Source organism: Bidens hawaiensis, unplaced genomic scaffold (assembly GCF_021521415.1).
Source record: "Bidens hawaiensis isolate Kalapana, Puna unplaced genomic scaffold, B.hawaiensis_p1.1 tig00001960_1, whole genome shotgun sequence".
Lineage (NCBI taxonomy): Eukaryota > Viridiplantae > Streptophyta > Magnoliopsida > Asterales > Asteraceae > Bidens > Bidens hawaiensis.
The window spans coordinates 2,715,105-2,787,193 of NW_027491108.1; the positions used below are offsets into that span (position 1 = coordinate 2,715,105).

General features: G+C 35.6%; 3 protein-coding genes and 1 pseudogene across 4 annotated transcripts; all 4 read right to left on the minus strand.

Moving 5' to 3' along the window:
- Positions 1-12,185: 12,185 nt before the first annotated feature.
- On the minus strand, positions 12,186-17,619 carry LOC143601424 (glutamate receptor 3.4-like). Its single transcript, XM_077078838.1, has 5 exons — positions 17,187-17,619; positions 15,640-16,976; positions 14,548-14,857; positions 13,219-13,628; positions 12,186-12,795 (listed from the first exon to the last, which is right to left on the minus strand). Exons 1-5 carry the CDS (start codon positions 17,461-17,463, stop codon positions 12,349-12,351), a joined length of 2,781 nt encoding a protein of 926 aa, XP_076934953.1. The 5' UTR covers positions 17,464-17,619; the 3' UTR covers positions 12,186-12,348.
- Positions 17,620-36,906: 19,287 nt separating this feature from the next.
- Positions 36,907-42,732, minus strand: LOC143601435 (glutamate receptor 3.7-like; annotated as a pseudogene). Its single transcript, XR_013147652.1, has 6 exons — positions 42,456-42,732; positions 40,164-41,421; positions 39,380-39,657; positions 38,925-38,956; positions 38,243-38,649; positions 36,907-37,402 (listed from the first exon to the last, which is right to left on the minus strand). The product of XR_013147652.1 is annotated as a glutamate receptor 3.7-like (transcript).
- A 1,683-nt stretch (positions 42,733-44,415) lies between these two features.
- Positions 44,416-53,403, minus strand: LOC143602292 (putative GPI-anchored protein At1g61900). Its single transcript, XM_077079458.1, has 8 exons — positions 53,298-53,403; positions 47,372-47,542; positions 46,179-46,748; positions 45,368-45,613; positions 45,214-45,225; positions 44,814-44,939; positions 44,627-44,665; positions 44,416-44,542 (listed from the first exon to the last, which is right to left on the minus strand). The coding sequence occupies exons 1-8, from the start codon at positions 53,401-53,403 to the stop codon at positions 44,487-44,489; spliced, it is 1,326 nt and encodes a 441-aa protein (XP_076935573.1). The 3' UTR covers positions 44,416-44,486.
- Positions 53,404-57,064: 3,661 nt separating this feature from the next.
- Positions 57,065-57,930, minus strand: LOC143600914 (glutathione S-transferase U17-like). Its single transcript, XM_077078465.1, has 2 exons — positions 57,579-57,930; positions 57,065-57,488 (listed from the first exon to the last, which is right to left on the minus strand). The coding sequence occupies exons 1-2, from the start codon at positions 57,897-57,899 to the stop codon at positions 57,117-57,119; spliced, it is 693 nt and encodes a 230-aa protein (XP_076934580.1). The 5' UTR covers positions 57,900-57,930; the 3' UTR covers positions 57,065-57,116.
- Positions 57,931-72,089: the final 14,159 nt, after the last annotated feature.

Sequence of the window (72,089 nt, forward strand, 5' to 3'; positions counted from 1 at the left end):
GCAGCCTTCTTCCCCTTGCTGGTCTTCTTCAATGTAGACATTACTAACGATTTTCTACGGCAATGTATGGGGGTGATTGTGTTGTCTAAGCTATCAGACATACAACGGTGACGAAGAACAAATGATGCTTCTGAACAACAGATATTTGGGAAGCAGAACAAAGATAATCAAAAGACAAAGAAAGAAAAGCTCAGAAGAATAAACAAGAAGATGAAGGATAAAAAAACTCTAAGGGCTGGCTTTTATAGGCCCAGGAGAGAGAAATTTTGGTGCTGAACGGACTTCACGCGCCCCCACTCGCAGGATTAAGCCACTACGAGCGCGACACGTGTCCCTGACACTGTGTGAGGGGACATGAAAGGAAACTATACGGCTGCTGCCAGAGTTCACGCGCCACCACTCGCAGGAACGGACCAACGCGAGCGCGACACGTGTCCCTGACAGCATGTGAGGGGACACGAAAGGCAACTGTAGCACCTCGAGCACACGAAAGGCCTGACACGTCTCCATCACTGAACCACGTCAGCAACAACCAACCACGTCCAGGGACGATTCGTTTGCAACCAAGAGGATAGAATTTCGCGCAACGGTGAATAATAAGAAGAAAAAGACAAAACACCTATTAACAGAGCAAACTATCTAGTCTAACATCTATCTTACCTCGCTCGCGCGAGACAAGACACACATTAGACTGGGGGGGCTTGAAGAGGTATGTACCCGCCTCAACACGGAGCAAGGCGGGTCAACCCACAAGATATAGACAACAGGCTTGAAACCAAGACATTACGAAGGCACAAAGCCAAAACCTATGCGCATGGCGCATACCACACATGCTCAGGCATCATATGCCCAGGCACCACATATGCTCAGGCATCATATGCCCAGGCACACATATGCTCGCGCATCACATATGCTCACGCATATCACATATGCGCGCGGCGCATCAGCGCGCGGCGCATATCACATGCTCGTGCATATCACATCTGCGCATGAAACATCTGCGCGTGAGAATAAAGAGAAGACCTCGCGCATCCTCAGGATTTGCGCATATCACACATGCACATAATCAACCTCGTCCTTATCCAGATCAGGATTAGGGCAACCTTGATTGTGCACGTCAGACAACCTTCCAGAAGGTATCTTTTTAAGGAATAAGAATATGCTGATGTGACAGCTGCCAAATGAAAGGTGGACAACTCAGCATGACACATGTGCTACCACGTGATTACAACCAATGAGAAAGCACCAGGTGTCCCAGAGGACACGTGGCGCAGAGCAATTGGAGGAGGCCAACAAGGCTGAGCCCAATCAGTGGAAACCCTAGCACTATAAATACAGCATCAACTCCACAAGGAGAGAGATACATTCACATACATTCATTCACATTCAATCATATTCAATTACATTCAATCACAGACAGTTACAGCCAGTAACATACACAATCATATTCAATCACAGAGTATTGAGCTATCAAGCAATACTCTCCAGATTTCCTTACTCTCACATTATTATCTTCTCCACAAATACTTATTCTCACACCGGAGGGTTACCCCAAAGAGGACCCCTCTGTCCCTTTCTGAGGGGTAAGTTGACGGTGCTGTTCATTTTGTAGGTGGAAGAACCCAGATCCAAGAGAAACCATCGGTGAAATTGCATAATCACACCCGAGGAAAGTAGATCGTCTACCAGTGAGTCGATCTACGCTTCTTCACTCTTAACAGAGTGTAACCTTTTCTGGATCTTAATATCCTCTAATGATTCAACCTTTTCTTGATCTTAATATCTTTAGTGGAACTGCTAATGATTCGTTTGATAATTTTTTTTTAATTATGATATTTGAAATGTTGGGCAAGTGATCTAACTCTAGAAATGATTTCAAATGGCGGACATATATATACTAGACTTAATTTCTCTTTTTCTAAAACATACCACACATATCCTTAACATTACTTTATCAATAATTTAAAATTCCAATGGTCGTTTTCTTTTATATGTTAAAATGTACTGCAAAAACTAAGTGAACCCACGTATATATATTAGAATATGAACCCATAAACTTTTCTGTTCAAATGTGATTAGTGAGTCACGATGGGAGATTGAACTCGGGCAATTCATAATCAAGTTAGAGATCTAAGTGTCATATGGATGCACTAAGTACCTATAGGTAAGATGTATCTAAAGAATAATGTTGTAGATAATCATTATATGTAATAGGGATTGAAATTATGAGTTGTGCACCATTATGATGTGTAACTGTAGAATGTGACTGCTAACCATTTCAAATGGATAGACTTAATGAGATTCGTTTTGAATGAGGTGCCATACTAATAATAATCCTAACACTTTGTGGTAATGAGGTTATCTCCAGGGGTTCTGTCAACGAGAAGATAGTTGAGCAAGGTAATCTATGTGTGGTGAATACGTTCTACAAGGACATATTGATTAATGTGAGGTGATACCATGAATCTCTATTGAATAAAACATCCATACTGACATTGAACTCGTAGCGGCCAAAAAAAAAAAGTTTGTAAGTTCAATTCAGTTGACTTGGACCAAAGAGATGGCATTGATGTATACAACTTCTTTCACTTAGAGCACGATGATCCTTAAAGCTGGGAGCGGTTGTATAAGTGATGAAGTAATCAGCTAAGATATAAGAAAAAAAAAATAATAACCTCATAAAAATCAAATATCTTGAGAATGATTCAAGGCTAACTAAAACCTTTTTTTTATGGCGTCGAATCATTTGCATTTTGGAATTCATCGGAAAAAGTGTAAATGAACTAAAATGAGGGTAAATAAAAATAATATGAAACTAAGAATAGCTCATCCATTTAAACTTAAATTTTATTTATTTATTTATATTTTAAGGAATGAACTTGTATGAGGTTCAAATAGAAGTAAAATGACTCACAGTCTAGGTGCTAGTCTAGGTATACTGGATACTACAATAAGATTTAAATTTTGTTTAACAACTAAATCCATTTATATTTCAATAAATCTAGCCATTAGATGCCTTGGATGTGATGGTGATGTGAAATTATTGTCGTAATGGGTGAAAACAGAAATCAATAATATATTTTCAAGTAGTTTGTGAGTTATTGGTAAAATATTGACACTCTCCATGAGTTTTATTCGTTTTGTAAACGAATGGTTATTAAAAATAGCTCACATTTTATTAAAGGAAAACTTATATCGTAGGTGTTAGCAAGACTTGAGGTAGCATGAAAAACTCTAGGCATGGTGTTTAGGTTTCGGGCAAGCCTGACGGTGACAAATATTTAATTCCCAAACTATATATGACTTGTTCGAATATAAACCATCGTGCAAGGAACATGCAAAGAAACGATTTAGCTACACATCTAAGGTTGTATGCCGAGGACCCTAAGTGAGACTTTTAGTGAGCTTGAGGCACTCGTCTTGAGACGACTTTAGTACCTCAAATATTTCACACAAGTGTAAAAACAATACTTGTAAAACTATTCAATACTTTATGAATGGAATCGATAGAAGTGTGAGCCAACTAACAGGTCACATTAGTTGTGGAGCATCGGTAACAGCAATGCAATCGAAGGGAATACCAAATTTGCTTTGGAATAATAAAGTTATACGTAAACCATTGTCTTGAGTTGGGATCCATAAGAAATGAGAAGACGTACGTGATGTCTTCGATGTTAGATTGGTTGAAGAATTTGTTAATATGTGACTCTGATTTCCTAGAGTTTTGAAAATATACTTGGTGAGGCTATGAAATTAGCACACATATAGATTAAGTAAATGATAAATCAAAGTATGGGATTACACATTGAAATATGTGAAGATATTAAAATATAATGTTATGTATTATTTTATTTGAAACAAACTTGTTAATTAAAATAGGTTATTCATATAGCTAATAAAGGTTTTGATATTTCATATGCGTACTGTTAGTTTGAAAAAGAAAATAAATAAATGATACATCTTTAAATATATAATTATATAATTTAGAAGCCAACGTGAATTTTGTATGTTTAAACAACAAAAAAAAAATCATCCTTCATGATGACATTAGAATTTTTTTTTTTATATAAAAATAGACGCTATAGTCCAGTAGCAATAATAGTGTTTGCTTCTTTATATATATAAAAAAGTTATAAATTATTAATAATATTATATAATTTATATGTATTACAATATGAAAGATTTAAAATTTTAATTTGAGTTAATGGCCATTTTCGTTCCTGTGGTTTGCTACTTTCGCCACTTCAGTCCACAATTTTTAATTTTGTCAGTTTAGTCCTCATTGTTTTAAATATTAGCCAATTACGTCCCATCCGTCTAACGGCATCCAGCTATGCCGTTAGTTTAAGGGTATTTTTGTCTTTCTCCTTTTAATTTTGATTTAATGATCATTTTAGTCCCTGTGGTTTTATATTTTTACCAATTCAGTCCAAAGTTTGAAAATTTGTCAATTTAATGTTCAGTTTAATTCAGTTTTTTTATTTTTTATTTTTTATTTTTTATAACCCTGAAGAGTATAATTCAAGCCCAATACCATCGAGCAACCTCAAATACTGGTATGCATTTACTCTGTTGACAACAGTAATCACACCCCCCCTATATTTAGTTTCTAGACATTTCCTAAAATCTTCTCCATGATGGAATTCAATGGTAAAGTGGTCAAGGTAATTCCCTGAAATCGAATTATACAGAAAAAACTAAAAATTGTTTTGTTGATTAATGTATAATAGTTGATTATGACCCAGATTTTCGTTATGATATTTTAATCTCTAAACCCTAAATATTATGCATTCATCAAAGAAACGATTTTTAGTTTTTTCCGTACAATTCGGTTTCACGGAATTGCTTTGACCACTTTACCATTGAATTCCACCATGGGGGAGATTTTAGGAACCGTCTAGAAACTAAATACGAGAGGAGGGGGTATGATTACTATTGTCGACAGAGTAAATGCAGACTTGTTTGGGCTTGGATAATGCTCTCTAGGGTTATAGAAAAAAAACTGACTTAAATTGACAAAATTTCAAACTTTGGACTTAATTGGCAAAAGTATCAAACCACAGGGACGAAAATGACCAATAACTCAAAATAAAAAGGAGAAAGACAAAAATACCCTTAAACTAACGGCATAGCTGGATGCCGTTAGACGGATAGGACGTAATTGGCTAATATTTAAAACTATGAGGACTAAATTGACAAAAATACAAATTTTGGATTGAAGTGGCGAAAGTAGCAAACCACATAGACGAAAATGGCCATTAACTCTTTTAATTTAATAAAGTATTATCTCAAGTTTTAGGGGACTCTTGGTCAGGGAAATAGAGGTTCACTTTGCAAACATTTCCGAGCAAGAATTTATGAAGACAACAACCAAATCTTAAATAGTTTTCTTGACCATTTTTTTTTATAACAAAACTGACGTTTGAAAAACTTCCATTTATATACTATAGATAAATAGCAAAATGTCGATGCCACAAAATGCAAACCTGTGCCTATTATGCTAACTTGTTATGTTATACTTTTTTTTTGTGCTTACGCTGCCCAAGTTCGATTCTTTGCTGCTTATGTATCCGGGTTTTTTTAAATCTATTTATTGTTTTGCTTTTACTTGACTCACAGTGACTCACGTTTTTTGAAGTTCTTTGAAAATAAGTTGTTTTTTTGTTTTTTTAAGTATAATATAAATTAATTAAACTATTTTTTAGATCTACTTTTGGTATCGTAACGAATTTGAGCGATACCAACCAAATTAGCTTGACTCGTCGCCATAATGCCCACATTTTTTTAGTTTAGTTTCAGTACTGTAATGAACCTAGTTGATAAAAAAACTATTTTTATGTTTAGTTTCGGTACCTTAACAAACCTAACTGATGCCAACCGAATTTGTGTCGACTCGCAGCTGTAACGCCTGCGTTTTCTTTTTTAAATATGTTCACGTTAATTTTACGATTTTATTTCAGGCGTTCACATATTTATTTATTTAGTGTAGGTATCGTGACGAACTTAATTGATACCAACTGAATTCACAACACGTCGCCGCAACGCGGCGGGTTTTGAACCTAGTTTCATATAATTTCTAAACTGAAGAAAATCCTTATAATTTATCAAACTTCTTACCGGGTTAGAGATGGGTTTGGAAATTTCTTCTACTGAAATCGTTCTCTTTTAAAAGGAGAATGCTTTATAGCTTAATGATTGGAGAAACCTTGTAATTTATTCACAAAATCAGAATTTGATTATAGAGCGAGATTCAGAAGTGTTTGGGGGTGAAATAGTAGGATGATGTGGGTTTTATAATTGAAGTTTAAGAGGTGTAGAAGATGACTGCTCTACATGGGAAGGTAGTGTATTAAAGAGACATGATATCGTGCATAATGATTGAATTGAGGTTCATGTATCTTACTGGCATTTCTCCTACCAGCTTTTCTTCTTTAAATATATATATATAATTTTCTTATTTACTGCTTTGTGAGTGAATATTATTTACCCTTTTCAATCTTCCTTTTCTTTCCAACATATATTTATTTTATTTCAAGTACTTCTCAGATTTATCTATTTGTCTTTCGGACAACTTTTTCACACTTTATTATATAATTTGTTTGGATATTGATGCATTATGCTATATATCGCTAAGACATAACCATTAATCAACACAATGGTATTTGCTAGCACACATACGTAAATGTAAATTTACAATTACGTTGATAAAGTGTAATTGTGAATTTAGTTCACATATGTATTCTAATTATTTCCTATCATGTATCTAAATGCTAGTATGTATGAGTTTGGCATCTTTAATCAGGTATACTTATTTTAGTTTATATATATATATATATATATATATATATATATATATATATATATATATATATATAACACTAGAATGAATTGACTACTGTATTTAATTGACATACTAGATAAATTTCTAAGGTCCTCCCTATTTATACTTGAAATTGAGCATCTTCGCGTCGCGCGAAGTAGATGTAGGGTTGCCGAGTCAGCCCTAGCTATGGCACGTGGCACGAAACGTGTCAGGCAACATGTCACCGTTACGTGACTTCCACGTCGCGTCGCGCGAAGAACATCTTCGCGTCGCACGAAGGACAAAAGACTTTTTGGATAACTGTTACAACTTAGCGTAGCGCGGAGAATCTTAAGCTCACTCCTATTACAAATCTCTTATACATCTTTCTTACAACATACTCAAAACAATACATACATACCTACATACACACACACACACACACTTACACACATACATACATACTCAAACCAATACATACATACATACATAGTCTTCATAACTGCCATCTGTAACAGTTAAATGTCACTTATATCTTCTTCTTCTTCTCATGAGATTTGAACATATGCGCTTTGAAGTTTACATCAAATTTGTACACATGTGCAAAAAGACTGGTGCACATCGTATGAGGCCAATTGAAACCCAGATTATAATGTTAGTGAGAACATAAGGTCACAATCAATGTCACAAGTGAGCAATAACTTTTGCAACCTTAATTTTCACTGACCCACAATTTTGCAACTAACATATAAACGCTATCATGAGCTACTTTAATGTCGTTGACCCACATTTTTGCTACTAATATAAATGTTATCATGACCCACTTCAATTATCGCTGACCCACAATTTTGTTATTAACATATATACATTATCATAACCAACAACTGTTTTTGCTCATCTATAAAGTTCAATGTTGATTCACAAAGGTTCATGTTGATGAGTAACTCGTGCTGACCCTTAAAAAGTTTCTTATTAACCTTTTACCACCCTAGTGCAAAACTCCAGTATATACCTTCAAGTTTGAACTGTATTCTAAGGACTTAAATTCAATTTTTGTTAAAATATACACACACGCGTGTGAATATTCATACAAATTATTTCAATCTTGAATTGCATCAATTTAAATTTAGGAAATGAAAACAAGTGTCAAAGTTATTTTATGACTTGCAATCCAACATGTGTGTTATAACCCATGTTTCAGAGTGAAAAGGAATTATTTGAAAGATAAAGGGCTTAAATGACAATATGGGTTTGTAAGGACCGTAGTGCACTGCTCATAGAAGTTCAAGGGACGAAAGTAAAAAGTTAACTGGAAGTAGAAGAAATGCGGCCATTGTTTGTATAAGTTAAAAACTTGATTACACGTGTTTTTATAACCTAACCAATCCTAAGCTCAAACTCCTTACTACAAACTCTACCAAAAGGTCTTTATTCTGGAGGTGTAAACGTGTTGGATAAGGTTTTTCTTTGCAAGTGATGAGGGTTCAAATTCCGGATAATTATAACAATAATAATAATATCGTTAAAAAAGAGAGAGAAACTCTAACATGTCTATATCTAAACATGAATTTGAAATAAACTCGACTACTATCTGTAGGGGTATGGTACTAAACCCGGTTTTACGACCCTAAATTTATTATGTTTGGCTTATTTTATTATATGGACTAATATAATGTTATTGAGCTGAGGGGGTTTTGTGAAGGTAACCCTAACTGGGCTAGGCCCATTAGGGCCATGATGGTGGCCATGAGGCTCCCTATATAAGGAGGTCTCCACCTCCTTATTAGGGGTTGGTCATTCTCAATAAGAGCCACCACCATATTTTTGTGTCTGTGAACAAGAGATCCTGGAGATTTCTTAGCGGTCACCTCCACACCCCCAAAAAGTCATTGCAGATCCCAACCAACCGGAGAAGAAGATCAAGACGTGGTTCGTTCATCTCGAAATCCTTGGAAACATCGTCATGGATCAGGTCAGATTCATCTCGTGCTTCGACATTGGCGCCATCCGTGGGACGGCAATGAACCACACTTCGCTTCTCGTCTCGGCCCTCCGATCTGTTCATCAATATCTCGGGTCTACGGTTTCTTCTTTCAGATATGTTCTATGGAAATCCAAATATCCGTAGATCTAAAAAATACTTCCAGATCTGGAAATACACAGGAAGAAATACCACCGAACTTTTGGGGAAAACCCTTAGATCTGTGTTTTTTCTAAGTGAAATATACCAAATCTAGTTATGATTTTTTCAGATCTGGGTTCGTTTGAGCAACAGTCACACTTCATATTCATAGATCTATAAATCCTATTAGATCTGTTGGTTTTACATAAAACCTACCTGATGTGGATATTCAAAATCTCCAGGATCGTGTGCGCCACCGCGGATCAAAATCGCTCCCTGTGGATCAACTTCGGATTCCGCATGCGCGCTCCCGGCGATCACTACACGCCACAGCGGGCCGCATGCGCGCTCCCGGCGATCACTCTACGCCACAGCGGGTCGCATGCGCGCCCCCGGCGATCACTCTACGCCACAGCGGGTCACATGCGCGCCCCCGGCGATCACTCTACGCCACAGCGACTTGCATGCGCGCTCCCGGCGATCCCTCTACGTCACAGCGGGTCGCATGCGCGCTCCCGGCGATCACTCTACGCCACAGCGGGTCGCATGCGCGCTCCCGGCGATTACTCTACGCCACAGCGGATCGCATGCTCGCTCCCGGCGATTACTCTACGCCACAGCTCACGCGTATCACATGCTCATGAAGACAGCCAAAACCTATGCTCGTGGCGCATATCATATGCTCACGCGTATCACGTATGCTCACGCATCACGTATGCTCACGCATCACGTATGCTCACGCATATCACATGCTCACGCATCTCATATGCTCACGCATCACATATGTTATTGGGCTTCACGTACGCTCATGCATATTAGATGCTCACGCATCACGCATGCTCACGCGTATCACGTTACATATGCTCACGCATCACGTATGCTCACGCATCACGTATGCTCACGCATCACGTATGCTCACGCATATCACATGCTCACGCATCTCATATGCTCACGCATCACATATGTTATTGGGCTTCACGTACGCTCATGCATATTAGATGCTCACGCATCATGCACGCTCACGCACCACATCTGCGCGTGAGAATAAAGGAGACATTGCGCAGGCCGCGCGTAAGCGACATAACAAATGAACAGTCTAATCCAAATCAGGATAAGAACAACCATGATTGTACTCATATGGCTACGCGCCATACTTAAAGGTTGGGAATCCTCATAATATCCCATATGGCTACGCGCCATACTTAAAGGTTAGGAATCCTCATAATATCCCATATGGCTACGCGCCATACTTAAAGGTTGGGAATCCTCATAATATCCCATATGGCTACGCGCCAAACTTAAAGGTTGGGAATCCTCATAAACCCATAGGCCACGCGCCAAGCTTAAAGGTTGGGCACACCTCATAATTTGCCCGAGGATGGGAACCATGCAATACATCCACTTTTAGTTGACATGTTTTTGCAGGTTCGGCTACGAGCCGCACAAACACCTATGACATCATTATTATTATCTGGCCATTTGTGCCTCCATTATTATTTTGAAAACAGGCCGGGATATTCATCCTGCGCGGAGGAGGCCCTTGTGGGCCAGTCATTATCATCATTTTATAGCTCGTAAGTCGCCTCGCGCGCAAGCTTTTATTATTCTTATAGCTCGTAAGACGCCTCGCGTGCAAGCTTTTATTATTCTTATAGCTCGTAAGACGCCACGCGCGCAGGCTTCATTATTCTCATAGATCCGTAAGTCGCCTCGCGCGCAGGCTTCATTATTTTTACAGCTCGTAAGTCGCCTCACGCGCGCAAGCTTTATTATTCATATAGCTCGTAAGACGCCTCGCGCGCAAGCTTTTATTATTCTTATAGCTCGTAAGACGCCACGCGCGCAGGCTTCATTATTCTCATAGATCCGTAAGTCGCCTCGCGCGCAGGCTTCAATATTTTTACAGCTCGTAAGTCGCCTCGCGCGCAAGCTTTATTATTCATATAGCTCGTAAGACGCCTCGCGCGCAAGCTTTTATTATTCTTATAGCTCGTAAGACGCCTCGCGCGCAAGCTTTTATTATTCTTATAGCTCGTAAGACGCCACGCGCGCAGGCTTCATTATTCTCATAGATCCGTAAGTCGCCTCGCGCGCAGGCTTCATTATTTTTACAGCTCGTAAGTCGCCTCACGCGCGCAAGCTTTATTATTCATATAGCTCGTAAGACGCCTCGCGCGCAAGCTTTTATTATTCTCGTAGCTCATAAGTCGCCTCGCGCGCAAGCTTTATTATTCTCATAGCTCGTAAGTCGCCTCGCGCGCAGGCTTTTATTATTCGGCGTGCTATATCTTATTCATGCTAGTGCACCATCATTATCATAAAAACCACAACACGTCACCATCATGAAGAAAACCTCCCAAAACTCAAAGACAATAAAGATAAGGCCGAAGAAAAGGGAAAAAACCGCCTCACGCCCTAACACACCTCATAAAGTCCAGCGCTCCACCTAAACGCTTGCGCGCCCAGGAGCAACGCTGGACTTGGGGGGGCTTGTAGGGGTATGGTACTAAACCCGGTTTTACGACCCTAAATTTATTATGTTTGGCTTATTTTATTATATGGACTGATACAATGTTATTGGGCTGAGGGGGTTTTGTGGATGTAACCCTAACTGGGCTAGGCCCATTAGGGTACCATGATGGTGGCCATGAGGCTCCCTATATAAGGAGGTCTCCACCTCCTTATTAGGGGTTGGTCATTCTCAATAAGAGCCACCACCATATTTTTGTGTCTGTGAACAAGAGATCCTGGAGATTTCTTAGCGGTCACCTCCACACCCCCAAAAAGTCATTGCAGATCCCAACCAGCCGGAGAAGAAGATCAAGACGTGGTTCGTTCATCTCGAAATCCGTGGAAACATCGTCATGGATCAGGTCAGATTCATCTCGTGCTTCAACACTATCCATTAATTAGTAATCTTCAAATCACCCTTAATACACCAAAACTTGGGCACCGCCCAACCATTACCGAACACGTATTTGGGTCTGTAAGACTGTAATTAGCACGTCCCGCTAACATATATAAGCATCCACTTTGCATCTCCCAACTTATATTATAACATAGCTTGAATTCATTTTTCTTAATTTACGAGTCACATAATATTAATTAAATTATGTTAATAACACTAAAATTACCATAAAATCAAATGCACACAATTGTTAATTAAGTGATATCATTTGGTAAACTTTATTAAACTCTTAACTATGCCCTACTCTATGACAATTATAAAGTTGATGTATTGTAAAATAGAGTACACTGAATTTCAACTAATGAGAATATACATATAGAAGAGTATAAAGAATACATCCCATTCTACAAAATAGTCGGTTTCATATATCCCCTCTAAACTTAAAAAATATTATATTTCTTCATAGAGCATCATACATTATGCATTGGAATATATGAAATTCTTCGTCTCAATAATTTATCTAGGCGAATCGTTATGCCCGTTAAGTTGTCGCCTATGTCGCCTCAACATTTCCTTAATCTCAGCTTCTTTTCTATCATAAAACTCGATCAAATCTTTAAAGCTCGTGGACCGAAATGACCTTCTTGAACTCCGTCTAGCCGAATCCGGTTTAGGTTCAGGAACCACCTGTGATTCTTCTATATTCGGGTCGAATCGAAGGTACTGACAAAAGACTCTCCAAAAGTAAATACCGAGAGAAATGCAACACGCAATCCCACATATTAGAAACAAACCCCAAAAGCTACTTAAAGAAAGACTATTAGTGTCTGTTTCTGCAGCTTGTGATGCACAAGAACTTGTAGCTAACCATTTGTCATGAATTCTTTGTAAATCGCCATTTTCTGAAAGTTGGAGGATCGCGGTTGATAAATCAAGTGCTAGAGGTGAATCCCTTTGGAATGCCTGAAAGTTTTACAAATTGGTTATGATTTTGATATTGGAATTATAGGTGTGAAACTAACAGTTTGACTTTTGAGGTCAAACACATTGGTTTTTTACTACAAAATTGATGCAGATTCTTTCGAAGTTTTATGAAGCAGATTTAATAAAATAATCAGAAATCCAATATAAATTATTCAAAACGTAAAGATTTTGATGGTAGCACCAAATCTCAAAGCAAATTTCATTTTAGAAAGTTTAAAATTTGACATGAACAGTTTACTTAAGAGTTGACTCAAAAGTCAACTCATAAATACTATAGAAAACTATAAAGATTTTGGCATTAAACCAGTGAAGAAATATCTCAACTTCAATATTGGGAGGTTTAAGGTTTGACCGAGAAGTCAAACCAGAAAAGTCAAAAAGTCAAAAGTAGAACAAACTTACAAATCCCCAACCGCTTTTTGTGAACTCTTGACCGACGATCCTGAACTCACACTTGGTGTAAGTCATAAAAACCTCAACATAAGGAAGCTCATCAACAATGGCAGCTACACCACCACGGTTTGGACCGAGCCGAAGGGCGTTTATGTACTCTGCTGTATCTTTCAATGGTTTAATTCTAGATGGCGCAATATTAAGTTCTTGGACCAAATAATTATATGCGAAAGATCCGTCTTGAATTCCAATAGGATCATTGCTTGAAATCATCCCATCTATGCCCTCGATTCGTGAACTCAACTGTTGGACGGTGAGGATCGAAGTCAAACTTGCGGTGTAGCTTGAGTTGATAATCAGTACTACAAATAGCCATAAGAGTAGCACAAATCTTCCCAACGTGCTAACTGTGTTCTCCCCTATATCAATAGTACATAAGATATTCAGATGTTTGAATGAATGAATGTTTGACAAATCTGATTAGTTGAAAATAATTGTGAAGAAGTAGACATGGACGTAAAGGTCACTCAAAATGGGTTTTGAAACCTTCAAGGGGTGGCATAGTGGTAAATACTGTGCATGAATTGAAAATCATTTTGTTTTGGTTTTTTCGGTTTTCACAATGGGTTCAGCTCGGTTTTTGGTTTTTATCATTTGGGTATTGGGATCAAAAGGAACCAAAACTTCTATTTTTTCATTTTTGAAAACCGTTTGGTTTTGCTTTTTTCTATTTTCGGTTTTCACAAAGGATTTGGGTTTTCTGTTTTACCGTTTGTGCTTGAAAAATGTTAGGCCAGAAAAAAAAAAAAAGCCTAGAATAATTAATAATGAATTTGGCTGAAAAAGGGCCCAAAATAATGAATTTTGGCCAATTTTTTTGTTATTTACTAGTTAACTAATTATTTAACATTTGGACCTAAAATTTGTGGGCTACCAATTATTATATTATAATAAATTACTAAAAATTGCTTTTTCCAGTTTGGTTTCAAATTTTTGGTTTTTGCATGATAACAAAGCTAAAACCAAACCGAAAAATCGTTCTTTGAAAATACATAAAACCAAACCGTCGGTTACTCTGGTTATCTCAGTTTTTGTGCACGCCTCTAGCGTAAGGTGCACTTACCTGGTCCCACCGGGTTAGCAATGTGTTTGGTGGCCCCCCCTAGGTTTCTCTAACGGGTTCTCACGGGCACAAAAACGGTTGTAAAAGTGTAACTAATGAGATGTTAAATGTGTTTATCCGGACATTAAAAAGTGATTATTGAATAATAAATAATTAGTAGCAAAACACAAATCAAAATCAAGACACTTATAATATAATAAATGGAGTATACTTACTATGTGAAAAGAACATGGTTGAGAAACTAAACCAGAAAATCGTGATAATTTGTTGACTCGGGGGTCCACGAAACTCATGATTTAATCGATGCTCAAGAATCCAAACAACAAACCCAACAAGAAGAAAGAAGCCACCAGTGACGAGCCACATTTCAAAGGTGAACGGTTTGAGAAAAGCCCACGGGCTGGTTTTTGACTTTTTTACGGGAACAACGATCACGAGGCCTGATTCCATGTACGGCTGTGTAAAGTCGACAATTCTTGTTCGGTTTGTAGTAATTGTAACGTCTCCAACTGCTGCATCATATGTCTGAAAAACAAGGAAAATCAGTTCTAGATTTTGACTTTGATGGTCAAAGTTAATACTACATATCATTTCAAATTTGTAGACTTTGACTTTTGGGTCAAAACTAGGAGTTCGAGAAGTTGAAGTTAGTATGGTAACATTCGGATTTTAAAACGAAGTTCTGCTTGCTTATATTGTTAGCTTTCAAGTTAAAGGAATAATCACCGATTTCCTTTAAACATCAACTAAACATATTTCAATTATGGCATCAGTATGAGACTACTTGATCTCAAAAGTCAAACTCTATGTGTAAAAGAGCAAATCAATATCGAGCAAGAAACTAGAGATCATGCAAGATCTTTGACTTTGAGGTCAAAGGTAATCCTCCACTGATATTGTTCCGATTTCAGTTCCAAAAACAAAGATTCTCCTATTGTAGTATTGGTGATCGCGTTTAACACATGAATTATAGAATTCTCAAACAATATTGACTCTTATTTTAACTATGAGATCAACAACAGAATACTTAACCTCAAAAGTCAACTCTGTATCAATAAGCAAGCTAAATTTGAATAAGAAACTAGACATCAAGCAAGAACTTAGATATCAGACAAATCAAGTTCAAATTTGCATACTTTGACTTATGAGGTTAAAATTAAAACTTCACAAACTCAAAATCGACAAATTTCTAGTGATCAAGAACTTTTCAAACATTAACCAGCATTACTTATAAGTTATAACCATGAAATCAAGAACAAGCAAGTTGACCACCAAAAGTCAATATAGACACCAAAACAACAACTTACATTATCAGCAACAGCAGCCACAAGATTACTATAACTAGGGTTCCGAACACCATCACCATACAAAATATACTTCCGAGGCACGGGGTACGGTAGTAAATTCACAGCCGCCTCAAAAACATCAACACTATAACCTCGTACACCTTCTGGGGACCGAACATCTTTTGTAACAACCTCTGTATAACTATGCCTATATGGAACTGCAATCCTTAACGGCTTCCCATTGTTTGGGAACACCCATCCACGTGGCTTCGCACTCGTCTCGCCGGGCCAAATCACACTATAAAGACGCTTAGTATCCGTTGAAATGTTTAATGGTTTCGCATAAACCTTTTCAGGCGGGTTTGTGGTCAAACCGGAATGGTTTGACCAGTAACCGACTGTTCGTAATCCGTTACCGACAATGTTTAAAACGTCGTATGCGGGTTGAACGAGATTCTTCTCCTGATTGAACCGAACCTCACCCGTTAAGCCCGTGAAATTAGTTGATAATATCGTTTCTAGTAACCGTGGGCCCTCGTTAAACGTTTGAAGCGCTGATAATTGCAGATGGGATCCGTTCGTGTTTTGAAGGTTCGGGTCAGTCGAAAACGTGATGCTTTCACCAGATTTTAAAAACGCGTCAAGAGCATGTGCAAGGAGCCATACCGAATCGTAAGCGTAAAGCGCATACACGTTAAAACCGGATGTTTCCTTCGGTTTAATGTTGTTCCATTTTGTAGTGAAAGATTTTTTCAAACTGGAGTCCGGGGTGTGCTGTCTGAGTGACAGCACACCCTGTAACAGGCCCACCGAACCCAGTGGGCCCGATGAATCCAGCACTGCTGGCAGCCACTCAGTCGTGATCCAAACGTACCCACTCGTCATCATCCCAAGCTTCTTCGCAGCTGCGAAAACCTGCAAACCCGTGTCAGGATTCACATGCACAACATAAACGCGCGATTCCATCAAGTTGACCGTGGTCAACACTTCAATTACATCATCAACCGACGAACCGGGCGTCAACGCGGCTTTGTAAGCAACTCGAGCCCGTTTCTGGGCTAACCAATCGCCTAACGACGAGACCCCGTTTCGACCGTAATCATCGTCTACAAAGACAGCTATCACTTCCTTCCATTCGAAGTACTCGATGACGTCAGAAACGGCCGACATTTGGTAATAATCGCTTTGTGTGGTTCGGATAAAATAAGGATATTGTAAAGCTGCTAACGTAGGATCAGTCGCACCGAACGACAGTAGAGGTACGTGAAGCTCGTTGACGACGTGTGAGATGACGTGTGCGATTGTAGACGATTGTGGTCCGATTGCAGCCACCACATCTTTCTCCATTAGCTCCAAAGCTACACCAAATTTATTCAAAAATCAGCAATTTTGACTTTTTGAAGTCAAACTAATTTTACTCAAATCCCAAATTAATTATCTTCTGTTTATTAATATTTTTAACACTGGTTTGTTTCCAACTGGTGGGATATTAATGTTATTTGATGGGTTAATCAATATTTTGTGAAAGATTAAATGTGAAGATATTAATTTTGAAATTGAAAGGATACCTTCAATGGTGCCTAAAAAGCCACTGCAATTGGTGTCATGTAGAATAAGATTCAAATGGGTATCTGCTAGAATTGATGTATCAGAGTTGACATCATCAATAGCAGCTTTAATTGCAGGCTTTACAGACCTTCCGATAACTGAATTAACTGTCAACAAAGCTCCAATATTCACAACTTTAGGTGTTCTTGAGGAAGTTGAATTTCCGATTATGCCCTCATCTGCCACTGTAAACATAACCCATGTAGCAAAGAGCAAGAAAAACACACTTTTTCTCATTATAGGATGACTAAAATCTGTTTTTGGAAGATACCCTTTTGAAATACTGGTCAACTGTAGCTGGGTTTAGAAGAAATCATATGGGTGTTGGTGTGAGGTTGGAATCTTGAAATTAAGAGCAAAAATCAAGAATTTGAAGGTAGACACACGAAGCATAGGAATGAATATAGGATAAAAGTTTTTATGATTTTATTTTTATTTATTTTCTGGATGGGTCACTTATTTTGGCAAATTTTTGAGATGATGATGAAGGCAATCAAAAGAAGATTTTTAAACCTGAAATAGTAGCATAAGTTGGATTAAAAAAATTGTCAAACTTATATAAAATGATGAAGAAAGTGATGATAAAAATATGATGAATAGGGAGATCTATAGGAGGAAGCTATTGAACAATTACAAGAGAAAGGGAGAGGAGTGAGTGGGAGAGAGAAGATTGCTTTAACAACCAAACCTCATTACATCCACAAAGATTATACCCTTTTCTTATACTTTAATAATGTTGAACTTTTTTGTCTTTAGTATAGTAGTAGTATATATATGACTTTGTAATTAGTTAAGGTTTTCAGAATTTATACATCTTAATTGTTTGACTACTAGTAGCATTTTGATTCCTGACCATATCACACGTTAAACTTAAATGCTATACTATTGTAAAATTACCTTTATACCCATAAGTACTTTTGTCATTATTGTTGACGTACCCTTGACAACAAATCCATGAAGGAGGAGAATGACTAATGTTACCAGTTAGACAAGTGGGCTTGTGGTCGGTATGGGTCGTATGAAGACCATTTATGACCATTGACAATGGGCATTGATGACAGGTACATGAATAAGTAGATTTTGAGTTTTTAATTAGAAAGGTAAAATAGAAATTTTATAAAAAAAAGTTAAAGACTTCTTTTAATGTTATTAGTTTATTACCATTAAAGGGGTAAAATGTTACGTTAAGTGAAGAGTTAAAACTAACTATATAATAAAATGTATGAGAAAATTGAATATACAAATGAAAATGAATGAAGTTAATCATTAGTTTTTTGTTGTCTTTATGTCCTATTTGGTTATGGCATAGGTATTAGATCATGGATAGTGATGGAGGGAGAAAGCGTGTTTCATCTTTCTCTTTATTGGCTGGAACCATTTTTCAACAAAGTCAATACAATTTGAGCGCTTTCTACAAACCGTCAAGCCACCCCCTCCCCCCAAAAAAAAACACCGTTATACTTATATTTCATTCCGGTTTCATAAAAAAACACAATAATAATAATAATTCGTATTATACCAATACACATTTGTATAATTTTATTTAATCTCTAGTTACGTAATGCACACATATATATATTATGATTTACCTTAAATTATACATATATGTATAAAAAAACATGTGTACATATATGTATAATTTAGCTAAACTGATAATTTTTTTTCGTGTTTTTTTTTAAACCGGGATAAATAAGAATTTTGGTTTTTTTTTAACTTTTTTTATTTTTGTGTTTTTTTTTTGTTTTTTAATTTTTTTTATTTTTAGGGTTTTTGTGGTAAAAAATAGTTCTCATGCTTCTTAATTCTCAAAAAGTTCTCATCTGATCCTGATCCAATATATATATATATATATATATATATATATATATTAGGAACATATATATTTTTATATAAAGCGATGATCACAAATATATTATATTTTTTATTTTCAAAATATTCATATTATTTTAATTTTTGACAGAAATGGTCTATACAAACTTTTAAGTTGTTTTCCTTAAAAACTAAAGATAGCATAGGCCTGACATGTTATAAATATTTGTTTAGTAATTAGATGGATCTCACTAGTTTTAACAACAGCCCTAACCATCTAAAAAAATGTTTCTTGATCCACACTACTATACCATCATCACTAACTGAAACAACAAGGGCACCATGATCTGTCCTATACCAATCTAGATACGACCCATTCACTTCCTCTAAGACTTTGAAAAGGTACGTACCATAGCTGCATCATGTGGCAAGATGCAACTTTATATACATTTGTGTGTAAGATTCCATATTTTCAAGCCACATGACTAACTTTTTCAAGTTCCAATCTCCACTTAAAAGTGTTTTAACATGTTTATATGCGGTTGTAAGCACATTTCATGAATATAAACACATTATAAAATTCCCCTAAAGCTTAAAGCGAAACAGTTCACTGAAGAATAACACACAAGATCTAAGTAGACATCAAATACAAATATACAATAAAGGGCGTCATCTTCCAAATGATGTAACAAACTGTTGCTACAATGCTTGTTGTATGGTAAATTAGTTTTTCAGAAACAGATTTAGCTAAGCGTGAGACATGAAATATAGGAACAACTCTTTAACGGTAAAAAAAATAAAAATTAAACAGCGAAACAGGGGAGCCCGTTGTGTTCTGGCGGAGCACATAAGTTAGTTATGATATATGGTGATGAACGAGTGAGACAATTGAAGTATTGCGTGGATATCGTATACTTTAGAGAGAGGTGACATGATATTTATATGATTATTTTTGTTTTCTAGGCTGATGTATGTGCTAATAGGATTATTATAAGCTTTGCTTGTCAAACGAACTCGAATTAGAAGTCAAAGATCCTAACTTTCTATGTTAAAAAGAGTTTTGTTATAATTGTTACCATACATAGGTCAACACATCTTCTAATCTTTTTAATATCTTTATAACGTGAAACACAATATTTGCTCATTTGAAACATAAAAGTGTAATTGATGCAGCAGCATTTGATTCAAGATTAAGCCCGACCCGATGGGCGACCGCGTAGAGAAGTTATATATAACTTTATTTAAATTTCTTTAATTTTGGCTAGCATTTATTTGTTTCATTCTTTATGTATAACCACCCTATTATTTAAGAGTGCCTAGGTTCATAGAGATAGTTTTTTCAGACCGAGTGTAGTGGTGGGGGTGGAAGCCCCCCCCCCCCCCCCCCATGATTATCGGCTGAAGTGTGGTTCACCATTGGCAAGACACATTTAGCCTTCAAAGTGCCCCCGGAGGGCGAAGCTCTGGGCGTTATGGGGCTTTTTCCCTCTCTAAAACATACCAGTACGTTTGGTCTGATATTAAGAATATTGTGAAGAACATTTATTCTTGAACCTGTCTATGAATAAACTATAAGCTTCGTGAGCCATTTGAGTAAAGCCGTGGATTCGACATCAGTAATAATTTTGTTCTGTTTTACCTCGAGATGACACATGTAAACACGCCAAAAGTAAATCAAACTTCATTTAAACGGTTATCAAAACAAATCAACTCGATACCATGCACATAATTTTTTAATAGAACATGACTCTCTATACTAGTGATAAAAGTTCAAACCGAATAAATTCTCATGTTTTTGGCTAAACTTTATTTATACGATGATTCAAACTACCGCACTTTTTTAATAAACCATACTAGCCATGATAATAAAATAGAATCAATTCTAATAATAGTATCTTAGAAAACAAACAAGACGCCACCCAAAATCTTTCACTTTATACTTTACAAAGGTTAATGTGTGCAAAGAATCTTTCTTTTGCTATTAATAATTACTCAACTGTTACATCTGTGTTTTATTCTTTAATTTTTCCAAACCGCATCTTACATGTCAAATTGCATTTTCTTTGTTTGTATTTGTATCTTTCCCAAAGATACCACATAATATATATATTCCGTTCATTGGTATAATTTATAATTAGATTGTATAATATATAATGGCAAATTGGAATTTCATGGTATTTTAATAGTTCATATCTATTAGTTCAAGTCAAGAAGAATTGGCAATTAAAAGACATAATTACCCCTGGTAGTAAACAACTTAACGGATCAAATATAACTAGGTTAGGTTATTGGATGATATATGAAAAAGAAAATAAACCATGGGGACCAAAACTCATAATTTTCAAAGATTATGGACAAATTTTAAAAGTTTGCTCAAACCACAAGGATCAATAGTGTAATTGACTCAAAAAAGTTTGTATCCAAGAGGTATTAAGGTGCGCTGGAAAAATGCACACATTAGCTAAAGGTAATTTTAGGCAGCGTTTGCAGACAACGCTAATAATCTGTCCTGTCTTCAATTTTGGGGGAAACACACCACCTGAAGGCCCATTATGATAGAACCTTGGCTCGCGCGTGACATTTTGTCATGAACAAGATTCAAATACACGACATTCCATAAAATAAGCTAGGGATGAGCTCGGGATGGTACCGGTATCAGTACCGTACCGAAAATCCCGATCCTGAAATTCGGAAATAGTTGATACCGGTATTGAAATATTCGGTTCGGTACTGGTATTTCGTGAAAAATTCGGGAAATACCGGTACCGTACCGATACCTGTACCGTACCGATACCGAAAACTCAAAATTTGGTACCAATTCAGTACCGACGATACAAACGCTCATCCCTAAAATAAGCCATGGGATTACCACCGGACCAATTAACGCGTAAACCTAATAATCCTAAATTTACATAATTATATGTCATGAGAGTATGAGACAAATTCATATGAGACTGTAATTCTTATACTCTCATGACATGTAATTATGTAACTTTAATTGTATCACCCCGGTTTTAAGCGGAATACGCCCGAGTGTAACATGCAGATCACTCATAAGCTCGTAACACTATTACTAGTGACAATATATTTATTTTATTCCATAATTTCGCAAGTGCACAAATAGTTCGATAATGAGACAAATTGCATTACATCAAAAAGAAACAGTTATTCCATTTAAATAAATCATAATGTCGATCTAGTTTTTTTGTCCTTGCACTTCGTCGTATCAACCAGCAACACATTAAAAATAATAATAACTGTGTCAACAAAATATGTTAGTGAGCTTTCATAAGTTTTGCGTATATATCTATATAAAAAGTGCGATTCAACAATCGAGATGCGATATATATTCAACATAAAGTAAATGGAATGCAATGAAAAATAGCGCCCCAACCTAGGGGAATGATAATGATACCATTATTCTTTACAACCGAAGTTGAAGGATAGGTAGCGCATGTACGTCCCGTTGGACTCTCCCACTTTGCGTTTGCGATTGCGATTGCGTCTCACCATAAAGCAGTAAACACATTGCACATAATACACGTATACATCATAAACAATATGTATGGACAATAACAACACAAACGATATAATGTGAATCGGTTTGAAAACAAATGCATTAACAACGAATTAAAACTTGAGACGTGCTGCACCCCAAAAAAATATTATAAAGCGGTAAAAAGGTGTTATGAAAAACTCACTTGTTAAAGTAAGCGAGTGAAAGCGAACTATGCATTTAAGCGAGCTGAGCAAGACGAGTTCGGTTCGACAAGCGGTCCGTTGAAAATAAAATTCAAGAAAATAAACGGAAACGGAAGACTTAGAAGATTCGGTTCATGATTTAGTGGTTTAAACCTTTGAAAGCAAATATATATACATATTTACTCTATAATTGTATATTTTTAGAGTTTCCATCGTAAAGTTTATAAGTTGGTTAATTTTAATTAATTATAAAATGTTGGGCTATATTATTTCTTAGTCAGGTTATTAAGTCGGGCTCGTTTCAAGAAAAATCCCAAAAGGGCCAACAATGAGTTTAAGCGAGTGGTTCTTTTTCGGTCGGACTCGTACACAACTTTTTATGTTGGGTTCGTTTCCAGCTTGGTAAAATAATATATTTGGAATAATAATGAAAAGAATTTGGTTTTAGATATGATAAAATTAACTAAACCGAAACCGAATACATGCAAAAGTGAGTTGAGTTCCTTTTTGATGAACTAATAATAATGCTAAATTAATCATTGTTGGGTTTCTATGAATATTTTATACTAAGTTAACCATTTAACTAGTCACAATTAAGGCGGAAGCGTGATATAAACAAACTAAACATATGTATCCATGTGTTTATATATGTATCTAATACAAGTTTATATAAGATGTGTTCATGAATAATCTAGTTTATTCATTTCATAAGATTACCAATAATCTATTTATTAGAAACCCGAAGCAAGGATCAAATGATACGGGAAAACTAAACTATCAAAGCTTGTAAAACTTACATTCTTAAACCTTTAAGATATGTAGTTGATGTTGAAGAAGATGATGATGTTGATGCTAGACTTTCAAAGGGAAAATCCTCAAATAGAATATACCCCGAGCCTCCAACACACACCGAGCTATGTTAGGGAGCTTGAACACGAAAAACCGAGACCCGAACCTCTTCTTTCTTGACTTGGCCGAACCAAAGAAAACAAGAGAGAAAGAGAGTTGTGGTTGTTGTTATTGTTTGTTACTTGAAAGTGTGTTTTTCTTTATAATAAGATCATGTCTCATCATATCAATGTTAGGTTTTTTAGTCAAGTGAAGATCACTCAACCTTTCACCAAACTTTACCAACTTTGACCAAAACTTTTGGGGTGTGGGGCCCACCCAAAACCGGCCCCAAATAAAATTATTATTATTATTTTTTTTTTATTTTATTTATTTTATACTTTATAAAATATATAAACACCCCATCTTTTATAAACCATTTTACAAAAGAACATATAGTTAAATAATCATTCCAATAATAATTATTTGAATAAATAAATTAACCAATTAATTTATTTAACACTTTCAAGTAAGTATTCAGAAACCCGATTTTCTGAATGTGTCGTGTTCTGTATTTGTCTTATAGATCTTATCTTAACAAATACATAATTGGTGTGTGTCTAACTCGTTATTGGGTATGACCCGACTTGGATCAAACACAGCTAGCCACATTAACCTAATTATATGTCTCGGGCATACGGTATTCCAACAATCTCCCACTTGCACGAGACTCATAGGAAGTTAATGCTAATGGTGAATACCGCCTAACAACAGGTCACCACCCCTAGTGTGTTTGACTAACTGACATTCAATAACATCATCCCCTTCAAGTCCATACTTGATATGATATAGGTAAGTCTTATCATTACATCCCTTTATTACTAGATGTCCTGTCAAATCGAAGAGACATAGAGTGATCATTCTCTCAATGATTTAACTTAACAGGCCTTAGACATCTAAACTCTCAACACATAAGAGGAACAAATTCCATCTTGACTGCATACATCCTCGTTGACATCTCATATGATATCTGAGCTCTTTCTTACGCGTCATCGTGTTACTGAAATAACAAAGAAGAGAGTCAAGATATCAGACTTGATGAAAAACCAGATCCGATATGCATCTCAGGTCAAAGGACACAATGATACTCGCCTTTACTCAAGGATTACTTATGATCAGTTGCACTAACTCCATGCAGTGATCCTTGAGAGCGGATCATGTCCAATATTTGTATCCCACAAATATCTATGAACCTTGGTGGCAAACCTATGCCCTATATTCATCACATGAATATCAACCAATCCGGGTTCATAATAGTCTTAACTTCATACTTGTTCCCACAAGTATGATCGACTACGGACGTTTAGAACAACATAAGTCATTCATGGATTAAACATGCAAATATAGAACATAACTCATTGAATAATTAAAACATAATTAATTTTTCATGAGATACCCATTTCATTCGTTCTTATACAAACACTAAATACAGATTAAATCCACTCACTAGAATACCGAAGTCCTAATGCACAAACATGACCCTCATGCTTTGGCCTATCGAGGAGCTTCGTGAGTGGGTCCGCAATATTTTGATCGGTATGAACTTTATGAATACATATCTTTCTCTTTTCAACTTCATCCCTTATGTAGTTGAATCTGCGCTCAATGTGCCTCGTTTTCTGATGAGCACGAGGCTCCTTGATCTGTGCTATAGCACCTTCATTGTCACAGAATATCTCTAGGGGCTCCTGAATGGTAGAGATAATCCCTAGATCCATGATGAACTTTTTCATCCATGCAGCCTCTTGGGCTGCCATTGAAGCGGCGATGTACTCAGATTCTGTAGTGGATAACGCGACAACATCCTGCTTCGAACTCTTCCAAGAGACAGCGCCTCCATTCAAGATGAAGACATATCCCGACTGTGACCGAGAATCATCTCGGTCAGTTTGGAAACTCGCATCCACGTAACCCTTTACGACGAGTTCCTCCTCACCAGACCCATATATTAAAAACATATCCTTAGTCCTTCTAAGATATTTTAATATATTCTTGACAGCCATCCAATGACTGTCACCTGGGTTGTGCTGGTATCTACTCGTTATGCTTAAAGCATACGAGACGTCCGGTCTAGTGCACATCATTGCATACATAATAGATCCTATTGCCGAAGCATAAGGAACATGCTTCATCCTATCCTGCTCTTCCTTAGAGCTAGGACTTTGGGATGAGCTTAACACGGTTCCTCTAGGAATAGGTACCAAACCTTTCTTAGAGTTTTCCATCCTGAACCTTTTTAGGATTTTATCAATGTATGCACTTTGATTGAGTCCGATCAATTTCCTTTGTCTATCCCTATAGACCTTTATTCCCAAGATATATGTCGCTTCTCCAAGATCCTTAATTGAGAAACGACTACTTAACCACGTTTTAACGCTTTCCATACTTGGTATATCATTTCCAAATAAAAGTATATCATCGACATACAAAATAAGGAACATGATTATACTCCCACTAGCCCATTTATACACACACGCCTCATCACCGTTTTGGACGAAACCAAACGCTTTGATTTCTTCATTAAAACGATGATTCCACATCCGTGATGCTTGTTTCAACCCGTAGATTGATTTCCTTAACTTACATACTTTATCAGGATTAGATGGATCGACAAAACCTTCAGGCTGAACCATGTGGACATCTTCCTCAAGATATCCATTAAGAAAAGCGGTCTTGACATCCATTTGCCATATCTCATAATCAAAATGAGCTGCAATGGCAAATAATATCCTGATCGACTTAAGCATCGCGACCGGCGAGAAGGTTTCATCATAATCAATCCCTTGAGTTTGCGTGAAACCTTTTGCGACAAGTCGGGCTTTGTAAGTATCTAAATTTCCATGCATATCGGTCTTCTTCTTGAAGACCCACTTACATCCAACCATTTTGGAGTTAAGTGGACGATCAACCAATTCCCAAACTTGGTTATCATGCATGGATTGCATCTCGGCGCTCATGGCTTCAAGCCACTTGTCACAATCAGGTTGTGACATAGCATCTTTGTAGGAGATCGGTTCATCCGAATCGACCAAGTAGCAATCATCCACGAGAAATCCATATCTCTCGGGAGGTTGACTAATCCTACTAGATCTGCGAGCAACGTGTGTATGATCAACCATTTGATCACTTTCAACATCCTCGTGTTGAAAACTAGTATCGACCAACTGTGTATCATCCAGTGATTCTTGAACCTCTTCAAGTTCCACTCTCTTTTCACTAGGTCCTTCCATAAGGAACTTAGTTTCTAAGAAGTATCCTTTGCGTGAAACAAACACCTTTTGTTCACTAGGATCATAGAATATATATCCTATATCATCCTTTGGGTATCCTATGAAGATACACCTGATGGATCGAGCCTCAAGCTTATTTGGGGTGTCACGTTTAACATAAACTATGCATCCCCATACCCTTAAATATGAAAAGGATGGAACCTTTCCATGCCACATTTCATAGGGTATTCGATCCACCTTTTTGGTCGGGGCCATATTCAAAATACGAGCCGCTGTAAGTAGCGCATATCCCCAAAATGACGGTGGTAGCGAGCTTCGTGCCATCATTGATCGAACCATGTCCAACAGTGTTCGATTCCTCCTCTCGGATACTCCGTTATGTTGAGGAGTACCAGGAGGAGTGAGCTGTGAAATAATTCCACAATCTCTAAGATGACTTTGAAAAGCATCACTTAGGTATTCGCCTCCTCTATCGGAGCGGAGTACCTTGATTGTTCGGTCGAGCTGATTTTGTACTTCCTTTTGAAATTCCTTGAACATTTCAAAGGCTTCATGTTTGTGTTTCATTAGATACACATACCCATATCGACTAAAATCGTCGGTAAAGGTAATGAAGTACCTTTCACTATTCCTACTAGTGGGCTTGAGAGGTCCGCATACATCCGTATGTATGATACCTAACAAGTCCTTAGCCCTTTCATTTGTACCTTTAAAAGGTTCTTTGGTCATCTTGCCTTGAATACAAGATTCACACTCATCAAACGAACCTAACTCATTTGTTTTCAAAAGACCATTCTTTTGGAGAGTATTTACACGATTCTTGTTTATGTGTCCAAGACGACAATGCCAAATGTAGGAATCACTCAAATCCTTTTTGAGTCTTTTAGTGGAAGTTTGATATAATGAGCTATTTAAGGTATTGTCATGAACCAATTCATAAATACCGTTGTTTGGTACAGCTTTAAAATAAAAGATACCATTAGATGATACATGCATTTCTGATTTTACAAATTTAAAGTCAAAGTTACATTGTCTAAGAAGGTGCACAGAAATAATGTTCCTAGTCAAACTAGGAGCATACAAAACATTTCTCAAAACAACTTCCAAACCACTTGGAAGCGATAAAGTGAAGTCTCCTCTAGCGACCACGTGCACCCTTGCACCGTTGCCCATGAAAAGACTCACTTCGCCCTTCTTTAAGTCTTCATTCCTTTTGAACCCCTGCAACCAATTGCAAATATGAGTTCCACATCCGGTATCCAATACCCATGTGTTAGAAGAAATAAGATTTAGCTCAATATTAATCATAAAGACATTACCCGAGGTATGCCCCGCATTCCTCTTGTCTCTTAGCTCCTTTAGGTAGACCGGGCAATTGCGTTTCCAATGTCCGGTCTCCCCACAACCAAAACAAGGATCATCCTTATGACCCCTCGGTTCCATAACCTTTTGTTTCTTTGCCATAACCGGTGATTTGCCCTTACCCTTAAGATGCACAGGAGGACCCTTTCTTTTTGCTACCTTAGCCTTAGGATTGGGTTGAGATCGATTCTTGGATCTACCTTCATTGATCGCAAACACGGGTAAAACCCTTTTACCCATACTTGCCTCGGCTGTTTTAAGCATTGAGTGAAGTTCTCCAATGTTTTTGTCCCACCCGTTCATGTTATAATTTAACACGAATGTGTCGAACCTTTTCGACAAAGAGTTAAGGATCAAATCCGTTGCTAACTCTTTTGAGATGGGACAATTGAGCTTGGCGAGGCGATCAATGTAACTTTTCATCTTAAGTACATAAGTTGAAACTGGTTGATTATCATCCATTCTACATGCATGCAAGGCTCGAACCGTTTCGAACCTTTCAACCCTCGATTGCTTAAGGAACATTTCCTTAAGTTGAGTAATCATGTCGTACGCATTATGGTTTTCGAAATCCTTTTGGATTTCGGGAACCATAGTCGCCAACATGAGGCATGACACTTGAATGGAATCTTCCGTGTGTTTGACCCAATTCATGTATTCGACCTCAGTTCCCTCTTCCGGTTCGTTGGGGATAGGTGTTTCCAAAACATGATATAATTTTTCTTGTTTTAGAACAATCCTTAAATTTCGGAACCAATCCGAAAAGTTATTGTGGTTAAGACGGTCTTTAGCGAGAATAGATCGGAGAGATACGTTTTGGACGTTAGGGATTATGTTGTCGTCGACGTGTGCGGCCATCTGCAGAATTTTAATTAAGTTCATTTTAGTGTTTTACATATTTTAATTATTAATACCCTTTTATATATACCAAATATAATTAATAATTAAAATCTAGAATCCAACGATAAACACGACTCCGGTTAGGTGACCTTTTTTTCATTGTCGGTTTATCAAGGTAGTTATTCATAACAATTGCAAACCATTTTGCAACTTCTAGAGTTTTTGGGACCGGTTCGAAATCATATTTCGTGTTGGCATGTTTATCCCATCAACACCTATTAGACCCCATGCTTGGGTGACCCTCTTCGCATGGTTCTAATTTAAGTCGTCCTACTTGTATCAACTTGTAATATTAACATACAAACGGTTAGGTGACCTTTTTCCCATTTATATGCCAATATTACCTCAACATATTAATTTACTCTACGCGGTTAGGTGACCTTTTTCCCACTAAGAGCTTACTAATATGTTAAGCGTTAATACAAAAGGATGGTGTTTAACTTGTTATCCTTAATTTCAAAAAGGGATTTTTAGTTTTAATAATTCTAGTTATAAAACTTTAAATCATGTTCTAACATGCATTTAGTAACATGATTATTTTGAAACCTATTTTCAAAATTCTAATTTATAATAAAACCATTTTATTATGGGCGTGAGACGGCTAGTTAATAAATCCATTTTATTAAACTACGTGTCACGTAATTACCGATAATTATTAGAACCCGTTTTATGCTTTGTTAATTAATTCTATGTGACGAAGTTGATATCCTAATATCTAACAACCACACAATCAAACAATCAATTAACAAGCATACATAATTATACTAGACACGAGCCACTAATTTAGACCACACTTGTTAGCCGAAACAAGTGTGTGTCTTAGGTCCAATCCTAAGGGACACATGACACATGGATGTTGTAGCTCCCACTCGATCCCGCATCCAAATGCTTCGAGCATCTTCTTCAACCCCGTTGTGATCCATTGGGCCTGAACTTGGGCCTTAGCTTCCATAAGCTTCCATTTGGGCTCATTGGGTGGGCTTAGGTCCATTTGGGCTTGAATCCCTTTAATGGGCTTGTGAGACCCATTATCACCATACCCGGCCCAATAAGGCCCAAACTTCCAATTTTGCAATCTTCTTCAAATTTACATAACAAATGTCCTAATACATTTTTTCTATAAAATAAAGATATTACAAATAATCTATTTATTACATACCCATATGAATAAATAATTACAAAACTGCCCCTAATTAATTATTACAAACCGAAACTTTGAATAATTAATAACAATCACAACAAACATCCATTTGGTCTACGGCTCGGTCTAGTTTTAACAAACATAACCCGTTATGTCTTAGGAACCCGTTCCAAAACCCCTTGACCTTATCGGGCCTAGCCCAACCCATTTTGGGCTTGACCCAATAACTTGATTATGGGCTTCGGCCCACATGTGCAAAACACATGGGCTTCGGCCCAATGAAAATTCTAATGGGTTTCGGCCCATTTAACCAAAATGGGCTTCGGCCCATTTAACTTTCTTCCCTCCTTTATTTTTCTTCTCGGTTAACCCATTAACCTAAAAAGGTGGACTTCGGCCCAATCATATCCGAATTGGGCTTCGGCCCATGAACTCGGTTTTATATATATATATTTTTTTTTTTTTTTTTTTGAACAAAGCCAAAAATAATAACAAGATTAAATACAAAAAATCATGCATGTTTATTTTTGTATAAAATCTTTCAAGGGGAAAAATATAAAACCGAAAACCCGAAGCTTAGTTTCCCGTATCCCGGCTCTTGATGCCATTTGTTGGGTTTCTATGAATATTTTATACTAAGTTAACCATTTAACTAGTCACAATTAAGGCCGAAGCGTGATATAAACAAACTAAACATATGTATCCATGTGTTTATATATGTATCTAATACAAGTTTATATAAGATGTGTTCATGAATAATCTAGTTTATTCATTTCATAAGATTACCAATAATCTATTTATTAGAAACCCGAAGCAAGGATCAAATGATACGGGAAAACTAAACTATCAAAGCTTGTAAAACTTACATTCTTAAACCTTTAAGATATGTAGTTGATGTTGAAGAAGATGATGATGTTGATGCTAGACTTTCAAAGGGAAAATCCTCAAATAGAATATACCCCGAGCCTCCAACACACACCGAGCTATGTTAGGGAGCTTGAACACGAAAAACCGAGACCCGAACCTCTTCTTTCTTGACTTGGCCGAACCAAAGAAAACAAGAGAGAAAGAGAGTTGTGGTTGTTGTTATTGTTTGTTACTTGAAAGTGTGTTTTTCTTTATAATAAGATCATGTCTCATCATATCAATGTTAGGTTTTTTAGTCAAGTGAAGATCACTCAACCTTTCACCAAACTTTACCAACTTTGACCAAAACTTTTGGGGTGTGGGGACCACCCAAAACCGGCCCCAAATAAAATTATTATTATTTTTTTTTTATTTTATTTATTTTATACTTTATAAAATATATAAACACCCCATCTTTTATAAACCATTTTACAAAAGAACATATAGTTAAATAATCATTCCAATAATAATTATTTGAATAAATAAATTAACCAATTAATTTATTTAACACTTTCAAGTAAGTATTCAGAAACCCGATTTTCTGAATGTGTCGTGTTCTGTATTTGTCTTATAGATCTTATCTTAACAAATACATAATTGGTGTGTGTCTAACTCGTTATTGGGTATGACCCGACTTGGATCAAACACAGCTAGCCACATTAACCTAATTATATGTCTCGGGCATACGGTATTCCAACAATCATAACATCATGTTTTAAACTATTAAAGCATGAAGGAAAATAGCACAAACATACTCGAGGAATGAACACAAGCATAAAAAGAAGAAAATTGAAACTTGATCGGTTTGACTTTTGATAGTCAAAGTAAGCAAAATTCACCAAAATGAGAGAATAATAACAATACTGTGTAAATTGAGTTGTGGCAAGTGAAATATAAAGCAAATGAGCTCTATTTATAGGTAAACGTGGCCAAAGATGATAACAAAGAATTAAATTTGGCCAAGACTTGTTAACTGTCACACCCCGACCAATGAAGGCGGAAACGTCGAGGCGCGACATGATTGCTCATTGCACAATGACACTATAAAGTTACAATATTTAAACAACTCATTTAAATCCATATCATCATAAATAACACAACAATTGTTCATACAAAATGCCAAATAGATAGATAAACAAATAACTTGTTCTTTTATTTTCTAATATCCTAAAGCCAAGATAATAAGTTTCTTTAAGTAATCCAATCAAGCTAACATCAAACCTGTAACATTGCATAAATTAAAGTTTGTCAACACGAAGGTTGATGAGCAATTTTCATAGTTTTGGACAATAAGTATATAGTATGAAATCCACAACTAGTATATGAAAACAATAAATAATAGCAACAATTTAGATAATAAAACCGTCAATAAGTATACATTGACGAACCGTCAATAAAATCGTCAACAAGAATACATTGACGACACCTTTCTATATGGGGATACCATATATACTCGGAATTAACGTATGATCACACTTTGATGAGGCTACCCGCCTTAGCATTCAAGAGGCTACCCGCATTAGCATTCAAGAATTTGCACATAATCATGTAAAGCATATAACACCAAATCGAGCATTTATTTAAGTAAACATATACAATACGTGTTGTGGTTTAAGACTCAAGTATAAATCATTTGAATTTGAATAAGTATGCAATGCCACCCCCAAAACGAAAGATGGAAAACGGGGGATGAAAACGTACTCACATTAACAAGTAACTTGAAAGATAGTGTCGTGAATAATCGGAGAGATTGGTTTAACGAGCAAGACCTATATTAAACGGGTCTTGTGTTAATAGGTAGTCTTGGAAGGGTTTAAAATAAAATACATGACAAATAAAGTAAATAAATAAAGTTTAGGATTTAAAATGTAAATATTTGAGAAATCAAAGAAACGTGTTTTGTAAAATAAGTTTACTCGAAACCGGGTCTCGGTATTCTATTCATTAGTTTTTTTCTTTTTTTACTCAACCTATGTTAAGTAATAATGTGGGTTAAAATGCGATATTGCAAAACCCTTGGTTATAAGAATACCAAAACGAAGTTTAAACGAGTGTCCGGGTTTGTCGGTTCGAGACTTGATAATTGACCAAGCTCACAGTTAACTTACCAAAATAATAAATGTTATGAGATAACTCAATAAAATCAAAAGAGACTTAACCAAGTATGTAGTTCTATTGTGAAGAACCTTAACGTTCGTTAAGCGAGTATACGACCTTATCGGTTCGAACTTGTTATAAGATCAAGTTGGTTACCGACATGCCAAGTATGTTTAAAAATCAACTAAAATTGATTTAAAATATAATCTTGAAGAAAAATATGAGTTTTGGTGGCTAAAAACACACTTGTGTGTCTTAAGCGAGTGAACTCGGTTTAGTTCGGTTTTTGGTTCGGTCCTTGACTCGGAATAAGACCGAGGATGGTTACCACATACCCAATTACCATGGAACTTGTAAAATAACTTATAAATAATAATACTCAAGTTTTATATTCAAAAAGTTAACAATAAAGCTTTTAAACAAAAGTTCGGTTTTTGGTTCGGTCCTTGACTCGGAATAAGACTGAGGATGGTTACCACATACCCAATTACCATGAAACTTGTAAAATAACTTATAAATAATAATACTCAAGTTTTACATTCAAAAAGTTAACAATAATGCTTTTAAACAAAAGTTCGGTTTTTGGTTCGGTTCTCAACTCGGGATTAAACCGAGGCTAGTCACCACATACCCAATACCATGGAACTTGACAAATATGAACAATAAACTAAAATATGTAGAAGTTAAGAAAGTATAACAAGTTATATGGTTAGATTTGTTAAATATATAAACAAGGACTACAAAGTCCTCCATGTAACCTTGCCTTACTAGCCCGACATTTCAACCGGCCGAGACCGGATAAATGAAAGACCGAAGGTAAACAAAGAGTGTATATTATATATATGTTGTAACATCAAGCTTTAAGTATTGAGAAGTTAGTTAAAATGAAAGATTAGCTTATGAAGAACAACCTTAGAATTTAAGAATTTGAGAGAGAAATGAAGAAATGAGCAAGCACAAATGAAGAAGATGGGTGTGTATATATAGGGTAAATTGAATGAGTCTTTCATAAAGGGTGTTTCATGAAAATGGGTTGGTTATAGACCCAAGAAAGCACAAACTACAAATGGGTCCTTCAAGTCTCCATTTTGGTAGTTTTAGTCCCTGGAGTTCGTTTTGAGCGTTTTCGGGGAATTTTAAGAACCGAAAAGGGTGTTTTTTTTGATCCAACAACTATAAAACAAATATTTAACATACAATTCATCATTTTGATAATATCGAAAGGTTCGGGATACAAAACGGGTCGAGTTTACATTAAGAATACAAGTATAAAATACCCGAAATTGACAAATGTCACATTAATGACATGAATAACATTCGAAACCTTTAAAATGATCATAAAAGTTGAGTTGAAACATAAGGAATATATTCAAATAAGTTTATTATCATCAAAATGAGTTGAAGCATCTTTGAAATCATTTAAAATGATATTAAAACAAGTTAATAGAAGATCAAACATGAAAACATGTAACATAACCCTAGACTTGAATAAAATACAATTAACATATAAAATACATAAAATGGAGTTTATGATTAAAATCGTAAAGATGAAATAATATTATTATAAGTTAAAAGTAGAGTTTACTAATTACGACAATTCGAAAATTTAAAACGGGTCGTGTTTGAAATTTAACGGATGCTACATTAATAAAAAAGGATTATTAGGTTACCGAGCCAACGCAGCATTTCAAATACACATAGATACACGTCAAAGGAAAAATATCTAAAGTGGTGGCGAATTGTTGTTTGCCTTTTTGATAATTGATGTTTTACGTATCCATCAAAGTTCTGGCCCACCTTGACTAAATGTGGTTCATACTTCTACACGTGGGACATGTGTTTCATACAGCATTGGTGACTCGTCCTATCTAGTATGAGTATTTACACTCAACTAATTTCAAATCACTTAAAATAAAATAATGTGACATAATATTACTTTTATGCTCACAAGTGACTTTTAAGATTAATATTTTATACAGAGGTAATACGCATTGCGATATTTTATTACAAACGTAGCCACCTTTCGTATAATAATAACTAGATTTTATCCCTATATTATGGGGTTGTTTTACATTATTTATTTTTAATATTTATATATTTATATTTGAATTTTAATTTTATTAATTGTAAGAAAGTTAATAATTAATATACTTAAGGTTTGAAATAAAATTTCTTCACAAATAAATGACATGTTATAATCCGGTTTAAAAGCTATATGGGTTTGGTGGTACCCACTACCCTGTTTATTTTATTTATTATAAAATTGTTTCTTAGTTATAAATTTATCTTTTTTTAAATAAAATAGGATATTAATTATTAGTATATTCCTATTTTATAGGATTTTCATATCAACTATTTGATGAGATTAATTTTTAATATAATGAGATGCTATAAGCCGTTTAAGAGCTATCTGGGTTTGGCGAGACCTTTACCCGTGAATTTGGGTCAAATGCTTGAGAAACCTTCATTTACAAAAAAAAAAAAAAACAATCTGATGGCTTAAGAGAATGGTTGTTCTACATTTTTCATTTTTTTAATATTTAGTTTTTGGATTTTAATTTTCTTTATTGTATGAAAGCTAATAATGTACTTAAAGTTTGATGATTAAAGGGTTTCATAAAAAAAATGATATGTTATAACCCGTTTAAAAGCTATCTAGATTTGATGACCCATGAACCGCTTATGTTTTTTACTATAAAATTATTTATTAATTATAAATAGATATTAAATTTTAGTATATCCCTATTTTATTGGATTTTCATATAAAATAATTGGTAAGATTAATTTTTAATTTAATGAGAGTATATAACCCGTTTAAGAGCTATCTGGTTTTGGTAAGACCCATACCCATGAATTTGGGTTAAATCAATGAGAGGCGTCCATTTAAAAATCAAGCAATCTGGTGGCTTCCATAAAAAGAGGGAGCAACCATATCGCAACACGTAGGATTTTAGGGATTTCGTTTATATATATAGAATTTTAGGGGTTTCGTTTATATATATTATAGATATAATTATATTTCCGCTTTCAAAGCGACAATTATTTATTTTCTCACTATCTACAAACACTTGGCCCAAGGGTAATTTTATGGCTTTTCTTATATATGAGTTAGGTGGGTTTTTTTTTTTAAATTGGTGACGGGCCCAATCACCAACGTTGCTCACAACTGTAGGCATAGGTGCCATTTTGCCAATAAGTATATATGGGTGGCTGGTCTTTGTCAGTCGTTAAAAAAGATTATTTTATTTTACTACAAATTAAATTTCACATAGGTATACTTTATAGTTATAAGATGAGAAGTTATGGATATTTGTAGCAAATTGTTTAATATAACACATCAGTTGGAAATAAATTTCATTAGTGATTGATGGCCAAGTGGCTGAGACAAAAATTTTTCAGAGTCAAAGGTCGTGGATTCGAGTCACGAGAAGTAAAACAAATTTCATTAGATTTGGTATAACTCATGCGCATCGCCAGTGACGGATTCAGAATTATTCGTCGATGAAAGCGGAAGATGAATAAATCAAACTGGTATAAAAGTATAATAAAGAACGAAACAAATTTCTTCATAAATTATTGATGAAACTATATCATATTAAAATTCAAATTTCTCTTTTAAGTATACATATACCATACACAACCAGACCTACCTACACATGCACACATTTACAAACTTATGTTTATGTAGCAAATCCAAAATAAAATCTAGTATCTAATAACATTAAACAGTTTGAGAACCTTGTGGATTACCATCATCTTTCTTGAACATGTTCTTGATGGCCTCTTCTTTATCATCAATAAATTCACAAAAATTAAACAGCACACCATAGCAACCCCTTCGTGATGATGATGTTGGCGAACTCGCGTCTAACATCTGCTTTTGTTTGTAATAAATATATTGACGAACGGTTTGTAATAAGAATAGAACGAAAGCAGTGAGTGAAAAGATCCCACAAATCATGTATAAACCATAAAAACTGCTCATTTGAAGCTGATTAGGCTCGGTTTCACGGCCCACGCCACTCGAACAACCCTTTTCACCAAACCAATTTTCATGGATTTCTTGAAGCTTTCCGTTTTCGGAAAGTTGCGTGATTGCTAAGGATAGTGTGGTCGCAAGAGGCGAGTCTCTCTTGAATGCCTAACATTCGATTAAAAAAACAATGAACATATAATTTGCTGATGTGGATTATTTGGTGACAGATCATCCAAAAACTGACAGATCAGCTAAGGGTGGTTAAAAGCAAACAACTACTTTCACAAGTTGTTATAAATTTTAGTTTTCTGAAAGCAGGTTGCTATTTAAGTAAAAGAAAAAATAAAGGTTAATTATAATTACACCAAAATGTAACTTATTTGCACTTTTCTGTCATTTGTATGTTAGAAAAAATATTTCTTTTCTCGTCTATCAACTACAAACCGAACCGAAATAAATTTATAATTAGTGAATGGTGTAGCCCAAAAATTTTAGTTTTAAATGTTTAATAATTAATTAATTATTAATTAACGAAATGAAATTTCAGGGCTAAATTCATAATTTTGGGCCTTTTTTCTCAGCACAAATTTTCAAGTCCAAATGATAAAACCGAAACCAAACCCACGTGAAAATTGAATACCCAAAAAACCGAAAGGTTCTCGAAAATCCAAAAACTGAAACCAAGCCCATTATAAAACCAAAAACCAAAGCCTAACGGTTTTCAAAAACCCAATTTTCGGGTTTTTGGTTCGGTTTGAGCCCAAAACGGACCCATATACACCCCTAGTATGTAAGTGACCCCTTATGACAGTTAAATTAGTGACTTGGCACCAATCTTTTTAAATGCCATGAAATGTTATAATGGTCAAAGTAAGTTTCATTTTGATGTTATCAACCCAAAAAATACCATGCTATAAGCAAGAAACCAAAATAGGCTAAAACTTTGCAAGCAATTAGCTATTACACGCATTAAGTCCTAATTTTTAATTTAAGAAAGTTACTTACAAATCCCCAGCCGCTTCTTGTAAACGGTTGACCAACAATCGCAAAATCATCCCGATCCAAAAGAAACAACTCAACATAAGGAAGCTCGTCAACAATGGCGGCCACGCCACCATTATGTGGGCCCAACCGCAACGCCTTTTCATATTCATCCGGTGACCCGAGTTGAACAAGGGTAGATCTAGGCACAAAAAGACTTTCGGCCAAATAAGTATACGCGAATGACCCAACTTGATACCCGATTGGCAAACGAGTAGCCACTAAACTATCAATTCCTGTGATTGGTGATGGAAGCTGTTCAACCGTGAGGATGGATGTTAAGCTTGCGGTGTAGCTTGCTGTTATTACCATTAATACAAATAGCCATACCACCATTACCAATCGTGCAAGCGGACTGATTGTATCTTCCTCTGCAATTTTAACATGCGACTGATAATGATAACTATAAATTGTTTATAGAATTAAAAGATAATGCATGTTCTAATGAAGGTTACACATGTAACAAAGTGCCATTTGATACAATTATTAAACATAATAAAAAGGATAATTTCTATTCAAAGTTGTAACTATTTTTTAAGAAACATTTATAGCATATGTGGCATCTGGTGTGTGCAAACACTAGCATGTCATAACCAATGCCGTGCCATCAATTTACATAAAAACTTAAAGATTAAGTAACGCTTACGATTTCTCTTGAACAGAGTCGAGAAACTGAACCTGAAAAACAAATAATTGTAGGTCAGCATCATTCAACTATTTCAACACATTGCTTATATTAGAAGTGGCAAGATGGTGATGCCAGGTGGGTTGGGTAGCGGGCCAAAATGATGCGGCAAGGGTTGCCACACAAACTTTTGTTTTATGTTTTTAATATTAATTTTGTCCTTTCGACTAATAGGCATTAAATTTTGTATGATAAAATATTTTGAGTAAATTACACTTTAATGCCCGTTAGTTGATAGGACAAAATCTGTTACAAAATGCAAGCATAAAGGATATTTCTTGTTATTTCATTAGTTCAAGAACGAAAAGTGAAATGTACTTTTTCTTTTCTCAACTTGAGATAAAAACAACCCAAATAGTCAAATCGACATATTTACAAGTAAACAGGTCGAAATAATATATAAACAAAGAACTTACAAGAAAATTGTTACGAGCTGTCTCTTAAGCGGGCCCTTAAAATCATCATTAACACGGTGTTCAAGAAGCCAAATAACAAGAGCAATTAACACGAAGGCCGCTGCAGTGACACACCACATTTCTACAGTGAACGGTCTAAGAAACACCCAAGTACTTGCTTTTGAATTATTAATAGGAACCACTATCACAAGACCAGTTGTAGCATAAGGCTGTGTGTAGTCAACAATCCTAGCTCTGTTTGTTACAATTACAATATCTCCAACCGCCCCGTCAAATGTCTGTTAATAAACAAAATAATTTAATTAATTAGTTTTAATAAGGTGCGCTTCAAATGCTCGTATGCTTTAACTTTTAAGTGTTTGATGAATTCCTATTGCTTGATAAATTAATAGATAAAAGATGACCCAAAAACATTTTTTTCTGTTTAAGTAGAAACATAAGAGTAAAAAACTATTTTTTGAGTTTGAATAACAAAAAATAACAAGAAATAACAAATGGCTATTTTTCTAAATTTAAAAAATGAAGAAAACGAATTTATTTTTTTTAATTAAACATGCCACGCCACTATTTATATAATCCACATTAGCATTAGAAATAAAGAAAAAGAAGTTATAATCTGCCACATCAATAGTAACTTGATAATTGCATAATATTTGAGTGACTTTGGTGGAACAAATGGAAATCTGATACCACCAGATAATCAGTTTTACAGCTCACGTAAAATTGATTATGGGCAGGTAAATATTGAAGCCATGAAATAAGATTTAATTAACATTATACTTACATCGTCCATAACGAGCTTCACAAGCTCATCATAACTTGGGTTGGTAATACCATCTCCAAATGGCACGAATCTATAAGGGAGTTCATAAGGAACTAACTTAAGTGCTTCCTTAAACACATCAATACAATATCCTTCAATCGTATGATTACTTAATTCTGTCACAAATTCAACAAAACTAGCTCGTTTCGGTATCCCAATTCTTAATGGCCATTCAGTATCACCGATAACCCATCCACGAGGCCGATCCGTTTTCCCTCCGGGCCAAGTAATCACACCGAGTTCATCATTTGAAACCGAAGAGCTCGTTTTATCCACTTTCAGAAGCTCGGGTGGTTTGACCGACAGACCCGAGTGTTTTGACCAATAACCCACATCACGAACCGCTAGTTTGACCATGTTAAAAACTTTATAGCCAGACGGGACCAAGTTTCTATCGCCGTCAAAACGAATCCAACCTGTCAAACCATTAAAATTTGTCTCTGATAATATCTTCACAAATTGCTTTCCACCATCAAAAGTCTTGAGTTTCCCAAATTGTGACCCAACAATCGTAAACGTTAAATTGTTGTTTTTATTAAGAAAAGTGTCAATCGTGTGTGCTACGGTCCACACAGTATCATACGCATACGATGCATAGACATTGTCATCCGGTAATACTTGTGGAGTATGCTGACAAATACCAACAACGCCCTCGATAATATTTAGAAACGAATGGTTTCTGATGTAAAGGAGGATAAAGTCGTACAAAGCCAATCAGTCGTTAACCATATATAATCACTAGTTGTCATATTAAGCTTATTCACCACTTGGAAAAACTTCAATGTGGGATCGGGATTAATGTGAATGATATAAACACGAGGACCAAGTGGGATTGACCCGTTAAGCACATTAGTGATGTCATCAACGTTATAATTAACGGGCAAAGCTAACTTATATGAAATCTTTGACTTTCTTTTTTCCACCTCATCATCTAATGAAAATACACCATTCCTTCCGTACTCGTCATCCGTGTAAATTGTGATCACTTCTTTCCACCCGTAAAAGTCGATTAAATTAGCCATGGCTGCCATCTGATACGCATCACTTTGTGTGGTTCGAAAGAAATAAGGGAATTGGAGGGAAGATAAAGTGGGGTCTGTTGCAGCGTATGATACTATTGGTACTTGAACACCGTTTGCAATTTGGGATATCATGTGAGCTACAGTTGACGATTGTGGCCCGATTATTGCTACAACGTCTTTCTCGAGCATCTGAAATGCTGATAAAATGTTTCGAGAAACTTTATTCGGTAAATTTAAGTTGCAGACACATGAGAATACAAAAGACAGTGCATATGGCTATAACATAAATTAACAAGAAATTGACATTATGACTATGTTTAACTATATATTTAAATACACACACACACAGTGTTAGATCATTACAAAACACTAAATTATAGCGAGAACAAAAAGAACATGCCTAAATAGTTTAAACTTTTATATCAATGCTTCATGTTCTTTAAGATAACTATACATACATATGCGTATGTTATGTAAATAAAAGAAACTATTAACTAATCTATCCGTATGCTTTTCTTTTAATTCTTAAGCATTTACCTACACATGTGTAGGTTTTACAAACAAACGGAATTTGTCCATATACATTTAATTTCAAGAGAGAAATAAAACATTGTATTTTAATCATTTTCTTATATTTCAAATATTGAAAAATTGTTGGACGTAATTTCGGACTCCAAGTCACAAGTCGATGAACTTGACGGACCAATAATGGCAAGTCGACCATAGTTGGTTATGTTTCCTAATTACAACATGTTTCCTAAATGTTATGTTATTATAATAGGTAATGTCTTGGCTAACAAGTTAGGTTAGACTATATAAACCGAGTTATGGCTAGACATTATAGAACGTGTGAGCGGTAACCGAGTTAGGGTTCATCTACAGAAAACGAGTTATGTGTAATAGGGGTTTTTGAGTTATATTTCTTCTAAATAATATTGAGAGTTATTCAATATTAATTATTGTGTGTTTACGTTTTGGTAAGTTATATCAATTCGTCCTTTAAAAAAAAGTGGCTTATCTTGTTCTTCAGAAAAAACCAATAATTGATGCCCTAAGTTAACTCTACTCTTGTCCCTTGGGCTAAACTCTAAAGAGCTATCCAAAAGGCCAAATTAAAACTCAATATTAATATCAAAAAGCCTAAATGAAAACTCTACATCAAGTATCAAAGACTTAAACCTAACATAATAATTTGATAATTAATCAAATATATTATATTATATATGCATACCTTCAATTGAGCTCTTGAAGACACTGCAATTAGAATCCTCCATGATTAACCTCATCTGAGTGCCATTCAGAATCCTTGAATCCCTATTCACATCAATAACAGCTCTTTCCATGGCTGCCTTTGCAGCCTTACCGATGACTGAATCAAAGGAAAATAGAGCCCCAACATTTACAAAAGCAGGTGGTTTTGAGTAAGCACACGTACTGTTGACAATAAGGAATAATAATAATAATAAGACTAGTACTGGTACAGTGGAACCCATTGAAAAGCAAGCATCACAGATTAGACATGAAATTAGGTTTTAATGGTGGAATTTAAGGTGGGGTTGAGGAAGCTAAAGTACACTTTATAGATTATTAGTGTGTTTTTTGGGTGTGGGTGTGGGTGTGGGTGTGGGTGTGGGTGTGGGTGAATGATAATTATGGTAAGATAAGAATAAATTCGCCTAAGAGTCCACTCAATATATAAATATTTTTTTTAGAATAAAAGGCAATCAATACATGGGGAAATAATCAAATATGTTTGTTTAAGAATAAAGGCAAGGAAAGCATGAGGAAATAGTCATGGTTGCTTAGACTTTTATGCATTATTATGATTTTATATAACCTACACTACACAGGTACAAGTTCTGTTTTTATCAAATCTGAAAAAAACATAAAAATAAATAGATTGAAACTTGGTGTGTCGGTGGATTGGTTCGGCTTTGGGCTATACCGTTGCCCACCGGCCCTGATTTTCGACAGAAGAATATTGTTGTCTCTAATATGACACATAAATAAGGAATGTCAAGTAAAAAACTAAATTTTATGGAGAAAGGGAGAGTTATGACTCTATTCGGGACCGTACCGGTACCGACCGGTTCCGGTACGGTCCCGGTATCGAAAATCACTAATTTTTGGTACCGGATCGGGACAGTACCGAAACTAAAGGTAAAAAATCGGGAAATACCGGTACCGGTACCGAAACTTAAAACTTTGGTACCGATTTCGGTACCGGTACCAATACTGAATTTGTCAATCCCTACTCTATAATGCTGTCTTTTGGTAATCCTTGGTCAATCCCAACAGTGATCCACCTTTTATCATATTTGTTCCCAAACGTCCCCGACTAATAGAATTCTAACGTCGTTAGTTACAGGCCGCCGGAAAAACGGTTTTGGCTGGAAAACTCACATTTTTCACCTAGAAACTCAATGCCGTTAGTTACCAAATGCATTTTTCCGGCGACCTGCAAGTAACGACGTTAGGATTCTGTTAGTTGTGGACCGTTGGGAACAAATACGTTAAAATATGGGACTGTCAGCAACCATCTCGTTAGTTAAGACCATCACCGACCAAAACGTGACAATTATAATTAATAAAAACCAATACACCTTCTGATTACAGTACCCTTGATTTCTTATGAAAAAGTTTGCATACATGTGCCTATAGACTTAAAAACATGATGTGCATTTGTGAAAGGTGCATGGAGCATCTTAGGCTTATTACAAGGCATGAAGATCTAAAACCTATATTAAAAAAATGTTCATAAAATTTATTATTTTACGCTCATCAACAATTTAGAGCAACATGATATGATTTTCCGAAACATTTTCTTCATCAATTTGTACTTTTCAAAAAGTTCCCTAAATTTTCACAATGATTTCACGAGATCTTCACGGCCATTTCACAAATGTTTACAATCCTTCACACAAAAAATGCATATAAAAGAATCCACAACAACATAACGAGTAAAGTCACAAAGCTATTCCCCTTATCCCGAATCTTTGGCTTTTTAACGGTCCATTTTGTTAACTTATTTTTGTATCCCATGATTATTTTACATTTGTGAGTTTTACTCTGAACAGCCGTTCTTAATGCACAACATGACAATTGCTTATTTGCTTACACTTAAAAAATACTATAATACATCATACACATAGGCTTAGGCATACCCAACGAACCAGGTAACTCGATCGTGGTTTCATGCCCAAATTAGCTTTGAAGGCTGCTAGTTGTATGTCACTGTGTTGGAATGACTCTAATTTGAGCATCAAATGAACACGGCGAGCATCAACAAAGTTGAAATGAAAAGATTATCCTGCAGCCCTGTAAAATATATTGGTATATCAAAAATTAATTAATAACAAAATTAATAAATTAATTAGTTTCTAAGTTAAGAACTAAGCTCACCCTTCTGATCTGATGTTGCTTTAGGAAGTGCTGGAAGATCTGTGCCTGTGGAAATCATATATTCGTAACGAATTAAATTTTGTTTACTTTAGCATAGATAAATATGACACTTTTAGTTTTGAAAGAGTAAATATGATATTATGCATATGCATGAATTTTGAACTTTTAGACGAACAAGCAAACCTACTTGGATTAGACGAAGTGCGTGGCCATGGTGCTGCAACATTGTCATTAAGGTCGCATTTAAAGTCGATTCCTGAACTTTGATCATACGTCACATCGAAAGGCAAGCTTGGAAACAAACAACCAGAGTCTAATAAAAAGATAATATGAGATTAGATTAAACTGCCAAAAAAGCATTATTCTTGGTACATAAATTTAGTTTGTTACAAACAATGATACAGGTGAGTACGCTTACATTTTGGTGTAACAAACCTGAACTTATATTAAATAATTGATTTTTAATTTTATTTTATCAATTTGACCCATTAGAGAAAAAACACAACATGAATAGATCCCTTCATAAGTAAATGAGTCAAAATTGACACCTCAAAGCTGACATGCATTATTTCCAAAATCGTACATACCTTGTGACCCAACTGTTGTATATCAAGTAGGCAAATCCATGATTGACAACATCAAAACACCCCAATAACAACACCACCTATAAAACTGTTAATTAAAATGGTCTAGCCATATCATAAAACACAAGAAATGTTGGGAGGTACGTGGAAAATTAACCTTGGAGAGAGAAATCTTTGAGCTTTACACGACAAATGTTGTAAACATTAAGCGTGACATTAGCCTTTTGCAAGCTAGCAGCTAAAGAAGAAGCACAACTTATGGCTTGCAAGTTTGTAATGAAGCTTTGATCTTGCAACTGAGTAAAGTAATGCTCCAAGGCATCACAACAACTTGTTTGGTTATTAATCTCCTTTCCGCATTCTTTTGAAACGTTGCTCATGTCGGGAAACACAAGCGGGCAAACTAGACCGAAAAGAAACATTTTATTACTAAAAAGAGGACACTGAATAGGGTTAGTTGCATAAAAAGGTAACCAATTTCTATCGAATTTTAGATCTAGTAGTCAACTTTGTTATCTTTAAAGCCGTCATTATAAAGATTGGGCCTATTAGTTTAGCCCATTAAGATTGGCGGTGCAATTAACCCGTTTATTTTATGTAATCTTAAAGTTTTGTTTTATAAACTAGTTGGGTATTTTATGTCAAAATTTTAAAATTAAAAAAAAATTGATCATAAGTTTTATAGTTTAAGCTATAGTTTTTTTTATCAAATTAAGTTTGTATTTTGGTTGTAAATTTCTCAGTTTAAGTATTAGCATCTAACAAAATAATAATATTAGGTTAAACAAGTCATGTTCGCGTTAACCCTATAGATATACATTAGTCTTTGATTCACGTATTTTACATGAGTTTCATGTTCACATAGTGTTTTAGTTATCTAAAATATAAAACGAAGCAAAGTTAGTTACCTTCTTACGCAATTAACCAACATGCAAAGCATAAGTTTCATATTTACGACACAACATTACCTTTATTAATCTTGCAACTAGAAATTCCTCTCAAAACTTTACTTGCACTCAAAGGCTCGAGTTTACTCGCGAGCCAACGAACCACAATCTTCTTACAATCATCGATCACATCCGGCACACCATAATTCTTTGAAGCCATATTCACCGCAGTATCCATTATAGCGTTCTCACAAACTTTATTACCGCATTCTTTCACAGGATCAATTATTTTACAAGATTCAATAACTCTAGAATTGTTCAAAGTACTTTCAATATCTCTAAGATCTAACAATGGGCAAGAAGCAAGAGTGAGGTTTGTGGGGTTGATCGAGCATATTTCAAGAAGTCGGTTATAGGAACCTTGAGCTTCCAAGAGCTGTGTGATGTCTGAGAGGCAATATGTGGCGTGCGTTTCGTTAATAGTGAGGGTTCCGCTAGAGAGACTAGATTGGGCTATAAGGATGTTTATTGTGGCATCTAGTTGAGAGCAACATACTACATTGGCTAGATATGGTGCTAGTGGACCCCAACAATCAATTGCGGTTGTGGTTATGATGCTTTCGGCTTTTGAAAAGTTCAATGGACAGTTTCCTGAAACGTTTAAACAGCTCATGTAACGTTCAAATAGATGGTAAGTGATCAAAAGGTTCAAATGTGAATGTGTCAAGATGGACTAGTTAAAACTTAAAAACGAGTCCCTTTTTAGTGCATATATTTGCATATATTTAGTGCGGTGTTTATGTTTGCGAAAAAGCAAATATTAATTAATACAATAAATATCTATTGAACGATGCAAACCTGGCTGACAGGTTGAGTAACAAAATCATGCTAAAAGCTTAAAAATGAGTTATGTTCATTAGTTAGTGCCGTCAAACAAATTGGGTTGACTAAAACATTTTTTTAAAAATAAATAATTGATGTGTTGATTACATTTACAAGATCCAAATAGTAAAATGAAAGTTTAAACTTTTTTCATAAATAAAACTATTTAGAAGGTTGTATGCATTTATTTTAGATTTATCTTAGCAAAATCCTTCATTTGACCTATTGGGCTCATTCGAGATAAATATAATCTAAATCAACTCATTTGTAGTTAATTGCGTCAAAATAGTCAACTTTGTGATTCAAATCAGATGTATCAAACAACTAAATCTACTTTCCCATTTCTTGGATCATTATCATAAGGACCAAATTAAAATATGGTGCAAAGATACCTGAAAGTTTTGGCACACCAACATTTGTAAACGGCATCAAAGGTGAAGGCGCGAGTAGGCGAAGAACACGCTGTTGATCCAAATCAGGAGGTTCACCGGGTGATTGAAACTCCTTAATGTTTAATCGCGATAGATTAGAACCAACTATGGTGCTATACGACTCGGATACCCCTACATCCCCATGCACAATCCAAATGTAATATTAATAAGTTGGTTCTAATAAGCAACTTCAAACAATTTATTCAAAACTACTTATTTCACTCTCAAATAATCCGCAATTTAGATATCGAAATTTGCTTGTAACACACACTAATTAAACTATAATGATTAAACCACACGCTTTAGAGAAATGAACTTACGGATAAGAAGCAGTAGCAATGTGAATGGGAGCATTAGCCGTTGATAATTACATGTACGAACTTGATCCATCGTTTCCGGAGATCATGAACTGTAACTATATATACACACGAACACATGTGTGTGAGAAATTGAAATAGGGTGGGTGGAGTACTTGTGGTGTCGTTGAATGGCGGATTTTGGGCGTTTGTTTGTTTCACACGGAAGAAGGGAAATCAGTGAGTCAATGACTTCAAATGCAAGGATGGGTCACGTGCGATGCGTGTGCCGGCATTTCTGCCGAAATTGAAATCAACTTTTCAGTATTTTAAATTAAAAAAATGGTGTAAATGGTAATTAAAATAATATTAAAGATTGAAGAGTAAAGTGTCATTTTTGTTCTTGTGTTTGGCAAATAATGCGAATTTAGTCAAAAAAGTTTATTTTTTGTATATGGACCCTCCATGTTTCCTAATTCTTGCCAATTACATCCAAATCACTAACTCCGTTAAATTGAATCATTAATTCAGGGGTAGACATGTCTTTTCACTCTTTCTTTATTACATGAGTACAGTGCCAAAATCGTCCCTGAAGTTTGGTCACATTTGCTAATTTCGTCCAAAAATATTTTTTTTCGCAATTATACCCTCGATGTTTCCCAACTGTTGCCAATTTCGTCTAATTTGTTAACTCGGTCTAAATTTAACGTTAACTCAGGGGTGTTACTGTCTTTTTCATATTTGTTTACATTGTTATTATTATTACGCTGAACTAAACCCCTTATATGACTACAAATAAAGAAGAATAAACAAACGGATAATATATTGGATTCAAACATAGGAATCGTGAAATGTTATATATGTCATCAAACAAACACATAATAACAATAATGTAAACAAACATGTAAAAGGACAGTAACACCCATAAGTTAACGTTGAATTTAGACCGAGTTAACAATTTGGACGAAATTGGCAACGGTTGGGAGAAATCGAGGGTCTACTTGCGAAAAAAATATTTTTGGACGAAATTCGCAAATATGACCAAACCTCAGGGACGATTTTGGCACTTTACTCATATAATAAATAAATAGTAAAAAGACATGTCTACTCCTGACTTAAAGATTAAATTTAACGAGGTTAGTGATTTGGATGTAATTGGCAAGAATTGAGAAACATGGAGGGTCAATATGCAAAAAATAAACTTTTTGGACTAAATTCGCATTATTTGTCAAACCACAAGGACGAAAATGACACTTTACTCAAGATTGAATTATACTCTAGAGTTTTTTACTGATACAGGGTGCGAGAAAAAAAATTATTTACCAAAATATGTGATTTAAAAAGTATTTACCAAAATAGGTATTTCTTTACTTTTTTTTTCTGCCTATCTTTCCGGGCGCACGCATAAAGGCATGATTAGTTCCACAAATCTCACCGCACTTACCATAGTAAACTCCTTGTTGTACCAAAATAGAGATTTGATTTAAACGACCAAGTACAACAATTTCTAGATTTCAGTGATTGAAATGATGGCAACTAGCGAGCAATCTTACTCAATGGGGCATAAGCCAACACTAACCAATCTCTTTCTTCCCACGCATCATATGAGTAGTAAGCGGAGCTCTAAAGCCAGCCGGGCCGTGAGCACGGTGGGGACGGGCTTCCCAAAAAGCCAGCCCGGGCCGGGGTCAGTATAGGATGAAGGGGACGGCCCTAATGTTGTGTTGGAAAAGCCAACTTCTTGGGTTTCGGGCCGAGAAAAGCGGACGTGGGGACTTGGGTTGGGGCGCATCGTAACTAAGGGATTCCATTTAGGGCGAGCGGCTTTGCACCTACGGAAGAGCTAGTTAGTATGACTCCCTGTAGGGAGATAGCTAGTTAACTTCCTCTCCTGCCTTCTTCATTAAAGCGAGCTTTTTCCCTGTTGAGACAGATAGTTGACTTACACGCCCTATTCAATAGGGGCTTAGCGAGTGTTTGAAGCCACTTGCAGGCAAGCCCCTAGGTCAACACAAAGGGGAGGCTAGCAATCGCATTTAGCCGATTCATTCTTATTAATAACCATCTCTCATTTACTACCGCTCGTACTCCCTATCTAGGAAGCCACTCGACTGAAAGGAGAGGTGCTAGAAGGCCATTTATCTTTACTCAAAAGCCTGTGAAAGCGGGTAGGTACTACGGCCTATAATCAAGATAAAAAAATAGCTTTCTTTACTGCAAGTTCCTTGCTTGACAGTTTTCTTTCTTCTACTAAATAAAGAAAATATAGATAAATCTTTGAAGGGGTCGTACGATTGATTGCTTTTTCACTGCCGGGCAGGCATAACTAGTAACTTTACTATTTCTAAACCCCACCCCCGACCCCTTAGATGAGGCAAAGGCCGAAGCTGCTACAATAACAAGGGAGCTGGAGGAAATAAGACTGATAGATGGACGGGAGAAACTCTTTTATCATTTTGGTTTGGTATATGGGCGGGAGGAGAATAAGAGTCTCGTAATTCATTGGATTATTCAATAAAAAGAAATTATTTAAAGAAGTTAAAAATGTTTCTAATTAAATATAATAAAAGTATTTTGTTGGATTATGATATCTTTATTAAAAATATATTAAATGTTTTTTTAATCTTCTATAAATGTGACAGTAAATTTTTAAATCTCTTTTTAAACATAATTGTTTTTAGTCATTACAAATATTTTTCTAGTTTCTTTAAAAATATTTTTATAAACATGTACATTAAAATTTATCTTTATTTGGATTAAAATTACATTCTAAAAAGTTATAAAAAAAGTATGTTGCAAATTCTATTTACAAAATAATATGTATATTGTGACTCGTTTTATAATTTTTTTTCTTTATATAACGTTCCTTTTTAAATGGATTTATAGTTTATACCTTTTCTTGTTACATTTACATTTTCTTTCAATACTTTTTTATATAACTTGTGGGGATCGTTTTACAAAACAAAAAAAACCCACTTAAAAGAGATAACCTGAATGGAATGAAGTGAAAAAAATTGGATATACCATAAAAAGCATTTTAATAAAAAGGCATTTTTAATAGAAAATACAATAATACATATCGTTTTATCATGATATTTTTTCTAGTCTAAATACCTTTCTTAAATATTTTTTTAAAGCCATTTAAAACCTTGTAAAAGTTAAATATAAAATGAATATATTTTTTTTAAAGAAACTAAAGTAATATTTATAAAGACAAAAAAGACATTTGTATTTAAAAATCGTTTTATAAAAAGTGGCAGCAGCATCATCTATAGAAGATTAAGAAAACATTTAATATATTTTTTATAAAGTATTATGACCCAAGATAATTTTTTTTTGGATAAAATATCTAAATTTGTTAATTAATAAATTATATTAGGTTGATACCCCAATAAACTTAGGAGTGAGAGAGAAAGTTTTAAGGAAATACTATTTTGGTAAATAGTTTTCAAATCACTCATTTTAGTAAATATTTTTTCCTCCCACCCTATATTAGTTAAAAACTCATATACTCTGCTTGTAATTTTATTACAGCTGATTTTTTTTTAGTTTAGACTTTAGTTGTTGTGCATCACTTGTAATTCTTATAAAACTAGTTTTTCGACCCCCCGCAACCGTAGCCAAAAATGAAAGTAATTCAAAGTTTATGATTGGTTGTTTCACATTGCTTGCTCAATGTTCTTGTAGCTCTCAACTAACTGACATTACCAAATCAGAAGTAAAGAAACCTACACAAATTGTGTACCACTCGAAAAGCTTTAAAAAGCATATAAGGTGCCATTCGTTAAAAAAGAAAAACGTTACATTACCTACAACAAAAAAATAATACTTAAATCTTGAACAGTAAGTCCATCTTGAGGCTCAAGATTAGCTTGTCCAACCAACATTGCAAGCAAGAGTCTAATTGCAAATTTGCCTTTAGTTTTATCGTTATCTACATATGATTAAAATGGTTACCATGTCGTCTTTAATGCTATAAACAGCAGGCTCATCAGTCTCACCAACTTTATTGTGTCCAACATTCATAGCTTGTAAACATCAAATATTGAGAATTTAATAAGTCCGCAATGAAGTAGAATACATAATTATAATAACACCTTTAAATGGTCTCTTTCATGGAAGATCCATTTATTAAGCTCACAACTTGACATCAACAATGTTTATACACACAAATGCATACTCGTTGCTAAAGAGATGTAAAAGGCCAAGAAAGATGACTCTTGCATTATTCTAGCCTGCAATATAAAAAAAAACAACCAAACATCATCATAGCCATAAATCTATGTGAAAGGTGGAATCACAAACATAACCATCATACTTCCAAAGGTCAAATCGGAGTCAAAAGACTAAAAAGTAAACCGAACATCATCGTAGCCATAAGCATCATCACATATCATAAACGAATATTAAATTGTCAACTTGAGGCTCAGGTCGTATCACCGCTGCAACATACAATGTCACGTCTAAAACCGAACTTCATCATAGCTATAAATCGATAAATAGTACGTTTTTCACTTCAAAATTTAATCAGAATTTAGAAGCATTTGATGTGCTCAGTCTGGTTTTTAAATCATCATCATAGCACAAATGAACTAAATTTACAAAATGAATGCTAAGATATCCGTTATGGTTGCAACATACATTGCCATTCCAAATAACGGAGTACCATCATAGCAAAAGACAATGTGCAAACAACATAAGCAGACTAATTACAACCGCTAAAGTACAACCAACCTTCCGTATAGTAGAAAAAAATAAAGCTCGTAAAAAAGGAGCCGCAACAATAACATCAAATGTCAGATGAGCTCAGATTGGTTGCAAACCATCATCATAGAAACCTTGAACACCTTTCAACCCATAAAAACCAGAATCTGCCACTAAAATGAATGCAATCTCATCATTTCAACCCATAATAAGAGCATCACATCAAAGTTATATAAACAATCCGCGACTCATCATAACCTTGAACCCCATACGTTGCAAATACGCGGTTGCCATACACGACCCAAAAGTTGCTGGCAACAAAGAAACCACAACGACGAACAAACCAAAAACCACCAACAATGAACAACAACCAACGGACTATTGCCCATCGAAAATACCAACAATTGATATAAAACTTAACCAATTTCAAGTACAACACATAAAGCATAATGTACACGCAGATAAACCACTTTCAAAACCATGACATTAACAAAATATACCAGCCATTAACAACAACCGTTGACACATGCAAGGGTGAAGATGAAGGTTCTGATCACAATAACTATACCACCACTGCTACCTAGGGTTTCCAAAAAGAACCCGGTAGTAGTAGGTTAGCCCTGAAAACCCAACCCACCGCCTCATATCCGCCACAATAACATATCCGATCACAACCTTGAAGCTATAAACAACCAAAAAATGCTACTACAATGAGAATAATCTCTACAATTCAGCCCGTAATTAGAGAAACTCAAGAGCCTCACCACCATCAAACACCACCGGTGCCTAGGGTTTCGCAGTAGAAACCAACAACAATAGGTTTGGTTGAAGAAGATGGTGCCGAAGAAGAAAGAGATGCAAAGTTAAGAACACAACTACCGTCTTACCTCCACCGCCTAGGATTCCAAAATGGAACCAGCAACTGCCACCGTCGCTACCAAAGACGGCCGTCGGCAACGACGGTTTACCGGCACCAACGTTCGCTTCCGTCATAGACAGACAGAAAGCACGCTTGGCCGGAGTTTTTGGCAAAGGAGAATGTAAACATGAGAGAGAGAGACGGTAACGACGGTACCATAGAAGAGAAATATGAAACACTAAACCCTATGACTCATCTGGTGAGAGTAATGAAACCCGTGAGTTAGCTAGTGATGTAATATCCAGGTGTCATCTCATTAAAGCTTAAGAAAGGTGCACAACTTAATAAGCGAGGGGTACAACTCCAAAGCTGTGGTAATAAATATGTTTTGTTAACTTTGCATCTCTTTCTTCTTCGGCACCATCTTCTTCAACCAAACCTATTGTTGTCGGTTTCTACTGCGAAACCCTAGGCACTAGTGGTGTTTGATGGTGGTGAGGCTCTTGAGTTTCTCTAATTACGGGCTGAAATGTAGAGATTATTCTCATTGTACGCAACAACCACCGTCTTACTACGTGCCCTTGTAATAAGAAATTAAAATAATTATGAACACTATAATCAACATGAAAATAAGTACGCAACATATGCGTATAATTACTCAACCTTATTTCAACATATCTATAAGAGATGTACGCTGAGACTATAACTCGGTAAGTTTGCTAACTACCCCCATAACGTACCCCTACATTTTTTTGGAAGCAATTTACGTCCGAATTGGTAGTAAAAATCTTTATAGAAAATATCAACTTTCTTTTATAGTCTAGTCGCTTGGATACAAGGGCTAGTTAAGATCATTCGTATTTAGAGGGTATAATTGCGGTTTAAACAAAAACTTCAAATATGTGCAAACATCTATCATGAGAAGACATCAATATATAATAGTATTTCTGTTTATGACAAATAACCCAAACAAACATCTATCATTAGAACCCTTAAGAGCGTGACACCAGAGGTTAGGCCAAGTAGTAACTAGAGGGGCAATTAACTCCCACGCAATATGGCAGTCTAAGGTTCTGAATCTCATTTGGTGCAAACATTTTCTATGGGTGCACACAACGTTTGATCATGCCAAAGTATAGTAGGTGACAACGTTTATAACATTGTAAAATAACAACTATGATGATATTTTCTCTTTAAACCTACAACATTTATTCGATGAAAGACTTGTTACTACTTGGGGCAATGTATTACTGATTATACTTTCTTGTGTTCTCTTTTCGATTATCTATACTATAATTTATGCGTATCCCCTTTCCGGCACTGTCTCAGATATTGTGATCAACCCAAGAATCTAATGAATTAAAAAGTTGAGTTAAATACGATTTCTACGATTTCATTCCCTATGGTTTGAGTAAAATAACAATTCAAGTCCAATAGCCTTTTTTTATTTTAACTTTCTTAAACCATTAGTTTCATTTTTGTCTTAATCAACTCCATATATTTAACTCCGTTAAATGATTCGGTTTGCTATAGGGGCGTTTAAGTCTTTTACTTAGGTACAAGTATTACTGGCTTCTCTCCACACACTTATACAAGAGGCTAAACACGTCTTTAACTTTCTTAAACCATTAGTTTCATTTTTGTCTTAATCAACTCCATATATTTAACTCCGTTAAATGATTCGGTTTGCTATAGGGGCGTTTTAGTCTTTTACTTAGGTACAAGTATTACTGGCTTCTCTCCACACACTTATACAAGAGGCTAAACACGTCTTTAACTATGTATTTGGATGTCAAACACGCCGTTGACCTTTGGAGGCCAAACACATCTTTGACCATGTGTTTGGAAGTGTTAACATGTCTTTGACAACGTGTTTTACAAACACGTCGTCAAAGATGTGTTTGAAGGGGATATTTTGGAATCATAAAGTTTAAGGGACAAAAATGAAATATGTTTCCAAAGTTATAAGAAAATCCATTTAAAAAAGAAGAAAAAAACTTGAAGTGGTGGATATCCAAGAATTGTTGGAATCCTCTCATTTTTTGCCAGACCTCTCAACAAGTAGTATCGCAGGGCTCTTTTTGGTAATCAGACTATAAATAGTATGTTTTGGAATGGAATAGTCTATAACCTTTTTTGGTTGTTGAGCGAAAGTGGGTAGGATAATCTGACGCCGGATGCTACTATGAAGAAACACATTTCATGGTCCTAGACGACTCTCGGTTTTGTAATGAGTCAGTTGAGTAGGAAGATCACATTCTGATTTCTTGTTATGTTGCATATGCTATTTGACATTTTATTAGTGGTTGGTGTCATATTCCCCCCGAGTTTGCTATTGAGATTTGAGACTTGCTGGAGCTTCATGCCCGGTTAAGAGTCGGGAATAATAAGAAGGCGATCCAAGCAGTGATCCTCATGACATGTAGGTGTTTATGGAAGGGCACATAACAAGGTGATTTTCAATGGTAAACGGGTCATGATCACCTGGATCAAGGAGGATATTAAGAGACGTAGTTTCTTATAAATTAAGAATATGACGAACTATTAGTTCAGATTAGGCGGCAAGTCTCATTCATATTACAAATTTACAAGTAGAAGATATAACCAAAGGGTCTATATGAAAGAGTTAAGAAAGGGTTTGGTTTTCTGAAGGACAAGGGTTTTCAAATCCCGTAGTTGACAAAAAGATAAAAATAAATTGGGCTCATATGCTGAGTCTTGATATGTATGGACTGCAACATTAAAAGAAATTGGGCTGGTTTTGTTGAGCATGGGCCAGCGGTTGCAGTTGGGCTGCCGAGGAGAAGGAAAATACAATAAAAGAAACAGTTCAAACAGAGTAGCAAATAAGCAAAAAGTAAAGGAGGGTTGGTTAATATTCTCCTCTTAAATTTTCATCAAATGTTAGAAATACCCCCCTTCACCGTAAGAAAATAGTTAGAAAACTAACATAGTCAAAGGCACCTCATGGGTGGGTTAGCGTAAAATAGTTAGAAAACTAACATAGTCAAAGGCACCTCATGGGTGGGTTAGCGTGGTTGTACCATTAATTGTGAATTATTAGGGTTGTTATACCATCCGCATCAGTGCTTGTACAGTTTTTATTATTAAGGATATACTATCCGCATTAGTGCTTGTACCACTGTCAATTGTTCATAGATATTCATAGAAAAGTGTTTGTTGCTGGTCCATCTAAAAGTGGACGTTTCCTAATGAACGGATACATGCTTTAACAACCAACTTGCACATTAAAACGTCCTAGCGTACTTTTTGTAACAAAGGGGCCACTATCTTTCACTCTGATTTTCTACCGTATACATGTGATTTATGTATGACGTCCGAAGGCCAACCAATTCGTCTTGTTTATGAGAAGGGTCTGCTAGTTTTGTCTTGCCTAGGATTCATTAGGTGAGCGACTACAGCTCGTGACCAACAATGCGTTCGTTGTGAAAGCACAAATAAACATGTACGCGTTGATTATTCCGATAAGACCGTGTTCGATGAAGTCCACGACTAACAAGCAAACCTAAACATTAACATACGAGAATGGGACAAATACTTAAAGTCAAAAAATGGTACTGCAAAGATGCTTATTAGTTATTAGGTGAAGTGTGTGGCCAATAAATTTTGAAATTATTTTATTTATTTGGGTGGGCCTTCTAGCATAGTAGGACTGTGGAGATTCGTACTCCATATAGTCCATAACAGAAAAACGTATAGATTATTATCTTGTAACAAAACATAACACATAATCGAAGGATAATAAGTTGATAACATGAAATGACATTCAACAAAATACATCAACAAGCATAAGGAAAACAAACATGAAGCATCTCCTAATACTTTATTAATCGTCATATGGTGGTCTGTGGGCGTTAGCCCCGGCATAGAAGACATCAAGTGTTTCCTTATTTGGCGTCGCGCTGATAAGCGCTTCATGTGACGATATGTTCTTTGCCCACTTTCCAAGTTCCGGGACTCTGATTTCATCAAACGTGTCGAAATCATTAAGGTCATCAATATATTTCATCCATCTAATACAACTTCCAAGCATAACATCTAGATAACCTATTTCATCTCCACCAAAGTAAGCCTTCCCATTGCTAGACTTAATGAGGGCTTCTTCCAACAACCGTGTTGCTTCCATCATTTGCCCTTTTATTGCTTCTTTTCCTGCCTGCCTTCTCGTTCGCCTCATTTCATCATACAATGGGAAAAACTGTCCATAATGTTTAGACAAAATGTTTAAACAGTTCTCGACATATTATTATTATTGATAAAACAAACGTGTCTCTAATTATTAATGTACCTTGGTATCAATATACGAGGCCCAAAACCGACAATTAGCACGATCTAGAGGGGCTGATGGGAGGAGTGGGTGCGAATCGGGTTGGATGTCATCGAGATACTCGAGTGTGACTTGAGACTCACAAATGGATTCATCCCCATGAAGAAGGACCGGGACTCTTTTATGAACCGGGTTCGATTTCAAAAGAAGCTTGCTTTTGTTAGCAAGATCTTCTTCAATGTACTCGTAGTTGATTGACTTGAGGTTGAGGGCGAACTGAACCCGGTTCACGTATGAACTCGCAATGGTTCCAAGAAGCTTTATTTCACTCTCTTTAGCCATTGAAAGAGATGATGAATGTTTGAAGAAATAGGCCGGCTATATATATACAAAATATATAATTAATTATGCACCTAGCCTTTTGGTTAAATGACAAAACTACCCGGCAGGTTTATTACAGATTTACATTTATGCCCTGTTGTTCTTTCTGGTTGTCTGGTTGAGGTACGCAACTACGCATATATATTGAATGTGCTAAAAATTGTAACTAAATTTTATTAGAGAATATACTGAAATTTTCTATACAAGTTATAGTTTCAGGCCTGCTTCAGTCGGTCCGGTCCACTCGAGTCAAGGCCATTTGGATTTGACACAATCCTCCTATAAAAGAGAAACTAGCCTTAATCGAAGATATGATTGTACCTGAGTCAAGGTCATAAGATTAAGATTTTTCACATGTCATCTACCTCTATCTATATTATAATAAAGTAAAATAATTCTGTACACGTGTCAGTTTGTGGTTAAGCTTCATAACTTTGTTCTCTTTAAACTAATAATAGACCAATAATTATTAACTTTTCTTTCACACTCTATTTACAATATTTTTAAAAGTTTGAGAATGCAAGTAGATTTATCATCAAATTTGTTAAGTGTTCAAAGTTTTGACTTGAAAATGCCAAAAAAATGAAAGTTAGAATTTTAAACGTGATTTAGGTTTCGAATTTATTTTCAACGACATTTTTGAAAATAATGAAAAGATTCGAGATTCGGTTAATTGATTATTTTTCCCACAACTATTAAAATTTAAGAAAAGATGGCAAACACTTTCGGCATGCTACCTCAGGCCTAGCAATGCTTCTAAATTTTATCAAATTTAAAACATTTGTGTCAGCATTGACTTTTTCTTTAATGATGATTAAAATATAGTATGTGAAACATGTCATACAAAATTATGCTCAAGTGAAGCAAAGCAATCACAAATTTGAACAGGTTAATGTGTTATTTTTATGTATTGTTATTATGGCAAAATCGAGAAGCCCTCTCAAAATTATAAAAATCATTTTCATTGTGTAGCTCAAAACTATTTTTGTATGAAAAGTTTTTTTTTTTTTTGAAATAGGTTCATAACTAGTTACATCTTAATGTATATTTACATTTGATTATACGCGGATTTTCAATACCCCTAAACATTTCATATTTACTCCCAATTCAGTGCCTCGATCAATCTTAATTTATTAATAATATTTAGAGGAGAAATACTTTAATTTATTTTTATTATCAGCTGTAAATATGTTAGCGTGTAAACTGTTAAGTCGATACAAATCATTTTTAGGGGAAAATTCCTAAAATAGCCTTTTTTAGAGAGAAGATTTCCAAAGTAGCCATTTTTTTCTCAAAATCTTTTAGAATTTGGACTGTCAAGACGCTTTGAGAAAAGATAAAAATAAAGAGGGAGCAAGCCAAATTTCGAAAGAAAGTCAGGTAGAAGACCAGATTTGAGAAAATAATGAAAGGGAAAGTCCAAATTTTTTTTGAAATCTTGAAGTAAAAGTTAAGATTTTTACTAAACATTCTTTCTCAAAAAACCGTCTTGAAAGACTGTTTTTTTATGTTTCCTACCTTTCCCCGTCCATATTTTCAAATTATAGGAAAAAGAGAATTTGCAATCTCGTATTGAGAGACGAGATTCTACCACCACCACCACCCACCGTTCGCCTTCTACCACCACCACTACCGCCACCCACCGCTTGCCACCATCACCATCCACCCACCGTCCGCCACTACCATCGATCACCAACCACCACCATCGTCCGCCACCACCATCCATCACCATCACCCACCGTCCTCCACCACCACCGTCTACCACCCCATCGGATGGGTGAAAGATAACCAAAAACAGACAACATGAAAGCTAAAAAGCACGGAAATTGACCTGCCTATACACTCAAAACCGTAGTAAAGCTTGATGATTTTCAACTAAAATTCTAGGCTTTATCAGAGTTGAGATTGATATCTTTCACCTGAGAATTATCATCAGACCCCTCCTTTTGTTGCTTATCTTTTTTCTCATACCGACCACCACACCCTCTGCTTCTTCTCAGTGCATGCAAATGCCTCGATTCATGCAAGTACGGCTGCTAAAGTTTCACAGACATTAGCTCACAGAATTTATACAAATTAATAATTTTTAAACCTTAATTCAGTGATAAGATCAGACCTGCATGCAAGTAATACACAAAGCATATAACATTTTTAATTTACCTTTCTAGACTTGTGAGCTTTATTTTCAGATTCAGCTTTTGCACGACACTGTCTGCGCCTCAAGATTCCATGATATTGTTTAGCATTCACGAAAACCGGCTCCTCACCGTCCTCCACCACCACCGTCTACCACCCCGTCAGGTGGGTGGCAGACGGTGGTGGTGATGGATGGTGGTGGCGGACGATGGTGGTGGTTGGTGATCGATGGTAGTGGCGGACGGTGGGTGGATGGTGGTGGTGGCAAACGGTGGGTGGCGGTAGTGGTGGTGGTAGAAGGCGAACGGTGGGTGGTGGTGGTAGAATCTCGTCTCTCAATACAAGATTTCAAAATCTCTTTTTCCTATAATTTGAAAATATGGACGGGAAAGGTAGGAAACATAAAAAAACAGTCTTTCAAAACGATTTTTTGAGAAAAAATGTTTAGTAAAAATCTTAACTTTTACTTTAAGATTTCAAAAAAAATTTGGACTTTCCCATTCATTATTTTCTCAAATCTGGTCTCTTCCCTAACTTTCTTTAAAAATTTGGCCTGCTACCCCTATATTATTCTCTTTTCCCAATGCGTCTGAAAAGTCCAAGTATTAAAAAAAATTTAAGGAAAAAAAGGCTATTTTGAAGACTCTCTCTCTAAAAAAGGCTATTTTGGAAATTTTCCCAATGAAAAAGCACTGTATTGTAAAAATCATGAAAGTAGGTGGACAAGACCGCCAAAGCGTCACAAGAGTATCTAGCCCTTCTAAAATTTAATGCACGCACTTCAAAAACTGAAACATTCTTGATTTTATATGCAATCATTAGTTTGAAAAGTTTTAAGTTCATCACTATACATATTTGTTAATTTTCTTTTATATTTTATGAAGTTAACCATGTATCATGTGCAATACATGCACTTACATATGAAACATCATTAGATTCATAAAAAATACAATACAAATGCATGTAGTGATGAACTTGAACTTTTCAATCAAAGGTTTCAGTATTAACTTCTTTACATCCACACTAAATGAAATTAAACTTTTAAAACTACGCATATTTTTTAAATAGACGAAGATAGTAAAGAAAGTAATGAATTTTGAATCAAATAAAAGAACGTTAATAAATTTAGATGAAATACTTAGATGTTTTTTTAACAAAAAAAGAAAATATTAGAACTTACGTCAACTTAAAAATATTCAAGAGTTAAATTATTACTCCACTATGATTTGAGACTCACAAATAGGTGCATGTTTGATCTGCAATCAAAAGGCAGCAGGGACTTTCTTATGAACCGGGTTTGATAGAGGAGCTCACTTTTGCAAGCGAAATTTTTCTTCAATGTACTCGTAGTTGATAGACTTGAGGTTGAGGGCGAACTGAAGAGATGTATCAGGATTTAAGCCTAAACATTTTAGATTTTGGCTTGAACGTGTAAAGGTTTAACCTTGAACGTTTTAGGTTGAGAATTTTGGCTTGAACGTTTTTGCGTTTTTAACCTTGAACGTATTTCGTGTACGTAATGTACGTTAAGCGACTATTGCACGTTAACTCACCCACGGGTAAAATTATTGTACAATAATTGCTTAGCGTACAATAGGTACGCGAATTACGCTCAAAGCTATTTTACAAAACGCTCAAGTCAAAAACTAAAAACACTTAGTGTTAAAATCCAATACTCTCAAATCCATATAAGTTTTTCATAAATATGCTCAAGAAATCCATCATAAGCTCACAAACAATTTTCGTGAAGAAAAGTAAAGTTGATAACGATCCAAATCTATTTTTTTCCGGTGAACCGGTGATTAATTGGATTTATATTGATGATTTCGAGATCTTGTGATGTGATTTCACGGATTAGTTTCATGAATAAAGGTATTTTTGTACCTATGTACGCTAAGCATTATCGTATTCTATCTTTTATCTATATAATCATATTAGATTGTAGGGGTGTGCATGGGTCGGTTTGGGGTGGTTTTGAGCTAAACCCATAACCATAACTGATATGTCGGTTAATGGATAGCCATAACCATAACCGACCCGTTATGGTTAATCGGTTTTGTAGGTTATAGTGAGTCGGTTAACCGTAACCAAAAAAATATAATTAGGTTTAGAAGTTTGGTACCAATTATTACAAAAAACGACATGACATGATATACCAAAATATATAATCGTTAATATTAATACCAAATATTCAAAAAAAGAATGACATTACATATCCAGCAATGAAATTCAACTTAATTTGATAACAAATGTTGAACCAAAAACATCAAATAATATAATCCAATAACATGCTTGGTGGAAGTTAATCCCAAACATATTGTTGGTTAAATAAATGGGTCGGTTCGGTTATGGTGGTTTTGGAATTATCTTTAACCAAAACCGACCCGCATTTTGTAGTTTTTAAAAATTTATTAAACCGACCACCAGTTTTGTTGGTTATGGGTTAAAACCGGTTTGGTTATATCGGTTATGGTTCGGTTTGTAAGATATTAGAAAATACTAGGTATTCGTCTAGCGTCTAACGAGTTCTGTAACACTTATTAGATATTAAAACTTGATTGTATAAAATTAGTTTTTTTTTCCTTCAAATTCTTGATTGTAAATTTAGGCTGGCCAAAAGAAAGTATTCGTCACTTTCTCGGTCATAGACATTTTTTTAGATGATGTAACTGTAAGAGTGGCGCATACAACTTATTTTGGGTCCTTATGGGTCACGATTATAACTAGTTTTATACCCGTCTAGTGGACGGGTAGTTTAATGTTATAATGACATAAGATACAATAGAACACAAAGCATAAACTCTAGCCTTGTAGATTATTTCTGTTTCACACGTTTTGCATTTCAAATGGGAAACAATAACTCTTTAAGATTCTTCAAATTCCCCATTTTTTACACTTGTATTTACAAACATAAACTAGAGTCTTAGGTGCTGTTTGTTTTTGCAGACATAAACTGTCTGCAAGCTGATTTCATCTGTTTTCATGTCTGCAACTGAAGATGTGGTCTGAAGATCTGCAAGCTGAAAATATAAGACTGTTTGTTTTTATAAGCTGATACTGTCTGCATAACTGTCAAACTTATCTCACAAGATAGAAGTCATTTATTCAAGTTACATAGAAAATATAATAATAAAATTGTGGCGGCGGACGGTGGGTAGTGGCGATGGATGGTGGTGGTGGACAGTGGGTGGTGGTAATGGACGGTTTTGGTGGGTGGTGGACGGTGGTAGTTGACGGTGATGGCGTCCGACAGTGGGTGGTGGTGGTGATGAACGGTTGTGGTGGGTGGTGGACGGTGGTGATTGGTGGTGGCTGTGATGGATGGTGGTGGTGGTGGTGGTGGCGGACGATGGGTAGTGGTGGTGGATGCTGGTAGTGGCGGCGGACGGTGGGTAGTGGCGGTGGATGGTGGTGGACGGTGGCAGTGGGGGATGGTGGTGGTGGCGTACGGTGGGTGGTGGTGGCGGACGGTGGTGGGAGGAGTGGATGAGAGGGTGGCTTCAAAGGGATAAGAGTATGATTTTTTTGCGAAGATGTTTTAAGCAAGATTTCTTTGCTTTTCTTTTAAGATAAAAGAAGATAACTTAAGATCTGTTTTAAGAAAAAAAACAAACAGTCTTCAAGGGTAATGTCTGCGCGCGTGCAGACATTAGCTCCCTTGAAGATGTTTGAAGAAAAAACAAACACCCCCTTAGTAGATATTTCACGGTTCTACATCAACTATTTTCCAATGCACCAAGATGACACTATGCAGCTTCTTTCTTAGATAAAGACTAGCATTAATGTTCATGATGAAAATAAAATAAATTATAATTCGCTTACCTCATCGACCAGGGGCTTAAATGCAATGTCTTTCTTCAGTTGTTTTTTTTTTCTCTTTGTTCGAAGATATTCAGCAAATGAGTTAAGTATCATGCCAAATGAACAAATACAATAATTTAAAAAAAAATCGTAAAGTACTAATGTTAGTATAGCGCACAAAGCTACCATCACATTCTAGCATTTTCCAAATCCAATACTAAAAGATTTGACTTGTTTTGACCAATTAGAGCTGGAATTGCTTACCAACAACATCTGCGGATGGCACTTGACCAGCATTATGTGTTGAAACGATCTTGTTAACCTCCTTTGTGGTTCTATTATGCAACAAAAGATAATCTAATCAACAAAGAGGTGTTAAGTAATCACTAAATCTCAGATAATCAGTATCTAAACTGATGATCAATCAAAACAAACAAATTGAAAGAAGAGAACATACCTTGTCGGTTCTAGAACATGAAGCCACTGCTGGAGGTAAATAGAAACGGGGAGGTTTCTTTACAAACGTTGATCGAGAAGATACAGTTTAAGAGCCAAATGGGAAACAAAAAGAGAAAGTGCGATTGATTACAAACCACAAATATAAAATCCCAACTTCGTAATAATAATTGGCCTTACCTATTTAGATTGAATTGCATAGCCATGACAGAAAAGGGTTGATGCAGAGAGAAGGAAGGCATGATGAGATTCAACTCCAAGCGCCGATCTTGGGAGAAATAGGGTTTAACTGGGACGACGTGGAAGGAAACAAAAAACCCTCCCCTTCTACAAGGTTTTCAAGGACTTATTAATAATTTTGGGCCAGACTAAAAGGATGAAAACTCAGAGACCGATCTACATTTCGGTTGGGCTGTGTTAATAATTTTGATTCCTTTTGTATCTTAAAAGTGTTTTACATCCATTTTGTATATTTTGATCATCTGAATCTTTTGAAAATCCACCCATTTTGACCCAACTTATTTGGTTAGAACCCGCTTCGTGCAAACCTATTTTTGTCATAACTCGTTTTGACCTGAACTAAAATTGAACATGTTTTCAAAAATTGATTATTGTCTTCTTTTCAGCCATGATCGTTCGTTGTTCCAGAGGGCACGGAGAAGTAAGCTTTCTCAATATTATATTATATAGTCTTTATATGAATGATCCAAGGCTGTATTTGAGGTATGTCTTCCTTCCTATCCTGCTAATCTATTGTTCATGCAATCAGCAATTATGCAGTCTTTTTCTGTTTAATCATCACTTATTGAACCCGTGCTCAGATTTGATGACGATTAAAGACTATTATTTGATCACTTACATGTATAGTTTAAAAGTAATTTTTATGTAGGACCGACGTTTGCATGATAACTCAGGTCAAAAGTAGTCAACCAAAGTTCAAGAACAAATCTTAGACATAATTTTAATCCAAGTTAGCATAACCAGAATTTGCAGTCTTGTGGCTAAAGGTTTTTGAAAACAATAGGGCGTTGACTCCCACGAAACTTTCAGCCTTGTTATTAAGTCGACCACCATACAAGTAATAATGTTCTCTCTATTTGTTACTCAAAAGTGTGTCCCGTGACAATTGGATGTTCACAATGCATTCCAACACGGTGATATGAAGGAAACAGTCTACTAACAGCAACCTCTGGGTTGTTGGTTCATGCCGTGACGCCCCAAGTTCACGCTACAAACTAACATATGTAGAAATTATGTAGTTGAAGATAATAGGCTGAAAGAAAAAGCTTGCTGCAATATTATATCGAAGAGGGTACTTTAATTAACTAATCAAATGGGCTATAAATAGCCTTATAATAAACAAACGTGGGAATAAAAAATAGTAAAATACTATTTCTTCCTAAGGAACCGGTAAACTAATAAAATAATCATTCCTTTATTTCAGCAACTAACTTCAGCTCCCACTTGTTCTCCAAGTCTTCAAACGTGCAGAGCTCCTAAAACATGGGCATTATCCCTTTTAACATGCAACCTACTATTGACCCGTTCCATGACCTTTTAATCCTGTTGACCATTACTTGACCCGAACCGACCAGGGCCTGCCCAACCATTTTAGTAGCCCAAATTGAATAAAAAGTCCGAGGCCTTTATAATTTTTTTGTTGATTCATACTTTTCTATATATCATTCCTTTTGGTTTCACTATTATTTAAATGAATAAGTTAGATATAAAACTAAAATAGTCCCCTTTCTATTTAGAGGCTCTATTTTATAGCATAAACTATTACATGACAATATTAGATTTTCTTGATAAACAAAACCAACCAGGTTGCAAATGTTTTTAAAACACGACACGAAATTACTTGATTAGAGATGCTAAAAAAATCTTGTGGACAACACCACACACTCAAAACATACTTTAACATGGACATTTACAATTATAATGGCCACATATCATCATAATTTTAAGAAAAGAAAAATGTGCGTCAAGTCTGATTTTAATCTTCCAAACTTTTGCTAATCTTCATTTTAAGATAAATGAAAAACACTTGAATTGCTGGAAATTCTTATAGAATTAATGCTTTAATCTTGAATAAGATAAAAGTAAAAACAAAATTTTTTGGTGGGATGAGACTTGATCCCAGGTCAAATTGAATACCCCCATTGCATTCTACCACCACGATACAACAGCATTGTTTTTGAAGTTCATCAACTTAATAATTATATATAGGCAATTTCATATAATAGTAACCAAGTTTTAAAATTGTTTCAATTAGATCACTCAACTTTAAAAAGTGTTCCAAATAAGTCACTCAACTTTCATATTTTATTAAATTAAAGGTTTTAACGTGTTTTTTTAGCATTTTTCTTTTTTGTTTCACATAGTAAATCTTTTTATCTTTTTTTTATGTTGACGTTGAGTGGCGACGTGAATTTTATTTTTTATTTTTAAATTTTAATATAATTAACGTTTTTTTATGTTTTTTAAATTTAACTACATATATTGCAAATTCCGACCTTCACATCTTATCCTCCATTTCTTTCTTGACGCATAAAAAAATCGGTAAGACTCAATTTGAAGATTTAGTGACCTAGTTTGGAGAAAATATGCATAAGTGACCTAAATAGAACACTTTTGAAAGTTGGTTACTATTCTATGAGATATTCCTTTATATATAAATGACATAGTTTTTTTATACATAAATAAAGGTCCAAAAAATGTGGAGGCCCAAAGCCCTAGCTTTGGTTGCTTATAGATACGGGCTGGCCCTGTTACTGACCCCCAAACATCAAGATTTTACCTAATATTGATCCACAAAATCCATATTACGTGTGTTTTCTCAAGAACGAGCACACAATATTTAGGATGAACTCTCGTATTTAAATAATCAAGAAACTAACACAAAACTCGATTACAATAATAATCCCTAATTGCAACCCCAAAACCATTGCGTCATTAATGAATCCCATAGATCCAACCCTAACACTTGCATGTGACGTACCTATTATGATAGAAATCACTAACTATTTACTTCACAAATCACTATATGGTCTCAAACAAGTTTGAACCCTACTTCTAAATGCTTGTACAAATCATATACGTGAACTTTGTAAGATTTAAATTATTCACTTCTAGGATAGATGGGAGGTACGCACTTTACCACCACATCATGTTCCTTAGAGACAATAAAATTATAGTTTTTATTATAGAAGTCTACGAATCAAAGAGTCAAAATGAAGGAACACGATTGAGAAGGCGTACAAAATTAATCATGCGTTGACATTTGACATTAATGGAAGCTTTTTAAACACTAATGGACTAGTGGCTGCCCTAAAAAAAACCTAAACTGAAACATTCATAAGATAATAAAATTATTAGAAAAAACTAATAAAAGAAATTAAGAATATGCGTTAAAAAGAATAGAGAATATATTTTAACCTAGGTCGTGACCTAGTGAAGAAACACTTAATTCGACCTCAGGTCAGGTCGAATGGATGTTCTCCGGTCTTTAAGATGAACAAACCAACACTTCTATCTTCTTCTCCGGTTACTTGAGACCTGCCATGGAAGAATGGGGGAGTGGAGGTGACTGTTAAGAGTTTTCTCTTTTCTACAGATACAAAAATATGTGGAGGCCAAGAGTCCGAGTAAGAATCCCTTCAAATGAAAGATGAAGGCTCCTTATCTAAAAAACTCCATGGCCACCATCATGAAACCCTAACCTTATTGGGCCAAGGCCGGTTAGGGGTTACCTCCACACCCCCCCCCCCTCGCCCAATGGGCCTTGGTTATTAGACAATCATAATGTAATAAATACAGCACGTAATGTAATAAGTAAAGGTCGTACCTGGGGTCTCGTACCCTACCTCCACAAGTAGTTTATACGATTTGAAAGAACTTTAGACAACTTATTGCTATCATATACTATGATATGGTTAAAATACGAAGGATAATAAAAATAAGAAGAGTGAAAAGTAATCTAATCCATTAATTTTAGATTTGAATGGTGGAGATTAATTTAAGAATAAAAATTGATGAGATGAGCATGAAGGCAATTACCCACTTATGATGATTTTCTCTCTTTACATGCAAGACGCATGTTAATTCATCCATCATTTTAAAACGTATATAACTTTTTCATGCGACATGTTTTTTAGAAAAAATAATTTTACTATAATAACATACATTTTTTTTAAATAAAAATGTGGGTTTTTTTATATTGCCTTATTGGTTGTTAATTTTGTTTTTTAATTGGGTTTTTCTATGCATGGTGCCATGGTGTTATAGATTTTGATCATTTTCAATAGGTACTCATATTAAAGATAAAAATTAAATAAATATTACGTCATGTGTATTTTTGTCTTATTGTCTCTTTGTGTCAAATATTTGTCTTTTTATTTATTATTGTGCTGTAGTAATTGTATAATACGTTCATGGTCTTTTGTTCAGGATTGGCATGTGTCATTCCCTTAATTTAAGAAAAATAGTATTACGTTCATTGTGTATTACGTTCAAGTCATTATGTTGCTATTGTGTTTTACGCTTCAGGTCCCTGTGTTATTTGTATTCGACATTGTGTCTTACGTTTCAGGTCATTGTGTTATATGCATTAATCATTGTGGTTTACGTTTCAGGTTATTGTGTAACATGTAGTCATCATTGTGTTTTAGGTATTAGATAATATTTTTGTTATTTTATCATTATATTTACATATTATTATTACACAATGGCGTTATTATTATTTAGAAAAAAAACACAATGACAAACAGAATAACACAATAACGAAACAACACAATGACAAATAGAAAGACACAATGACGAAAAAAGACACAATGGTAAGCAAAAAAACACAATAACGCAATTCTGTTTTAATTTTTATATAACAAAATCATACTCATATTAAAGATAAAAAAGCGTTTGTTATTATGGTGATATTTAAAAAAAAATCATATGAAAAAATTATAGAGGCTTTAAAATGCTTGTGGAATTAACATTTGTCTTGCATAAGGAGAGAGAAAATATATACTATTATTTTTATACCATTTTTCTTTTGCTACCCAGTACCTACTTAATACATGTCAATTAATTATGTCTTCTTACACTTTTCATTTTTGTTGGCATTTGTAGAATAGCTTAACCCTCATATAATATAAACAAAGATAATAAGAGCATCACGATAATATATTTTTAAGGGGGAGAATTCTTAATATAAGCATTTATGAAAACAAATTTCAAGTTTTAGGTATTATTTGTAAAAAATTTCAGAAATAGGTATTATAAACTAGTCGTGACAAGTAGTTTGTAGAACCAATTAAAACTTGTCGCGTGCCCTCAAGCTAACCGTAACGAACACGTTAACTAATCATTTACTCATCACGACTAAATAAGTTTCATGCCTCGTAATCAACGCCCACGAGTAATTTATAAGTCCTTTAGTCGCGACAACTAGTTTACCTTGTTTGCATTCCCTACATGAGTAGTTTATTAGTAGTTAACTCGTCACGACTAGTTTAACCTTATAATCTACTCGTCGCGACTAAAGGACTTGTGAATTACTTATGAGTGTTGATTACGAGGCATGAAACTTATTTAGTCGTGACGAGTAAATGATTAGTGAACGTGCTCGTTACGGTTAGTTTAATGACAAGTGGCAAGTTATAATTGGTTCTACAAATACTCGTCACGACTTGTTTATAATACTTATTTTTTGAATTTCTTGCAAATTGTACCTAAAACTTGAAATATGTTTTCTTAAATGCTTATTTTGAGAAGTTTTTCTTTTAAGGGGTGTTTTTAGTGTTTTTTCACTTAACCCATTTTTATCTATTGTGGGTATGATTTTTGCCACCCCATTTTTTATAGATGTATCTAAAAACACATTTTTTTGCATGTGGTGAGGCCTGATGGGGAGAGTCGCGTCTTGAATGAAGAAAAAAATTGTATAAGGAGGTGATCACGTGACAATATTCTTTGGTGTTTTTAGAGAATGGTATTTTTATTATCTGGCATCTGACTTGACATATTTTTTTGAAGTTTTTTCAGTGTTCTTATTGTGGATGCCCTAATAATAACTGATGATATATTATCATTTAATAATAGTAATATATGCATTATTATTATTATTATTATTGAAGAAACACCAGTCGAACCCCGACAGATTACGAGTAACCTGAGGGTTAGATAGACGTTTCCCACGAGGGGTTAATTCCGGCAAGATGGTTCTTCCGATAACCTGCAAAACAGACACCGTGAGCTCGTCACTAAGAAAGGGGGGGGGGGTTCCTCCTTGTGACCACCCTCCGGCGTGAGAATCAGTCTATATTACTCTTTCAATATAAAAGTATATTAAGAATACTAGAGCAGTTATCAGGTAAATTATACAAGATATTATATGATGAAATGATAATACCATTTGATGTCTTTTATAGCCGAAGGTGGGTTTCCAAGGAGGTTTAGCCGGCCTAGTACTCTGCCAACTGTGGCCTACACACGTGCTCTGCTGGTAATTGGTGGATAGGCAGCGGCTGATAGTGACCAGGCGTGCTGTTTACTTTTCCTTTTCCACTAACTACAGGCTAGGCACGTGGTATGGCAGGAGTTGGTGAGTAGGCGGCGGCTATTGGTCACAGTGCTGTGGCGTGTTGTCTGCCATGCTGCTGTCAGTGAGCTGTCGTATCCTTGGTCAGATCTTTTGTCCATACCTCGTCAGGTATCACACAAAAGATCCTCCATTATTATACGGACTGGCTCATTTAGGCGGGAGTTTTCCCCCTCCCGCCTTTATGCGGGAATGTTCCCGACTTTGCTCATTCCTTCTTCAGGTGACTACTGAATTATTACGAGTTTGAGCCTTATGCGTGTAGCCATGCTGCGCGGGTGGCCAGTCCCTAATGGCGGGTATCCGCACCTGCGGGGACAGGCGGATACTTGGAAACCATAGGGAGGCATTTCCTGCGGGACCAGCTTGCGTACCGCATGTGAGGTCGTCACAACTCTGAGCGTGGTGGGTCCTGCGGGTCTGGTAGGTCGCGGCGCAGACGTCCCTATGGTGAAGTCTGCGGGTTCAACTGCGCAGACGTCCGTTTAAGGAGTCTTGCGTGTTCAACTGCGCAGACGTCTCCTTTTAAGGGAGTCTTGCGGGTCCTAACCACCTCTGCTGGGACCTACCTCTTCAAGTCCCCCCAGTCCAATGTTCTTCTCATGAATGTTTAATAAAGTGAGGTGAACTTTTGGACTTAAGCAAGGGGTTTTTGAAAAGGGGTTTAGTTTTTATGGGTTTTCCGCGGGAAGTCTTACCCACGGGTTTCCCAATGTCACGCAGAATTTCCCAATGTTCTGCTTGATCTCTGGGATGATGCGGATAGGTCTGTAACCTCCCCGCAAGTCAGGAGCGTTTAGAACCTTTTGTGTAGATTCTCCATGAGGTCTTGGTGGTTTTGAACATAGTGATCAATCATGTTATAACCACCAATTCCATCATGAAGTTTCAAACAATCTAGTTCTTGACGTTCCCGCTATGCGGGGATGTTAATCCCGTTTCTGCAAGCATGGCCCAGAAGATCCTTCTTGGTTTCAATTCCCATGGAGTGCTCGGTATGCGAAGGGTTTTGCCTTGACGCTGTACCCGCACTTCGTCTTAATAGTTACTTTACTCCCAAGGTATCCCTGGCTTCAAATCCCTGCAGGTGCTAGGTTCGTGAAGGGTTTTGCCTTGACACTGTACCCGCACCTGACTTATGGTTGCCGAGGTGTTCCTGG

Coding starts and splice junctions, on each gene's coding strand:
- LOC143601424 (XM_077078838.1), bottom strand. CDS start 17,463: ATGAGAAAAAGTGTGTTTTTCTTGCTCTTTGCTACATGGGTTATGTTT. Junction 16,977..17,186: donor CTTTTTAGGCACCATTGAAG/GTATCCTTTCAA, acceptor AATTTGGTGTAG/CTTTGGAGCTAATGGAGAAA. Junction 13,629..14,547: donor AACCATGTTCTTTTCACATA/GTAAGTATACTC, acceptor CTATTGATATAG/GGGAGAACACAGTTAGCACG.
- LOC143602292 (XM_077079458.1), bottom strand. CDS start 53,403: ATGACGGAAGCGAACGTTGGTGCCGGTAAACCGTCGTTGCCGACGGCC. Junction 47,543..53,297: donor TGGAATCCTAGGCGGTGGAG/GTAAGACGGTAG, acceptor ATGGGGATGTAG/GGGTATCCGAGTCGTATAGC. Junction 44,543..44,626: donor AGCAACATCAGATCAGAAGG/GTGAGCTTAGTT, acceptor TATATTTTACAG/GGCTGCAGGATAATCTTTTC.
- LOC143600914 (XM_077078465.1), bottom strand. CDS start 57,899: ATGGCTAAAGAGAGTGAAATAAAGCTTCTTGGAACCATTGCGAGTTCA. Junction 57,489..57,578: donor CCTCGTATATTGATACCAAG/GTACATTAATAA, acceptor CATTATGGACAG/TTTTTCCCATTGTATGATGA.